This window comes from Lynx canadensis, chromosome D1, assembly GCF_007474595.2.
Source record: "Lynx canadensis isolate LIC74 chromosome D1, mLynCan4.pri.v2, whole genome shotgun sequence".
NCBI lineage: Eukaryota > Metazoa > Chordata > Mammalia > Carnivora > Felidae > Lynx > Lynx canadensis.
In genome coordinates this window covers 52342888-52414976 of record NC_044312.2, presented here as the reverse complement: position 1 = coordinate 52414976, position 72089 = coordinate 52342888, and positions in this window count along the sequence as shown.

Sequence of the window (72089 nt, the reverse complement as noted above, 5' to 3'; positions counted from 1 at the left end):
GCATTTCACATTGATGACAATGGAGAAGAAACAAAATAAGGAAAATAGGCATGTAGGAAGTCATCCTCAAATGATCTCCTTGGCCAGATGGCGTTGCCTCAGTCTCGGTAGGGTCTCTCTGGTCCAGCGTCATTTTCAGGATACCAATGGTGCTTTTCTGTGCTGTTGCTCCAAGACTCTGCTGCCCAACTGTACACATTTACTATTCAGCAGTCACCAAGTTCTTGTTTTACAAAATGAAAAATGGAACCTATTTAGGGCTACTCTTAGGGTCCCAGAAATGGTATTTGTGCAGCTGGAGAGCATGCAGTGAACATGTGAAAATCAATCAGTCCTCGTACCTTGTCAAAGTTGGGCCATGAGTTATGAAGAGAATACTAGGGCACATTTTCTCTCTAGTTTTTCTGTAAATCAGTTCCACACTTAGGCATACATAAACTTTTTGTCCTCTGAGCGTGTCTATAAAATACATTTGTCCTGACACAGTGGAAGAAGGATAGTCTTAGAGCCAAAACACCTCGTTCAAATTCTAGAATTACTATTTACTACCTATGTGTCTTTAACAAAATTATTTAACCTCATCCAAAAAATGGAGATAATTATATAATAAGTTGGTTAAGAGGATTATTACGAGGATAAATGAAATAATTTGTGAAAAGTGTCTAATAATAATATTTTTGGTTATTAGTAAAGACCCAATGATTATGAATTGAAATTATTTTTACTATTATTTATTATTATTTATTATTTCAAGTTGCAGCAAAATATAGATTGAAATAAGAAGCATCGATCCCTTGCTGTAAGTTGGAGTTGAGTGTTCCTTTTTTTCTCCTTCACTCCCTCTATGCATCTCTCTCCCTCTCTCTCTGTATGTGTTCATCTCTCTCTCTCTCTCTCTCCCCAAGTTTTAAAGAAACAGTGGACTTTATTATGACAATTGTGTCATCAAAAATAATTTGCTAAACTAGACAGCTTAAAGAATGAGCTGAAGCAGAAATAGAAGCAATGAGACTCATTAAGAAGCTATGATCATTACCATTATCATTGAAATTACCTAAGTTACATAGTAATTCTTTTATCTAACTAGACTTCAGGGTAAGATGGCTTAGGGTCATGGCCATCCTCAACTTTATCCCTTCTTCCTCTTCACCCATCTAAGCATTTACTGAGTTCTGATCATTTCACTTCCTAGATGTCCCTGGAATCTATTTTCTCATTGCCATCCCACTGGCCCTGTGCCCCCTTTTTTTTTAGAACTTTAAAAAAAAAAAAAAACTCCATTGCCTTGGGGTGCCTGGGTGGCTCAGTCAGTTGAGGGTCCAACTTCAGCTCAGGTCATGAGCTTGCGGTCCGAGAGTCCAGCCCTGCTTTGGGCTCTGTGCTGACAGCTCAGAGCCTGGAGCCTGCTTCAGATTCTGTGTCTCCCTCTCTCTCTGCCCCTCCCCTGCTCATGCTCTGTCTATCAAAAAAAAAAAAAAAATTAAAAACTTAAAAAAAAACCTCCATTGCCTTGAGAATTAAGGCTGCACTCTGTAACTTGGCATAGGAAGCTCTCTGTAACAGACCCTGCATATCTCCACAGTCCCATCTCATGCTTTGCCATGCACCACTCACCCTTGTACTTGCTCTTCTGAAGTTTCTATCTCAAGTTTCTACTTTTCATCTTAAATCCTGTATCTGTGCCAACATTTGCACATGCTAATCTAGAATTCTACTCCACTCTCTCTATTTCCATTTTTCTTTCTTCTTCTTCTTTTTTTTTTTTTTTTTTTTTTTTTGTGAAGACTCACCTCCTTTGTCACTCCTCTCCCATGTAGATTAGGGCAGGCTCCCTCAGTATTTTCCCTAAGCACGTTGTACATCCATTCACTAATATAACTGCATCTCAGTGCAGGAACATGTCAATCCAAAGGGCAGAAACAGTCTTCTCTATAGCTGTGTGGCTTGATTTCTTCCTATCTTTTTTTTTTTTATTTTTCTTTATTTTGAGAGAGAGAAAGAGAGAGAGAGAGAGAGAGAGAGAGAGAGAGAGAGTGTGTGTGTGTGTGTGTGTGTGTGTGTGTGTGTGTGTGTAAGCATGAATGGGGGAGACACAGAGACAGGGAGACAGAATCTCAAGCACTCTCTGCATTATCAGCACAGAGTCCCATGTAGGGCTCGATCTCATGAATCATGAAGCAGAACTCAAGAGTTGGATCCTTAACCGAATGGGATACCTAGGCATCCAATATCTTCATATCTTAAATCACCATAAAAATGATGTCTCTTTCATAGAGCTGTTATGAGGATTTAAGTAAACATACATTAAATGTTTAGAATAATGATTGGTATTAGTCAAAAGTATATTATTATTGTGGCCTCTGTTTCCTTAAATCCCAGCACAGACATGATCTGGAGTTTGTGTCCAAGTTTCTCATCCTGACTAAAATGTACCCTCTCCCCTGCTTTCACCATGCCTAAATGTCCCCCAAACTCAAAGTTCAGTTCCAGTAACTCTCACCTGCCAGGAAGACTTTCCTAACCTCAGCAGAAGATCACCTTCCCTTCTTAGTGCTTAGGAACACTCTGTTCCTGTCTTTCTCTCCCATATTTTAAACCCCATATTGAAGTTATATCATATAAGGCCCATTTCCCCATGGAAATTTACATTCCCTAATGTAGTTACGTGCAGTTACCTCCCTTCCCCAGCACCAGTGCAGAGTCAGGCATACAGTCAACGCGCTGGGAATGTGTGTGGTTGAAGGTACATTCACAGGTGTCTTAGGACATTCAGGCTGCTATAATAAAAAATGTCACAGACTGAGTAGCTTATAAACAAAAGAAATTTACAGTTCTGTTGTCTGGGAAGTCCAATATCAAGGTGCTTAAAGATTTGGTGTCTGATGAGAACCTGCTTCCTGGTTCATAGACAGCTGTTATTTTTTGCTGTGTCCTAAAATGACAGAAGGGATTCTGGAATTTTCCAGGGTCTCTTCCATAAAAGCATAATTCCATTTATCAGGGTTCCATCCTTTTGATCTAATCACCTTCTCAAATACCTACCTCCAAATACCCTCATGCTGGAGATTAGGTTTCAACATAGGTATTTGTGTGTGTGTGTGTGTGTGTGTGTGTGTGTGTGTGTGTGTGAGAGAGAGAGAGAGAGAGAGAGAGAGAGAGAAACATTCAGTCCACAGGAACACATTTCCTTCTTTCATGTTTTCTCTTGAATGTTGGCAATATCGAGGGCCTGTGGCCATGAACACCAAGGAGATACAATGGCTCAGTGAATGGATCATCCTTATCACTAATGCCCAGGGTTTCATTTCTCCACTTTGCAACTAGAGATAATGGGAGTCACTGAATCCAAAACTATTCACTGCTATGGTGTGAAAGCTGAGGATCTGAAGAACACTTCGACAAGGAAGTATTTCTGAAAGCAGGAAAGGGGGAAAAAAAACCCAAAACCCTGAAATCAATAAGTATTGAACTGCCACTGGCAACAGGAAAAGAGAAACTCACACCTTGTTTGTGTGGTTGGCCAGAAGTAGAGGGGCTGGAAAAAGTTGAGGACATTTCCTCTTGGAAAGTGCTGGAGTTGTGGGGTGTGGGGCTGGGCAGGAAGAGTGGAGACATTTCCCCAAGTGGTGATGACTGTGATTTCTGGAGATAATGCCACCGTCCCATCAAGTTTTCTTCCTTGTCATCACCACTACCAGTGTCTCGTGCATGCACAGCACTTTACACTTTAATAAAAAGTGCTTTTCTAGTTCCTATCACATCTCTATTGAAGGGTAGCAGAATACATCACCCCAAAATATGTCTCTTTGGCATAAGGATTATTTTGAGCTGATTATTTTGAGAAATTGCAGACACGGGAGAAACTCTGAAAGCTGAGTGGAAGTTACCCTTTTGCAAGGAAAATTTGCATTAGAAAGGGGGCCTGTACCAGGAAGAGAGCTGCTACCAGAGATCACTTTTCTCTTTTCTTTTTTCACTATTTTTAAAAGTTTATTTTATGTATTTATTTAAATACAATTTGTTGTCGAGTTAGCTAACATACAGTGTATACAGTGTGCTCTTGAGTTTGAGAGTAGATTCCCATGATTCATCACTTACATACAACATCCAGTGCTCATCCCAACAAGTGCCCTCCTCAATGAGAAACTTGTCTGCTGGCAAGGCAACCTTTGTGCACCAAACATCGTCTTCTCACTTGAATTGCCTTCCCCCTTTTGAAGCCCCAGCTCCCTATCCCTTTCCTTAGCTCAGGATGGTATATAATCTCAATCATTTGGCTCCCTTTTGAGTCTCATGTCTTCATAGGACTCCTGTACATATGTATATACATACTTTTTTTTTTCCCTCCTGTGAGTCTTATTTATTTATTTATTTATTTATTTATTTATTAATTATTTTAGAGAGGGAGGGAGAGCACAGGGTGGGGAGAGCAGAGGGAGGGAGGGAGAGGGGGAGAGAGAGAGAGAGAGAGAGAGAGAGAGAGAGAGAGAGAGAGAGAATCCCAAGCAGGCTTCACGCTCAGTGCAAAGCCTGACACGGGGCTCAATCCCATGACCCTGGGATCATGACCCAAGCCTGAGTCAAGAGTCGGTCACTCAGCTGACTGACCCACCCAGGTGCCCCTGAAACTTTTTAATCACAGGAGGATCTCAGCCAAGAACTGAGAAGGATAAAGGAAAATTATTTTTCTTCCTCTATAGTATCTAATTGAAAATCCTGTGAAATAAATATGATGATTCCCATTTTATAGACAAAATGAGGCTCAGAAATGTCAAAAGTCTTGGGATCTACAGAGCTGTGTCTCTTCACTCTCGTGGGACCTTGAGGGATGGGTCAGATTCCGGCAGCTGGAACTGCCTCTGCACATCTCCATGTTGACGGAGCGCCTATTTATTTTTCTTGGTTCTATTTCTGGCTGTCTCTCCCCTTTGGAAGTCACTCCATTTTCCCCTCAGAGTTCTTCAGAGCAGAGTACTGGCGAGTGAATGAGCCCAGGCAGGCATGGTTTGGATGACACTTTACACGTAGCAACCTGTTATTCAACCTTAATCACTGTGCATCTTTATGCTTCCTGATTTTCTCCTAAACGCTCAGCATGTAAGTAACCAGTGTGTTAATGCTTTCAAGATTTAAAAAAAAAATTATTATGTATTATTTTTTAATTTAAAAAAACATTTTAAATTTGTTTTTGAGAGAGAGGGAGAGGGAGAGAGAGAGAGAGAGAGAACATGTATCAGCGAGGGAGGGGCACAATCTGAAGCCGGCTTCAGGCTCTGAGCTTTCAACACAGAGCCCGACGTGGGGCATGAACCCATGAACCGTGAGATCATGACCTGAGCTGAAGCAGGATGCTTAACCTGACTAGGCCACCCAGGAGCCCCACTGCTTTCATGATTTTTAAATCTTTCTTTTAATTTGCAAAGTGGAAACTTTTTTAAGCAACCAACTAATATTATTACAATCTTACTCCCCCCCCCCCCTCAGAAAAAAGAACAGAGAGAGATGAAAAGGTAAATGGAAACATTGCTAAATCATCCAGGTTTTAGTAAGTAGTCAGTATACTAATCCTGGGGATTATTCATTTATCTAGTAACATCCTCTGTGTGTGTGACTGTGTACGAAGATACGGATAAATACAGGGAGAAGCAAATAACATATGCATCAACAAGGTAGGCCTGACTTCCTACAGATTGCACAACACTAAATAATCCTTTATGTCAGAAAAGAGAAACATGAGAATGAAAAACTGCTTTAATATAAACCTCCAAAATCAAGCACATTCCAGAAAATATCTCCCCACCCCACCCCTAATTTTAACACTTCTGACCACATTCAGAAATACTGACTTATAAAATGATGTAAGGTTGATAGAAATAAATTGTGGTATTTACCACCTTGATCAAGAAAGGTCATACCAGGGGCGCCTAGGTGGTTCAGTGGGTTGAGCATCCGACTTCGGCTCAGGTCACGATCTCGCGGTCCGTGAGTTCGAGCCCAGTGTCGGGCTCTGGGCTGACGGCTCAGAGCCTGGAGCCTGCTTCTGATTCTGTGTCTCCCTCTCTCTCTGCCCCTCCCCTGTTCATGCTCTGTCTCTCTCTGTCTCAAAAATAAATAAACGTTAAAAAAAATTAAAAAAAAAAAAAAGAAAGGTCATACCAGATTTGGGCTCTCCCTCTTTTATTCTCTTTCCTTCCTTCCTTGCTCCCTCCTTCCCTTCCTTGTTTCTTCCCTCCTTCCCTCCTTTCCATCCTTCCTTTCTTCCTTCCTTCCTTCCCCTTCCCATCCCTCCCCTCCCTCTCCCTTCCTTCCTCCCTTCCTTCCTTCCTTCCTTCCTTCCTTCCTTCCTTCCTTCCTCCTTCCGTCCCTCCCTGACACCTTCCCTCCTTATACAAATTTTTATTGAGCACTGTATTAGTTTACTAGAGCTATTATAACAAAGTCCCATAGACTGAATGACTGAAACCACACACATTAATTTTCTCACAGTGTAGGACACGACCAGTGCAAGATCAAGATATTAGTAGGCTTCTTTCCTTGGCTGCCAGGTAGTCACCTGCATGCTATGTCCACACATGGGTTTTTTTGTTTGCTTGTTTTTTGTGTGCATTCATCCTTGGTATCTTTTTGTATGTCTTAATCTCTTCTTTAAATTTTATTTGAATGTTTATTTATTTTTGAGAGAGAGAGAGAGAGAGAGAATGAGTACGGGAGGGGCAGAGAGAGAGGGAGACACAGAATCTAAAGCAGGCTCTAGGCTCCGAGCTGTCAGCACAGAGCCCGACATGGGGTTCGAACCCACGAGCTATGAGATCATGACCTGAGCTGAAGTCGGAAGCTCAACTGACTGAGCCACCCACGTGCCCCTGTCTTAAGCTGTTCTTATAAGGATACCAGGTAGATTAGATTACGGCCCACCCTGGCATCATTTTAATTTAATCACATCTCCATACATTCTGACTAGGCATTAGGCCTTTAACCCACGAATGTGGGCAGGGCATGGTTCAGTCCATAATAAGCACTAGATAAAGTGTTCACAATTTGTAAGCTCTCATGATCTTCTTTCTTATTGCTTCCCTTCCTCTTTTTCTTGTCTCTCCAGTTTCCTAAGAGTTCTTCTCAAAAGCTTTTGAGAATATTTGAGTTCTTCCTAGAAAGCTTTTCAGTCTCTCCTCTTTGTCTTACACACATCTGTTAGAGTTCTTATCACATTTGTTTTCTTTACCTGAAGTACTTAGTGAAAATAGGTTTGAATGGAAGACTTGCAATAACTATGAACACAATGTAACCTATGACCATCAGGACTATTATTGTTATACAATCACCACTGTAACTACTAGGACCTCTCTTCCTTCTTTCCTCCTCTCTCCTTCCTCCTATGATGAGAACATCTCTTAAAGATGTTGTCAGGGTACAACCACCACAACACAACAGAGTGATATGTGCACAACATCCAATATTGCCTGAATGCTGTAGTCAGACACCTTAGTACTTGTCCTGTCCAATGAGTGAGAGAAACACAAATCAGGAGTCAATCCATCCCCCACCTTTCCTCATTCCTCCTTTAGTTTGGACTTCCTTGGTTTAAGAAAGGATTATTTACTTTGGTTTCCTTGGCAGGGTTTGGCCAGCTCAGAGCTGCTAAGCTGCTTTCAAGAGCCTTGCCCCTGTTCCTCATCCGGAGCTCTCCGGGACAATTACTAGCTGCATTCAGGAGCACAGCGGCACATTCCACTGGCTGGTGGGTTCAGGCACTTGTGACCCTGGTGGCCCTGATTGACTTGGCAAGAACTTGGCCACCCTATCACCAACCTCAGAGCTGGGGTCTTTTCATTCCCTTCATTATCTGCCTCCTTGCTGGGGAGCCTAAGCCATGCCAGAGCCTGTGTGCTTTAATGCACCTATCCAAGTGGGAGGGAGGTGCTGCTTTCCAAGGAACCAAAACTGATGATGTTCCTTAGGGAGTTTTTAAACCAGGAAGGGGGGGGGGGAAGAAAAGCTGCATGTAGTGTCATTTCTGCCTGCCTGCCTGCCTTCCTTCTCTCCTTTTTCTCTTTACCACTCCCTCACTTTCTATTTATCTTCTTCTCTCCCTCTTTTCTTCCATTCCTCCTCCTGCTACTGCGTTTCATCCTGTTTCTCCAATCTTTATTTTTCTTTTTCTCTTTTTTTCTTCATTATAATAATTGTCTAAAGTTTCAGTTAATGGACATATTCCAAGATATACATCATATATGGCTCCAAACTAAAACAAAGGGGGGCTTCAAACTTGTTCATGTTTATATTTGCATATATGTGGATAGCTGAGTCAGTAGAAAGTAGCAACTTAAGTCCTTCCAATGAACAGAGTTCAGAATTATACAATATTACATTTGTTTTTTCGTCTGTCCACTTTAGTCACATGAAGACAGAGATCACATTTTCTCAGTTGAACAATGTATTAGTATGCATTGAATTAATGGAGTTCCTACTAAAGAACCACCCTTGCCTTCCAGGAATGAATCCCAGTTGACTGTGGTCAACTGTTATTCTATAATAAGCTATGGAATTCTTTTGGCTTTTTTGTTGTTGTTGTTGCTGTTAACTTGTGTTTTTATTTTGCATTAATAGATAAAAGAAAGATTAATCTACAGCTCTCTACATTTTTTTTGCCATCTTTTATGCTCTAGTATGGTTTTCAAATTATTGAAATGTCTATTCCTTAAAAATATGAGTCAGTTCATAGGGTTCTGACATTTTTCAGGACTATAATCAGTGGTGTGTTAGCAGCAAATGTTTAATAAATGGCTCTTCTTTGTACCATTTGCTGATTTCCATAGTGTAAATGTTCCCACCATGGCTGATTCCATGGGTAGTCACAATGTCATTGAACTTGGAGGTGGGAAGAGAGGTGCACAGCAGTCTTTGAGAAACCAGTGCCAGCCAGCTCCAGCACACTGCTGGCTGTTGATCTTTGATAACTTTCTCAATTCTGTCAACTGCTTAGATTGTCTGTCCCTTATGGAGTCAATTTTGGCAGTGTTTTCTTAGAAAATCATTTATTTCATCCAGATATTGAAATGTATTATTCAGTCTTGCAAATAATTCTTTATGATTATTTTTATTTCCTTGACATCTCTGATACCACTCCCCATCTTTTCCATTTCAAATGTTGTATATTTGCATTTTCTCTCTTTGTATTTATCAGGTTCACTGTAGTTTCTGCAATTTTGGATTATTTGCTGTTCAACGAAACCAATTCTTAAATTCACTTGTCAGCTTTATTGTTTTTCTGTTTTCTGATATATTATTTTCTGCCTATATTTAATTCCTTATTTTCTAATTTATCTGAATTTGCTTTTATAAAGTGCCAGGCATTGAGTGTATATAAGAAATAAGTAGCATTTATTATTATATAAATACATCTACTCAATAAGATATCAGTTAGAGTACACTGGTTTCAGATATTATGCTAGATATTTTAAATTTTTGAATTGGATTAATTAACTATAGAACATATGCTATGCTTTTTATAATACAATCAAACTGTGCTTCATGTCTCCACTTCTGCAATCCCACCAGAGTTGTTGGAAAACATCATTTACCTATTTTCCTTGTTTCTTCCGTGCCAGTGACTATTCCTTCCATCCCTGACTGGCTTGTATCCCCACCAAGTCTCTCATGGCTTCTAATTCCCATGTTCTCAACCTGTGTCCTCATTAAAGTCTGATTCCCCCTCACCATCCTTCTGTCTCTGACTGCAGGCTTCCTCCTAGTCACCCTAAGAAACAGGACACATAATTTCTTTACAGTCATGATCTCTGTTGCCTGTGATGGCTTGTGTTAAGACTAAGCCATTTGGATGTTTTCTGGGATGCAGAAACTCCCTCTAAAACTGAGATCTGCACTTCCTGTCAATAGTTTGAAGAATCAGTCAATGGCTTTCAGAACATATAGACAATGAAGGAATCTATGTTAATGTTTGATAATTGTTTAACTTACTTTTTTAAGAAAATTTTTATGTTTGTTTATTTTTGAGAGAGAGGGAGAGAGAGCAGGGAAAATGCAGAGAGCGAAGGAGACACAGAATCCGAAGCAGGCTCCAGGCTCTGAGCTGTCAGCAGAGAGCCCGATGCAGAGCTTGAACTCATGAACCACGAGATCATGACCTGAGCTGAAGTCAGATGCTTAACCCACCGAGCCGCCTAGGTGCCCCTGTTTAACTTACTTTTTGAGCAAGACATGTGAAGAGTAACTTTGGGTCAGCTGAGAGTAGGTGGATGGGTGATAGCTGGTTAACACAAGCTACTTTTCAGGGTGGCATGAATATGGAGTCCAAGTAAAAAGTGATTAAAACAGAAGAAAAAGGAGGAATGGAAGGATTTTGGTTGAGCTCTTACTATATGTCAGATACTACTTACATGAGCTCATTTAGCACTTCGAACATCACTACAAAGCAGGTATTACTTTGTAGTGGAATTTGAAGTAAAATAGCTTGCCCAAAGTCACAACTCTAGAAAGTGAGGGAGACAGGATTCAAAGTCTTACTTACTTCAGAATTTCTACACTTTCAACAGGCTCTGCTTCACTTTTTGGCTCAGATAATTTCTAGGTAATTTGTATTTTAACTCTCATTGCCATGGCATGCCCTCACTGTGAGTTCTAAGAACATCTTTATTTGTTTAATACTCAATGTTGGGGAATGTCTTTGAACCTGAAAAAGTAGCATTCTGTGACTCTTGGTCAATGCACGACAGTGACAATAGCTGTTTTGTCTGTTCTACCTCTATGATTAATTATCACTAGCAGTATCAGTAGATGTCATATAGAAACTGCCCTACCCAACCTTAACCTTTTCAATGTTTGTAACTTCAGTCACTGTGGCTGCATAGGTTGAATATCTGACTCAAGTACCCCACCCCCACTTCAAAGTATCTACTGTTATTCTACCAATGCTTAGGATGATGGTGCCCTAGCTTCTCACAAGGCCTTGAATTATGCCCTGATTCTTTTATGAGTGATCCCAGATCCCCTGATCCAGCCAATACACATCCTCAGTTGTGTGCTCAGCTGGGGTGACCGTTCCTCCACCCCGATGCCAGCTCCCTGTCAGAGCATTTGAAATCCTTATGGAAGTCTCTGGAAAGAATCTTTGTGCCTTTCTTCAGTTCTAGAACTCTTTCTCCCCAGTGTTTTTTTTCTCCCCAACAAAGAAACAAATAACGAACAAAAGAATGGAAGAATGAAAGATAGAAAAGAAAAAAGAAAAGAAAAGAAAGAAGGAAGGAGGGCAGGAAGAAGACAGAAGAAAGGAGGCAGGAAGGGAAGGAGGAAAGCAGGAAGATAGATGGAAAGCAGTAAGGAGGGAAAGAAGGAAATAAATTTAATAGCTAGTTTGGAAGTCACTAGCTAAAATAAAATCTCTTGGGGCCTCTCCCTTTCTATCTTGAGACCTGTTATTTTTATAATCTTACCATAATCTCTTATAGAGTTAGATCAAATAAATGCTGTCACATTTCTCCTGGATGTCAACACAAAGTGGAATCTATAGTTCCTGCTTCCAGGAAGCTTTTGCAGATGAAAGCTATGGAAGTTACTTTTGGATGCTGCTCAGCTTTCGAGCCTCAACCCTTAAAAAAATGTTCTGTCATCACTGGATCAAGCTCTGATCTCACTTCACTGAGAGCCCATATTTATACTGTGTGATCCAGCCCTTGGCACTGTGGTCACTTACAAGAAAAGGAAAAAGGACACATCTGTGTTTTGTGGTGTGCACAGAATGTAAACCGGTAGAACTGAGTTGTGAGAGTTTCCTGCCATGTGGACTACAGAAAACAAGGAAAGGTAAGATATGGAGGGAGAGAGACAAATGGACAAGCCATGCAGATACACCCCAAAGTACATATCCTATGGGCTACTCATAAATGTACTTTGGCCTTTCCTGAGGTTCTGCTGCACCCTGCCCTTGGGTCCCCTGAGACACTTAGCTTACTTTTATTAGACTACATTTCTTGCAATTATTATCTGAGAAGCTGCACCCCATTATCTGAGAGGCAGCACGGCACACTAGTGGAATGACCAGCTATCTACAGTAGCAGAATTCCTGGCACTGACTCCTAGTTCCAACTCAGTGGCTGTGGTAGGCTGAATAGTGGATCCTAAATGTGCCTAGATCTGAATTGTTGGAATCTGTGTTATCTTACATGGCAGCAGGGACTTTACAGATGTACTTAAGATGGGGAGATTATTCTGGATTATCCAGGTGGGCCCTAAATAGTCATAAGTGTCCTCATAGGAAGGGAACAGAAGGAATTTTGACATGAGGAAAAAGTGGATGTGATGTTGAGGCAAGAGGTTGAGGGGTGCAAGGAATGGGTCATGAACCAAGGTGTACAGGTGTCTCCAGAAGCTAGAAAGGCAAGAAGACACATTCTCTTCTCGTGTCTCCAGAAGGAACCAGCCCTGCCAACATCTTGACCTGAGCCTACAGAAATGAATTGCAGCCTTCTGGCCCCCAGAACTGTGAGTTGATAAATTTGTGTTGTGTTAAGCCATCAAGTTTGTGGTAATTTGTTATAGCAACAATAGGAAACTAATACGGTAGGTTTGTGGTGTTGGGCAAGTTTACTAATCACTCTGTGCTTCAGTTTTACCATCTGTAATGTGAGGTAAACGCATGTTTCATCAGGTGGTTGTAAGGATCAGTGGATCTGTGGTTGAGCGTAGAGTGGAATATTACTCAGCCACAGATTCATTGATTCTTACAACCACCTGATGAAACATGTACTTTCCTCATATTACAGATGGTAAGACTGAAGCACAGGGTGGTTAGAAAACTTGCTCATTATCACATCTGCAGTGATGTGGTTGGAGCTGGAGAGGACTAAGCTAAGCGAAATAAGTCAGTCAGAGAAAAACAAACACCGCGTGATTTCACTCATATGTGGAATTTAAGAAACAAAACAGATGGACATGCTGGGAGAGGAAGAGACAGAGATGCAAACCAGAAGACAGACTCTTAATTATAGAGAACAAGTTGATGGTTACTGGAGGGGATGTGGTGGGGGGTGGGATGGGTTGAATGGGTGATGGGTATTAAGGAGGATACTTGTGATGAGCACTGGATGTTGTATGTAAATGATGAATCAATCACTAAATTCTACACGGGAAACTAATATACTGTATGTTACCTAAATGGAATTAAATAAAAACTTGAAAAAATAAAAAAATAAAAGATAAAAAAATAAACCTTCCTTCAACTATCAAAAACAATAAGAATCAATGAATTTGTATGTTGTCTGTCACATAGCAGGCACTCAAGTATTTGATCATTTATGCTTACATTCAATACGGTTTTATTCATATTCATTTAATTGGTAGTAGAGTCAAAACTTCTACACAAGTTGTTCTGACTTCAAACCCACAAGTAAGTTGGATAGATACCAATTAATGAACTGAATATGATGTGATCCAACATTTCTCAGGCTTTCTTTTAAAAGTGATCACTGAATAATAAAAATTCTATTTTCTCTCACCTTGACTGTAGTTTTAGAAAATCTGATTTCACTTCAGATGAAGTGAAGTTCAATTCCTTCTGTGCTGAAAAAGACGTAGTAGCTACTCTCAAATCCTCTCATTTCCTATTAATTTGTACATTATTATTTGTAGCTTGCACATTCTACTTTTTAAACCACCTAAAAGGTAATCTTTCTAAAGACTTTTATATTTTTCTGTTTAACTTGATTTGCTTCACATTTGGGATATCAATTTAACTCAGGTTTACTAAGTACCTACTTTTTTTACTTTTCACTAAGTACCTACCACAAGAAGGCTTTTACCTACCTTCATCCCATATGCTTTCAGAAAAAAAAAAAAAACACAATTATTTATCCATCCATCCATACATACATCCATACATCCAGCTTGCTATCCATCCAATTATCAATTTAACATGCAAAATCTGAGGACCACAGTCTGGGCTGTTTACACATGTGTTAGACCCTGGCAAAGACAGTAAGTTGCAGTCTCTGCCCATAGAGGGCTTGCAGTTGAGTTTGGGAGCCAGAAGCATGATCAGAACCTTCAAAGAAATGTGGGAAGGACACCGATCAAGGTTTGAAATCTCAAATCTCACTGATCAAGAAATATCAATCTCACTGATCAAGAGATTGAAAGTAAGCGGGGTGGAGAGCTGGCTACATCATACAGAAAGCATGGGTTGTAAGGAAGACTTCACAGGAAAAATGTAGAGCTTAGTCTGTGAGGTTTAGGGAGGAAGAGTTAGGAAAAAAAAGAGAGCCTTAAACGAAAGCTTTAGAAGCATTAAAAGCAAAACATGGTATGGCTAGATTAGACACGGTATTTGATAGCATATGGTCAAAGAAAATTTCTTTGCTCTTTCCAGACAAGAGTGTAGATTGGCATTTGGTTGTCTGATGGAAATAATTTAGAATAACATACTAGGACGCTATATATCAAGGCAGGGAGCTTTCTGAGATCTGATGCATGCATTCTGACTTTTTTTCTCCCTTTCTCTTTTTTTAAGCTGAAACATTACTGACAGTCACTGCTATAGTCCAGCGCTCTTAAAGTTGACATATGCTGAGTGACAGATCCAAGATAAGAGTAAAATACATTTGAATGTGCCGATAAAGGGAAAATGGGAAAAGGCTGAAATTACAGAGATATAAAGGTGTATCTTTAAAGCTCTTAGGAGAACAAATTGCTAATCAGGAATAGAACTGTACAGAGGCTTGATAAGTTCGAATGAAGAAACCCTTCTGGGATGGAAACTCTTTCTAGCATGTAGTGGTTTTATAAGAAGTCTAATGAGATCCATTTGAAAGTGCTCGCTCCTTTTGGTATGAAGGTGAATTGTCAAGAGATTTTTCAGATGTCTGAATGGCAGTAATAAGCCCAACAGGGCCAAGGTGGGGTGTCCGATTGGCCAAGTGGCATAAAAGCTATCTCTGGAAACTCATCACCCACAATAGTCCATTCTGTTCCCATTAATTTCTGATGAATGGAAACCATCTACACGGAGATAACACTGACACTGATCCAGTCAATCACAGCTTGGATTTACTTATAAGCTATAATTCTAGCATATTCTACAACATTATACTCATCAGAAGCACACTTGTACACATGTGAGCACACACACACATGCACAGACTCACACAGGTATTTATGAAGCATAGGAAATTTCAATTCTTATCCTGTCACCAATTTCCAAAATAATAATCTCTTTTAAAAAATTAATTTATTCAATCGTTTTAGGGTTTTTTTTTAAGGAGCTGTAGTCACTAGCAGTAGTATAGTGCAGTGTAATATTTGCCTGATTTATGTATTTTCTCTCCTCCAGGATCATTGGACCTTCAGGAATGATATAAATTGTTAAGAATTTGTCCCTGCATTCCTGGCCATAGTGCATTGATTCTGGTGTAGATGCCCTACCTTAACCGGGTCACTGAAAAGATCTCTACTTGCAGCTGGGAAAATGGTAAGGGAAGACCAGAGGAGAAGCCCATTCAATGTACTCACGTTGCTCAGAGTCTCATCTTAGAGACCTGGAACCTCAGCCTTTTGATGACTGCTAATGTGGGTCTCTTTGAGAAGTTTCCTCCGTCACTCTGTGCAATAACCTGCAAACTAAAATTTGCTAAAAACATGAGCTGCCCTCACATTTTGAGTGATAGCAACACAGATTCCCACTGAACATATAGATACCTAGACTTCTCCAGAAAGATAGTTCAAAAATTTTTCTGATAAAAGGCTAACAGCATTTTCCTCGTCCTAGGATTGCCATTCCATGCCCTTTACCACCTTCAGAATTTACTTGCCAAATGATTCATTACTAAGACATAAATACTGCACACGTCTAGGAGACAAATATATATCATGATAAACACTGTGGTATAATAAGAAATATATTTGGTCTTTGTCCTCAGTTCCTGGCACAAAGCAACTAAAACTCTTGGAACTTCCTAAGCAGTAAGAGTGTCTTTTATTATTCACAAGTAGCGCCTTTCAACGCACACTTGCATTTATACTACTGAGGGGACTTGAGGTGCAGACCCTAGAGTCTCACATTGAGGAAAGGTCTTTAGAAAGAACGAACGTGTGTTTAGAAAGTAGGAACTCTCAGTTTCTTCCTGGGGCCTGGGGGGTGTGGAGAATGTCAGGGGGATGCAGAGATTGGGTCTGGGGAAACTCTTGATCACAGAGAATGTCCCTGTTGGTGAACTCACTGAGGTGCAAGAAGGGTGTTATGCCTGGAGAGGGAATAGAAGCTTGATGCTCCTTCTCCCCGCTAATATCTTGTCTCAAGCATCTCTTCCATTTGGCTATTCCTGAGTTATAGCCTTTATAAGAAACCAGTGAATATAAGTAAAGTGTTTCTCCTGAGTTCTAGGAGTTATTCTAGCAAATTATTGAACCTGAGGAGGAGGCTGTGGGAACCTCTGATTTATAACCAGTTGGTCAGAAGTGCAGGTGGCCCAGGACTTGTGATTGACATCTGAAGTGTGGGTGGACTTCGTCACTGAGCACTTTAACCTGTGGGATCTGCAGGTGCTAACTCCAGGTAGGTAGTCTCAGAATGAAAGTGAATTGTTGGACACTTGATTTGTATTAAATTGGTTGTTATCAGAGAAAACACCCTAGAAATACTGATAAAGTGTAATGGATTTGATTCTGATTAAGCTAACATTTATTTGGGTCAATAAGGAATTTTGAAATGTTGCTAAACACTGTTGATTGCTTTTGTGGGTTTAATCCTTATAACCAGCAATCTCTGAGATATATTAGAATTCTCACTATACCACTGACGATACTGAGTCTCAAAGAGTAAGAAGTATAGAAGGATAGCCTACTACCACCCCAGGAATATATTGATGTTATCTATCTATCATCTATCCATCTATCCATCTATCCACCTAAATGTGCATATATAGTAAATGTGTATATACTCTCTAGTTGTATATATATATACATTATATATATATGCATATATATATATATAAAATTTTATAATATACATGGCATATAAATGTAGGCATACATATTAAATATATACATATATATATTGTTATAATATATGATGGAATAGTGTTTCAGTTTCAGTGGATTTTTTATCTTTGGGAAATATTTTATTAATATTATTTAATTATTTATAGTTTAAATATTTTATTTTTAAGTAATCTCTACACCCAAAGTGGGGCTTGAACTTACATCCCTGAGATAAAAGCCGCATGTTCTACCAATTGAGCTGACTAGGTGCCTCCTGATTACTTGTAATGTATAAGGTTGTTCATAACCCTTATTTTGTATGATTTTTACCATACCATTCTCCACCTCCCACCCCCCACATACATGCATTAGTTAGTAAATACATTTTTTTTGTTCTATAGATAAGAAACTAGAGTTCAAATATGTACTGGATTTTGTCAAAGTTATGCATTTAAAAGAGCTGGAGTCCAAACTTACACTTGAAATTTCTTTTCCTCAACCAAGGCCCATCCTCTGAGGTCATTTATTTTTTCCTACATCATCCATCATCTATATTTACAATTAACTGTGGGGATATGACTTGAATACATTTGCTATAATGGGCATAATGAATATGTACATTAAGAGTGGTTCAAAGTGGAGCCTAACTTGGTTAAAATGAGTAGAGATTCAGAGCCAAATTGCTGTACTGGTTAAAGGCCCTTGGTGTGGAGTCAGGTAGGCTGGGATTCAATCTTCACTCCTTCACCTACTAGGTACCTAAACTTAAGTAAGGCTCTTAACTTCTCTGAACATTGGTTTCCTCATCAAAAAGGTGTTAATGATAGATATAACCTGCAGCAAGTTTGCAAGAATAAAATCATAGCATGTAGGTGAGGCATTTATGACAATGCTGGCACAAGAATATTCCTACTATTTTTCAGCTATAATTATTATATTATGATTATACTGGGAAGTAATATGGAAAGCATGGCCAGGAAACAGCCTTTAAATGTACCAGGAAAGCAAATACAATTTGTACATGCATAATAATAATAATATCTAGCATTCATTAAATGCTAATTGTGAGCATTTTAATATACTATCCTACGTAATCCTCACAATTATTTGATCTAAAGCAATAAGTGAGCTATTTTCCCCATTTCATAGGTTAGAAAATTGGAGAATGAAAATATTAAGTAATTTTTCTAAGGACTGTGACAAGAAAATAAAATGATTGGTTTAAATGGAAAATAAGGGTGAATATATGTTACTGATATTTCCATTAATATTTTCATCTCTTATCTAGAGATGTTGAGTAACATAAGGTCTTAATTCAAAGAAATAAGTCATTAATGATGGTTTTTATGGCTTTTAAAGAATTGGGGGGGGGAGCATTCATCCCCCTGAAGTATTCATCCTTTTATTCATTCATTAAACATATTACTTAACTGCCTATTATGCACAGATTTAATGTCTTTATCAAGTGTAGAGTATTAAACCTCTTGTTTCCCCCCTAAAGTATTTATTTTAAGTATCTTCAAGAGTAAATAAATATTACAATGAGCAATCATACTCTTTTTACTTAGACTCAATCATTGTTAACTTATTGCCATGTTTGTTTTACTGTGTGTGTGTGTGTGTGTGTGTGTGTGTGTGTGTACAGACACATACATATACACATGCATACATTTCTTCTTTGGCCTACAATTTTAGAGTTAACAGCTGTAATCAAGAAACTTTACCTCCAAATATTTTAGCATGTATTTCCATAGAACAAGAAGGCTCTATACAACCACAATACAGTGATTATGGGCGGGAAATTGAATATCAATACAATTTCATTATCTAAAGTGCCCTCAATATTTAAATTTATCTAATAATCTCAATAATGTAATTTATAGCTTTTCTCCTAATCCAAGCCTCAATCAAGAATCACAGTGGACTTAGTCATCAAGTCAGTCATCTCTTTCAATGTTAAAGTTAACCAGACTTTTCTTTTAACTTTTAAAGAGTTCAGTTTTTTTTCTTTTTTTTTTTTTAACGTTTATTTATTTTTGAGACAGAGAGAGACAGAGCATGAACGGGGGAGGGGCAGAGAGAGAGGGAGACAGAATCAGAAGCAGGCTCCAGGCTCTGAGCCATCAGCCCAGAGCCTGACGTGGGGCTCGAACTCACGGACCGCGAGATCGTGACCCGGGCTGAAGTCGGACGCCCAACCGACTGAGCCACCCAGGCGCCCCTTCTTTTCTTTTTTTTAAGAACATACCTTAATAAGACTTCCTTGCTTATTTTCCCATGGTTAGATTCAGGTTAAGCAATTTTTTCCCCTGAATGTTACATATGCAATAGGCATCCTCAGTGCATCACATTGGAAAGCTCATGATGCCAACGTGTTCAATCTCTTTATCTGTAAGAAAGAGCTTGAAATTCTGAAGGGGAAAATACAGCTCCAATTCCCTGCACTGTCTCTACTTGCAATTCTGAAGTCCTGTATTAGCAATCTGAAAGTGACTATAATGATGGTCCCACTCTGCATTCATTCAACTGAAATTTATTATGTACATTCAATCATTCATTCGTGAATGGATGGCTCCTTTATGAAATGGTAAAAAAATCATTTTTCACAAATTAAGGATTTTTACATGCAAGACTGGAGTTTATATCTGGATGGGAGTTTTGACTTATTACTCAATTATACTATTCCCAAAGCAGGTTTGGGTGGGGGGGGGGACATCTTTGAAAATTAAAAACACTAAGTTTAGGATGAATAAGAGGAAATCTCAATTTCTACAGCAGCTTCAATTTTGTAAAAATATATTACTTTAATTGAGTCATTACGGACCAACTTCTTGGCTGAGTTGACTTATTTTAAAATGAAAAAGATGACTAGAAGATTTCTAAGTTCTCTTCTCTTTCAACATTCAGTTTCTGGCTAAATTTTGTTGACATTTTAAGGTGTGATTTAGGTAAATTCACTGCAGAGAAATTTGTAAAGGGTTACTAAGGGTAACTGGGATGTTTGAAAATTTCCCTAATGTCTTAATTAGTCATAACAAAAGATTCACCATAGCAGTAAAGTGGTACCACTTACTCTGACCTGCTTCTGTTCACTTCAGAGTCTATTGTGGGTCTTGTGGCTTTCCAATACCTGACTCACTTTCCATAAGTGATTCCACTTTCTCCTGTTTTATTACTTCACCAGCTTACTCTGGTGAGTAAGCCTTTTGATCCCTAGCATGTTTCAAATTTACTCTTTGACTTTGTTGCTCTTGGCTGATATAGTTAAACATTTCACCTGCACCTGATCAGCCTGGCCCAGGGTCATACCAAATCTCTTAAGTAGGGTTGCTGATATTGTTGCTTGGCTATAGGGTGGGCCCCAGAAAACAACACCAGTTTGATCTAATATGCCAATATATATGTTCTTAGTTGTTAAACACAGAGATGCAGACACATTGACCTTTTAGAATTCTAGCATCACATTCCAGGAGATTCATTCCACTTCATAGTGTATCCGTGGGGAAAGTGAAAGCAGAAACAATGTAAAATGTTGCTCAAGGGGGGAAAACTGGGTAGACTGATAAATTTAAATTATACTGGATTTGAGAACAGGATCTATAGATCTCTTTTCTGAATGTGTTTAACTGATGAGATTTATTCATTCACTTATTCATGATATATATAAAAGTATAATAATAAAGAGAACAGATCCTGGACTACTTAGGCTTGAATCCTATCTCTTCAACTTACTACCAGGGTAAGTCATCTGACCTCTATGTGCTTCAGTCTCCTTATTTACAAATACGGTAATAATAATGGTAGCCACCAAAGGATTGATTGAGAATTAATTGGTTAATGTATATGAAACCCTGTAGAACACTATTTGGCATATAGCAAGAACTGCATATATATTAGCTTTATTATTAATCAATAGTTATTGATCTCTTATTACATGTCTAACATAATACACGGAATCCCATACATATTCTTGGAGTCAAAGAATAATTCAAAGTTTGACATCTAATAGGAGAGGAGATGAGGGACTTGATATTTATCCATGGGATTTCTTTCTATTATCACTATAATTGTCATAATGACTAAATTTATTGAGTGTTTGTACCTGGCACTCTTGGGTATCTTTCATAATTTTCCTTACTTAGCTTTTATTATTTGGTTTTTCATTTTACAGAAAGGTTAACTATTTGCTAAAGGTCATATTGCTTGAAAATGGTATTTCCAGGATCTGACTCAGGCAGTCTGACTCCAGTATTCCATGATCTTAATAATACTGGATGTCTACAAACTATATAGAGATGTGGCATGCAGTGTCTTCATTTAATACACACACACACATGTACTAAGAACACGTGCATACTCAGGGGGCAGAGAAAAATCAGACCGCTGCCTTCATGTAGCTCCTGCCATCAAAAAGATCAGAGTTTCATGTTGAGGATATAAGAATGAAAATGACAAAGTGTAGAGTGTGCTATGACAGTGATATTTACAGGGCAAGCTCCAGAACCAGCATCTCAGTCTGAGGGAAAGTTAAGAAGGCATAAGAAATGAAGAGAAGGCGCAGCAGTGTCAAGGATGGAGAGGCAGCAGGTAAGTAGGTGAGAGAGGGCATCGGAGGCAGAAAGACAACACGTGAGATGAGATTTGATGCATGTAGGAAACTATGGGACTTTGTGGCTGGAGGAGATCGAGGGGCTAGGAGACATGGACCTGAGAGGACAACAGGGCATGACCAGGAAACCTCTGTCTACTAACATGAAGAGCTTGACATTTAACAAGAAGACTTAGGGATTATTTGAAAAAATTTAACCCAGGAAGAAAATAGGATCAAATTTGCTTGGCAAAGCTCATTGCATAAGAAGTATTAGGGAAAAAAAATTTAATTAATGGCACGTTTGATTGAAATCTGTATTAAGGTCCTCTGGTTTTTGTGGATTTACACCAATGAATTTCAGTAGGTTGTATTATTAACACTACTTACTACTACTACCTACTAGTTTTCTAATTCTCTAAGTTTATAGCATGCCTTCAACTCCATTATCTCCAGTAACTTCTATAACTGCCTTTGCTTTTTATGATTATTTCTAAATTGCGAATGAAGAAACTGAGGCAGGGCAATGTTAGCCTTCACAGAATTGCCTGCCCCAGATCCACAACCCTGGAAAGAAACCTGAGCACGAATGCCTTAAGTGGATACCATTTATATGTATATGCTCTTCTGCCCCACGGTGTACCACATGGGACCCCTCCTGTGAATCACCAGTGACACTTGGGCATCCCATTATGGCACAAGGGGCAATTCCAACCCAACCTATGTATCTTAGTCCAACTGTGCTGCTATTAAAAACTTTCACTGACTGGGTGGCTTAAACATCTAGGCCTCATAACTCTGGAGGCTTGGAAGTTCAATATCAAGAAGCTGGTAGATTCAGGGTCTGGCAAAAATCTGCTTCCTGGTTCATAAATAGTCATCTTGTCCCTGAGTCCTTACAGAGTGGAAGGGATGAGGGAGATCTCACGGGCCTCCTTTCTAGGGACACTGATTCTATTCATGAGGGCTCTACTCTCATAACCTAATCAGCTTCCCAAAGTCCCCACCTTCAAATACCATCACACTGAGGATTAGGTTTCAATATGTCAAGTTTGGGGGACAAAGACATTCAGTCCATAACACCACCTAATGACCAGTTTCCTGTCTTCCTGGATAACAAATCTTATCTGTGTCCTGGTAGCAGTTGTGGCCAGAGACATGTAGTCAGAATCCTTCTGTGACCCTCTGGGAAATATTTTTCTCTGAAGAGAGAGGGGTATGAGCTGATGGTCGCTTGTTTCCTCCCTCTTTTGTATGCTTTTGTGTGGGAATGTCCTATTTGGAGACAGATGGGACCGTGTGAGCCTTAAGAGATCTTCTAAGAACAAAGAACAAGAGGCTGAGGATGGGGGAAGTGAAGGATACAGGGCCCATGTCTCTGTGGTGGATGCCAGGGTGTGCTGCCCAGATGTCACTACAGGGACCAAAGACAACTTTCTCTGCTGCTGGGAAGGTCTCTGACAAGTGGCCTTCAATTCAGTCCCTTTGGGAATTGTCTCAGCTGCACAGTTCCCTTGCCTAAGGCCACATCCCTTTTCTAGGGTGGCCCATACTTCTATGACTGATGGGTTCAGAGGCTACAAATCCCAGCCTTCTCATCTCAATAGAGGACAACTGTGGAGGGTCACCTAGTCTTCAGGACTCCTCATGGGGGTCTGCTGACATTGTCCTTGCGACTTCTTAACAGCTTGTCTTCTCCCTCTGCCCAAAGCTGCCTCCCCCCTTCCTTTCCACAATGTTGATCCCAGTGGCACTTGCTAATAAGCTCTTGCAAGGTAGAATAAATCTCAGAGTCTGCTTCTTGGGAAACTCAAGGTGATGTCCCTGATGGCTATTTCGGGCTGCTGAACTAACCACGGGCCAGCTGTATTTTGTTAGGCTAGCAATACACACATGGTTTAAACTAAAATCAGTTGGCATTCATCAAAATGCTTCATACATGTTTATCCATAAGTCTTTCTGACTAGATTGTGATGTCTTCAAAAGTGTTTGCTGCATTTAATTCATCAGTATCTCCTTCTAGGTTCCTAACAATAAGTAGAACTTAATAGACATTCAATAAATGTGTGTTAAAAGAAGGAATGAAAGCTATATCTATTGCAATGCCTGATATTGTTGGCCATGTTATAGTAAACTATTCCTGAAGACCTAAATTTTGTACATGGTCACTTACTTAAATCAGATTTTTTTCAGGAAACTCATCAAGCAAACTGAAAATGATCATATGCAATATATCTAATATTTCAAACAGTGAGATCAGCCCCCAAATGAAAGTTTGGATCTTTAACAACAAATCCCACTGCTGGTACACAATGATGTATTTTATTAAATTGGGGATCTTAATGAAAAGTAAACCTACCTTGAGCTTCACTTTCTGAAACCTAGTTCCCTGAGAACAATGTCCATTTTTTTTTCTCCTGTGCACAGTCCTAAAGGCAAAACAAAACAACACACACACACACACACACACACACACACACACACACTAAACAGAAGTCCTGGGCCAAAATATCATCTCTGCCACTTATTAGAGTGTCATCCTGACCATATTGCTTAAACTTTTGACACTTAGTTCTTTTATCCATAAGATGGGCAAAATCAAATGCTACAAAAAGGTTGTTTCTTATAAAGCTGTAATTCAGCCATTTATTCTTAAGATATTTTTGTGTTCTCTCTAGGTTTGAGGATCCTCATGCTACATATGGTTTAGACTATTTTACCAGGACATTGCTTTTGTCTCTTTGCTCTTACATTATCCCTCTGTTAGTTCAAGAGAACTGTGATGTTGCCTTAGCTGCCTGGAAGCTGAGAGCTGGAAGGGACACTTCTTGTTAAAATATTTTCTTTTTCCTTCATGTATGTTCTATTCTATTTATTTCACATTTGCTGTACTGTATACCGGTGTTTTACTCAAATGAGGTTTCCTAGGAAGCAGGCAGGTGTTTCATTTTTATGTAAAATTTAATATATGCAATGTTTAAAACCTCCTACAATTTATGGGTTATCTTCTGTGAAGTAGGTGTTTTAGATACAGCATTATCTTTAATCTTTACAGCAGTCCTACAAAGTAAGGGATTGTTTGTCCATTTTGCAGATAATATAAGGCTTGGAACAATCAAGTAATGTGCCCAAGGCAACTTAGTTAAGTGAGTGGTGAGTCAGGATTCAAAGGCAGAACTCCAAGACCCTCCAGGTTGTATTGTTTCCTCTACATCACAAGGCAAAGAGAAAGAAAATAATTTCTGTGCACATAGATAACTGTTGATAATTCTTCTCCAAGAGATAAGCTAGAGATAACTATTTTCAAGGCTTGCAGGGGGCTTAATGCAACGATTGTTTTAAAAATCATTGAACATAAACCTAATAGAAGAATGATAGATAATGTTTTTTTTTGCAACTGCATTTTCCTTAAGAAATTGCTCATCCTAGTGACCTTTTAAAATAACAACTGGCAAGTAAGTATTACTTGGTAATAATTTAAATTTAGAGAAAACTTGGGATAATCAGACATTAAAAGACTTGCCTTGTTTTATTCCTTTAGAGAAACCAGAACTAGGAAAGCGATATAGAAATATACATTTAATTTCCCCCAATTTATCAATCAGATAACAAATCAACCTCATGGAAGGCATTTTAGAAATTAATTAAGTGACCTACATGCTCATTGCTTTAACGCAACAGTTGTTTTCATTTTGTTTCTTGCATTTCCTTTAAGCCTGTTTCAATATGGGACTGTGGAATTTTCATATTTGAAATATTTTCAAGAATAGCATACTGCCAGGAACACAGGATCTTAATAAATACGATTTGATGAAAAAGCACCAAAGTTCAGCTTTTGCTCCCAAGAGTACATTGTAACTCAGCTTTATTTGATGAAGAATCATTCACACAGACTGGATCCTCTAGTTACAGCTCATAATGGCACAAAGAAATATTGACTATGAAGACAAAGACATACTTTTCAATAAGATATATTAAAGAGATAAAATAAGCTGAAAGATGAGGGAATGAGGAGGTTTTAGAGGGGAAAGTTGAAGGAGGAGAGTTGAATTTCTAGCATTAGAGAGATAAGATGATCTTGAGTTTTAATAATGCACTTTCGACCAAAAAGGGACATTATTAATGTCCACTAATAGCCACAAATGTGCATGTGTGTGTGTGTGTGTGTGTGTGTGTGTGTGTGTGTTTAGAATTTACTGATTTCTGGGCCCTACACTGTGATGTAGATACTACTATTCCCTTTGCACTAATGAGGAAGCCGAGGCACAGGGAGCTTATGTGACACATAGTGAGTGGAGAGCTGAGAAGGGTTGAGAACAGACTTTGAGCCAAGGCAATTTGGCTTCAGAGACTGAGCTTCTAGGCATCTACTTGTCTTCCAATCATGGAGCCATGCCTGGAATTCCTGAATGTGACAAGAAGTTAAACTAGTTAATAGGTAGATGCTTTACATATATTATCTTTACTTCCTATCACAGCTCTGAGAAGTAGCTAGTGTCATGCATGTTTGATACAGGAAGGAAGAGAGACCCAAAGAAGTTGACCTTGTTGTGCAAGGTGACACAAATAGTAAATTAGGGAGCTGTGATTCAAATTTAAACCTGAACCCAAAGTTTATCCTCTAAGTGTGCTACCTTTCCTCAACTCTCTGATTATGCATCATCTTTATGACAGAGTGATAAAGACAAGAAGCAGGAGGAGATTTAAATGTGTGCCTCTATGGGCAAAAGAGAGAGATAAAGAGAAGAATGTACAGGGTGGGGGTGGGGAGCATTCAGTTAAAAAGCTAATCTCTGAGGACATACTATCGGCAAGACATTACGCTTGGTGTATGGTCAGTGAGTCTTGTCACAGAGAAATTCTGGGTCCAGCAGTCACCACAAATGAGTGTGTAATGACCAGAGCATTGGAGAAATGAATAAGCAGTGCTGTCAAAAGCCCAACAACGTTAAATGCCTTGTGTAGACGCACACAGCAAGTGAGTCTTGATATTCAAAGCCTTGACTCCCCGGTAAGAGATGGAAGCCAGTCTTCTCTATTAGGTATATTCTAGGATCTTAACCCAAGCTTAGAAGACCTAGAGAGAGACAGGCTCACCAGAGTGCCCTGGGTTGAGAGAAATCTAACATGCACAGAGGATCACAGGTGGAATTAGAAAGCTGATTTCATTCTTCATTCATTCATTCATTCATTCCTTCCTTCAGTATTCACTGAACTCCTGTGTGACAAGTACTGTTCTAGGAGTTAGGGGCACAGTGGTAAACTTAAGCCTTGTTAGGCTTTTAAACAATAGTGGAAGAGTAAAAATAAATAAGTGTGCAATGTAGGAGGCAGTGATAAATGCTCTGCAAGGAACAAGGTAGGATATGATGTTCAGAAGTAACAGGGAAGGGGAGCTTTGTCAGGAAACAAAGAGGAGGTGACATGCGAGGAGAAACACGAATGCTGGGATGGCACCTATGATCAGGACACCAGAGGAAGAGCACTCGGCAAGGCAAAGCCTCTGTGGCCTTGAGGAGTCAGGTGTGGGGACAGGGAGACAAGGACGATGTGGTAGAGGAGATGCAAGAGGGAGAAAGGGGCAGGAGGGAGGGTGGAGGTGGGCAGGGGCCGAACTGTGCCCTGTGGAGACATGAGGAGTTCAGACTTTATTTTGAGTGTGAGCCACTGGGGTGTTTTCAGCAGAAGAGTAACGTGATCTTAGTTCAGTTGTGAAGATTTGGCTAAGCAGAAATGCTGGCCAGGAGGCTGGACAGCTGTCTAGGTGAGGGTTGACAGGTAGTTTGTACTAGGGTGAGATGAGTGGAGATGGAAAGAAGTTTGAGAAATAGAACTTTTTGAGATTAGGAAATTTGCACTTGGATAATCAACAAATTCTCTCCCTGGAATCAAGCTACATGGGAAACAAAATCATAGAGGCCAGTTCTAAGTACAATATAAATGATTGCTTCTAAGTGTACTATGAATGGTAGAATCCAAACCTACTGTGACTGGAACACCACTTCCTGAAGACAACCTTGATGAGCTTTGAGATGACCCAGAAGGTGGCTCTGTGGGCATGGAATCTGAATGAGGGAGTGAGATGAACTGGAAGCTGACAGGCATCAGGGAACAAGGCTCGATTCAACCTTCTCACAGTAGATGGTTTTTCCAAGAGGGTCAGAAATAATTGAGGATCTGGGGCCATAATCCTGTGTATCCACCCCTACAATGAGAATCATTTCACCTTTGAGATCACTGCTCTGACTGGCCCAGAATGTTTGCTACCTAAAATCCTTCTTTTGCTGTACTCCCAGGACTCACAATCTCCCATTTTTGTTGTGATTTGATTATTGTATTATTGTGTAGCAGGGCCTAAAATTTATAACCTACGTTGTGCAAAAGAATGCTGTTATTTTTCCTATAACTGACCAAAATACTCTTAGAAGCTTTTATTCCCCTAAGTGGAGGAAGTCAAAGGATGAGACCAATAGGCCCCATTTTCCACTTTAAGATATTGTGGGTTATTTCCACTAAACTTACTCTCTTTGGAGAGAGTGCAGAATCAATTTCAACACTCAAGCACTGTGATGGGGCTGTTTCTCTCCTCCCAAGGGTCTCCTCCCCTCCACCTTCTCCCTGACAAGGCATCTTGGTGCAAGGGAAAGTTCATGCAACCTCATGGCAGCAGCGAGAGGATTTCTAGCTCGGGGTCATGTCCTTACTAGTACCTCAAATGTATGCTTAGTTTGAATGCATCCCTGTGCACCTGTTTTTTATTTAAAGTAAAATTTAAAAAATGTATTATGCATGTACATCTTTATTTTAAGCATGGCATTGGCATCTACTGATGCAATCTGTAATGCTAGATGATTGTCTCTTGTCTTGCCACATCCCATACTGAGTAACTGCCTCATTCTGGCTACAGATGTCTGAGCATCCACCATTTTCTTGACACCCCTGCCCCTGCCCCAGGTCACTTGGGAACCCCTGGGTCTTCTGCATCCTCTGCAGAGACAACTCTGTGAATACTGCTCTCTCTCCTTGCTGCATTCTCCCCAAGGTCATCCAGATGGAGCAGGGAAGAGGAGCAGTCTGTCTCTTCTATTCTCTCACAGCTTCTTGGGGGCTATTTTGTTATCTTCTCAGCCCAATCTCTCCTTAGGCCAGGGCTCCCTGAGGGAGTCAGACCCTTTAAGTGGATGAAGCAACCTCCCAATCTCTCTGCTTTGGGCACCACACCTAGAACTCAAAGCCCTCTACCCCTCCTTCCCACTAGCCTCCTCTGTCTTTATGGCCTTGGCCCTCACCTTGCCTCTGGTATTAACGGCTGAAGGGATTCACAGGACAAAGCCTGTTTATTGACAAAGAAAAACATGAAGAAGTACTCTTTAGATATGTTCACCTTTTTTTTTTTTTTAACGTTTATTTATTTTTGAGACAGAGAGAGACAGAGCATGAACGGGGGAGGGTCAGAGAGAGGGAGACACAGAATCTGAAACAGGCTCCAGGCTCTGAGCTGTCAGCACAGAGCCCGACGCGGGGCTCGAACTCATGGACCGTGAGATCATGACCTGAGCCGAAGTCGGCCGCTTAACCGACTGAGCCACCCAGGCGCCCCAAGATATGTTCACCTTTAATTACGCCAGCCCAGGAGCCAAGGTAGTACCAATTACTTATCTCTGCTCTGACCTTCTATGTGTGGCTGACCTTAGGGTTTCACTCCAGGAGGCAATCTATTTCCCTTTCATAAAAGTTCCTGGGGAATACACGCAGCCCCTAAGGATCCTTAAAAGGTACAAACAGAGCACTGCAGGCATATAAAAGGACAAGAAAGGAATAATTAATATTTTAGAAGAGCTTATGTGCTAGAGACTGCTAGGAGATTTACATGTATTTTCCAAATTAAAACAACGAAATGCAGTCTCTCCATTACAACTATGGAATCAGAGACTGCCAGAGTTTCAGATCAATATGGTTATCTTCTTACTGATGTCCCACAGGAACTTCAACCCCAAATGCCTACCCTTCTCTGTACAGAAGCTCCTCATTCCTCATCCCCATTTTTGCGCCTGTCACCAATACCCGACCAAATCCTACGGTCTGAAAATGTGTAATCATACTGTTCCACATCCTTGTCCTCATCTTCCACCTAAGAAGATGTCAAGGTTTAAAGTTCCTGCTGCCTTTATACATTCTTCCTTTCCATCCTCTTTATCTATGTCACTATGCCATCTACTGTGTCATCTATGTCATCTACTACATCATTGGCTTCAGCAGATACGAATCAACTCTCATTTCAAGAGTACAATAGAATCCCAACTGGCTTGTTCCATATCATACTCCACATACCACAGAGTGATATTTCTAACACACAGATTTTATCCTATTACGTCCTTACTTAAAATCCTTTAACAACTCTCCATTCCTTCCTTTATAAAGTCTACCCTCCTCAACATGAGAAGTCCCCTGACTCGCCTACTTGCAGGCTCACCTCTATGCATCTTCGTGTTTCACATTTCTGTGCCTTTGTTCTTGCTGTTCTCTTGACTTAAAGTGCCTTTCACTCCTTTGTGTCTTTTGGTTACCTTATCTGCCAAAATGAGTCCTTTCTGAGGCCCCAATTAAGATCAGCCCACCTTCCTTTGCATTTCCACACAACCACTTATCATAGGATGCTTTCTTCCTTTGCTGTCTATAGTTATTCAGTGATGTCTGTGTTTGTATCCCTGGTGCCCAGAAAAATCTTTGGCTCTCAGTTGGAATCTAATAGTTTGTCAGTGCTCATGTTGAAAGAGAGACAAAGAAGGAAAGAAAAGAAAGAAGAGATAAAGCAAATATTTCGAGAGTAACAGAGGGAGAAAAAGCATGGAAGAGGGAGGCAGAAATAGAGGATAAGAGGAAGGAAAGTGGAAGAAGAAGAAAGACATTCCTACTGCAGGATTATTAGTCAAGATTGCTATGTCCACATGCCACATCCCTGAGCATTTGTTCTGAGAGTCAGACGAAAGCAAGCATGGTCTCTACAAAGCATGCTTGAGAAGCTATGAGCCTCAGAATACTCCCAGCTCACCTCTCTGGTTTTTTCCCTTAAGGCAAGTCTTCCGGGCATCCTCTGCACAGAACATACTAAGAATGCAGCTGAAGTAAATGTGTTTTTTTTCTATTACTGTTATATTCAAGAAAGATGAGTCCAAATACCTGCTATCCACATCCAAGACCAGTTATCAGCTCCAGCAGCTTCCAGAGGGTTGCCTGACCTCCTGGATCGTGATGTGGGTGCTTCGCACACACTCATAGAGAAGCTCCCTTGCCTGACCTGGGATTCATGGACCAAGAGTCGCAAGCACAGAGTGAGTCAGAAGTCAGGCACCACGTGATGTGGACTTAAACAGGAGCTTCTGAAGTCAGAGGCTGTGGTAGGCCTGTGACTAGAAGGGAAATGAAACATGTGTACAAACAAAGATAAAGCTGAGTTATTTAATTTATGGAAATAAAAGATTTCTTTTTGGCACGGATCTTCTTTTGTGCCACATTTGCCCTGGCTCCTCTGTTACTCCTCCTTCTTCCCAACAGCTACACTTGGAATTAACACAGATCAGAAACTAATACTGATAATGATGACAATGTAAACAATAGCAGCAGCAACTGTCAGTAATAGGTACCTGTCAGAGGTCAAGTACTACTTACATTATGTAGAACAGTGAATGTAGTTCTCAACATAATTTTTCAAGATAGGTGTTATTATGTCCATTTGGTAGAAGAAGAAGCAAACTTGGAGAATTAACTTGCTTAGGTCACATTATATGCGAAGATGTTGTGTTCAATCCCCTAATGGGTTCACGTTCCCTAGCGTCTGTTCCCGACTCGCTACCACTGTTCTTTGCTTTAGTGGACCTCTCCGACCTCACCTCCATCTGCTTCCCTCTTTCCTTACTGCACTGATTACACTAATCAGTGGCATTTGATTTTGCATTCATGCCTTGCTCACAAGTGTCTTGCAGGACTTTGTACTTACTGGTCTCCTTAGCTAGGGTATCTATCCTCAGTCTTCTGCATAGCTGGATCCTTTTGTTCAGAATTCTGCTCAAACATAATCTTCTCTTCCCTGTTGGGCCACTTAATCTGAAAGAGTTCATGACACTCTGCCATACCCCTCTCTCAACCCAAATGGCAGCTACTGACATCAGCTCTTGGATTTTCCATCGTATTTCACAATACGCACAAGATCATGAATTTTTCATACTCATTTGGTAAGTAGAATTCACAAGCTTTACTGATGAGGTGAGTGGGGCTGAAAGGAAGGTCTTGGCAATAAGTGTAGAAAATTAACAGGCTTAGATCCACTGGTATGGCCATACAACACAAGTCCAGCACCGCTCCACACTGCCACATACTTGGTTATCTCTAGCACAGAGCCTCAGACCCAGGTTTTGAATTTCATGCCCGGTAATCTCCCCTACCTCCCCGTATCATGACATACCACGGTTATACCAAAAATTAAGTTCTTCAAAATGTCAAGCATGATGGTTGGCCTATGTATACTCAGTATTTTTTTTAAAAAAGCTTGGCAGTGAGCAAACATATGTGTGTATATGGTATAGACAAATCAAAGGCTGAGTTGAGAATGACAGGACAGAAAAAAGGGAGTAAAAGATCAAAAAGCCTAATTTATTTCTGGGTTGTCTTACTCGTTTCTCAGAGAGTTCTCCACTGACTTGATTTTAATTAAGCTCTTCTTAAGCCTAAGAGTTCTGGGAAGGTAAGTGAATGTGGTACCAGATGGGAATACGCCAAGAACTCCCAGATCTAATTTTTAAAATTCTTCCTCATAGCAAACATCCATTACACAGATTCTGTTGACAAATGACCTGGATGCAGCTGAGGAGTATTGGTTGTTCATTTGTGTTTGGTGTTGACAGAGTCCACGTGACCAGGAATGCTAAACTGTCACTTGGCCCCTGGGTTGGAGAGGAAACGTGACGTGAGGGAGACAAGTCAGGACCCGGTGTCAGTAGTTGTCAGGTTAGCTACTAACGGCCTGTGTGACCTTGAAGATGCCTGTGAACTTTTCTGAATTTCACTTCTGTCAGGTGTCAAGTAAATAAAGTAGATCATGTTACAGACAAAAAGCCCATTCTGGAATCAAAAGTCTATACTTTCTGGTTTTTATTTAAAGCAGGCAACATGTGGGGCGCCTGGGTGGCGCAGTCGGTTAAGCGTCCGACTTCAGCCAGGTCACGATCTCGCGCTCCGTGAGTTCGAGCCCCGCATCAGGCTCTGGGCTGATGGCTCGGAGCCTGGAGCCTGTTTCCGATTCTGTGTCTCCCTCTCTCTCTGCCCCTCCCCCGTTCACGCGCTGTCTCTCTCTGTCCCAAAAATAAATAAACGTTGAAAAAAAAATTAAAAAAAAAATAGTTTAAAAAAAAATAAAGCAGGCAACATGTTTTATCCTTCTCTTTATACAAAGCGAAATAAAAGTAATATTTGTTGCAAACACACTGCTCTTCCTCCTGTCTGGAATATCGTTCAACCCTTACTTATCTGGCTAATCTCTACTCATCTCTCAAAGATCATCTCAGAGCTCTCCTTTTCTAGAAAGCATTTAGTGACCCCCTCATGTTTCCCTGGTTGGTCCCATCTTTGTGTTCACAATCCTCTCTTTAAAGCTCAGCCTACACTGTCAAGCACTTGAGGTCAGAGACTATGTCTTTCGTTAGTTTGGTAACTCCTGTACGTTGTACAGATTCATCTACCTCGCGGATAGACAACAAATGTGTGTGAATAAATGCATGTACAAATAAATGAATTCTAGGTAGGAACAATAAGGAATAGACATTGAAAATGTGTAATATTTTTATAATATTTCAAAATTTATAAATTGTGAAACGGGCTTTCTGGGGAAGGGTTGTTCATCTGCTTCTTTTTCTGGCCCCTTTTACAGATAAGGACATGTAGGATTGAAGACCCCATAAGTCCCTCAAGATGAAAGATCATATCTACGGTTACCGGCAAAGCCTTCTGCCAACTCGAGTCATCTGGGACAGGATCTGTTCTTTTTCCCAAAGCCAGGCCATTGACAGTAGTTCTCAGCTTACTAGGCTTAACAAGAATGAACAGGGTACATTATTGCAAAGGGGAATGAATGGCATCTGTCTCACAAGGGGGGGACAGAGGATGTGCTGGACAAGCATCTAATCTGGCTGAGGAGAACTGAGAAGATCAGAGTCTATGCAGGATGATGAGGCCAAATGCCTGGATACTCCAGCAAACCTGCACACCAGGAATGTGAGGGTTGCCAGCAGGCAGCACATGGCTAAGTACCTGACATATGGTGTGGACACACGAGTGCCTTCTCCTTCACGAATGCTTTCAAAGACAGCCAGGGTAGGGCCATGCATGTAGAGGGCACTGGCGATGACCTGTAAGGTAAGAGCTAGCCCATGAAGATCTTATAAAAGAAAAGAAGGTACCTTTTTTCCCCCCTTAAGAATGAAGTTCTAGGCAAGAGAATCAAGGTAAGAAAAATTTTAAATCAAAATAAAAAAATCAAATATTGATCTGATGCTACATGTGAAATAATTGGGTTCATTCATTAAAATACACTTTTAATACTTATTGACCCATCTGTGATTTGAGAGGCACTGGACTGCCTAATCATTCATCCAGTCACTTATTCTGTTATTATTTCAACCCACATTATTGAACATCTATTATGTTCAGCCTTGGCAAGGGCTGGGGATTTCTCCATGCATAAGACATACTCTCTTCTAGAGGAGAGGCTAGTAAAACCATTATTTAATGAGTATATATGGATGCTCTGTGTTGTGCTAAGCATTTCATGAACAGCATCTCATTTTATTTATTTATTTATATCTTTTTAAATGTAATTTATTATCAAATTGGCTAACATACAGTGTATAAAGTGTGCTCTTGGTTTTTGGGGTAGATTCCTGTGGTTCATCGCTTACATACAACACCCAGTGCTCATCCCAACAAGTGCCCTCCTCAATGCTCATCACCCATTTTTCTCTCTCCCCTGCGCCCCCCCCCCATCAACCCTCAGACTGTTCTCTGTATTTAAGCGTCTCTTATGGTTTGCCTCCCTCCCTCTCTGTTTGTAAGAAAATTTTTTTCCCCTTCCCTTCCCCCATGGTCTTCTGTTAAGTTTCTCAAGATCCATATATGAGTGAACACATATACCTGTCTTTCTCTGACCGACTTATTTCACTCAGCATTAATACCTTCCAGTTCCATCCATGTTAACAGCATCTCATTTTTAAAAACCACAATGACCTTGTGAGGTGAGTTTTGTTATATAGTTTTTAGAGATGGGGAAACTTGGACCCAACTTAAGGGAGGTCCTAACACTAACAGTTGGTTAACGCAAGAATCAGGCTGGGAATCCGGGTCCTTTAGATAGTGAGTCTTTATGCTAAACCATGAGTTATATGACAAGCCACTGAAACCCTGTTAAAGTGCAGATTATGATTCATGCTGTCTGATATAGGGCCTAAGGCTCTGCTTTTCTACCAGACTACCGGGTGATACCTATGTTTCTGGTCTGTGCACCGCACTTTGAGCAGCAACAGGATGGAGGACGTGCCTGTCCGATCAGAGCCCATTTCTCCCTGTTCCCTCCTAAGCAGAACCTACATTTACTGGCATCTCCCCTTTGCTGGCTATGGCCCACATCCCTCAGGAGAAGCTGACTCTATCTCCAGCTCCAGGCTGTATCTTGATCCCTCCCCCATTCAATCCAATATGGCAGCCAGTAGCTATTAATTAAATTTAATTAAAACAAAACCTTTAGTTTCTCAATTACACCTGCAGGCTTCCAATACCTAAGAGTCGCCTGCGGCCAGTGGCCGCTGTGCTGGCCGGTGAAGAACAGAGTGTTTTCTCACTGCAGAAAGTCCTATCAGACATGCTGAAAGTCTAGATCAATCATGGTAATTCTACTCCCATTTTTTTTCAGAATTCTGTTTTCAAGAGCATGACATTTCTGCAGCAACTGCTATTGGCCTACACATGTGTAGTTCAGCTAAATTGGCCCAACATGGCTGAAGGACGACAATAATCCTTGGTCGAGGGGGAGATTTCCTTTTCTTTCTGAGTGTGCTAAAGTAAACAAGGAAACATGAGTTATCTAGTTCTTGTTCTCGGCCCTCAGTGAAAGCAGGTCAAAGCAGGAGTCCTGATGGGCCTTCACTAGAGGCTTTCCTTACCTTCTGCTTCTGCTTGAATGAGACAATAAATTTCCTCATGGGGCACCTGGGTGGCTCACCAGGTTGTGTGTCTGACTTTGACTCAGGTCATGATCTCACAGCTCATGAGTTTGAGCCCTACGTCCAGCTCTGTGCTGACAGCTCAGAGACTGGAGCCTGCTTCGGATTCTCTGTCTCCCTCTCTCTCTCTCTGCCCCTCCCCTACTCATGCTCTCTCTCTCTCTCAAAAACAAATAAACATAAAAATAAAGTAATTTCTAGTATTTTGAGCCCAACTTTATGGGCCCAGGCCTAGTTTGTGGTGACATGGCTAAATGCACCAAGAAAGTGCACTGTCAGTAAATACAGGACCCCTTATGGTGCCTCCCTCAGGAAAATGGTGAAGAAGACTGAAATAAGCCAGCAGTCCACGTACACTTGCTCCTTCTGTGGCAAAACCAAGATGAAAATATGAGCCGTGGGGATCTGACATTGTGGTAGCTGGTAGTACCCGGACCTACAACACCACTTCTGCCTTCACAGTAAAATCAGCCATCAGAGACCGAAGGAGTTGAAAGACCTGTAGAAGCTTCACCACGTGACACACTGCTACCCTTTAATAAATGGGTTAATAAATGGGTTAATTTATATAACAACAAACAAAATACAACAAAACAAAACACCAGGTTGAACCTGGTTTCTGTTACTTAAAGCTACAAGATAACTGAAAGATATCTGTGATTTAAGTATCTGCAAGTCAATGGTCCAGGATAAGGCTAAAGATAGAACAAGACAAAAAGGGTACATTTAGCTTTTAAGTATGATCTAGTTTCATGTTAAAGATATCTCATGTAGAAAAATTCCTGCAATTGGAGGTTTTAGAAGACAGGGGAAAATTGGTACAATGGGTATTCGGAAGAGGAAAAGTCTCTTCTCTGTGAGGGAAAAATCCAGGAAGGCTTCCTAGAGGAGGTGATATTTCAGCAGGATGTTGGAATAGGTACATTTTGAGACAAAGACAAGATTAAAGGCATTTAAAAAGAGGAAAGAAAAGATGAAGAGGTGGGAAAGTCCAGGGTATTTTTTTTCTTTTTTCTTAAGTAGGCTTCCCGCCCAGTAAGCAGCCCAATGTGGGGCTTGAACTCATGAACCTGAGATCAAGACCTGAGCTGAGATCAGGAATTGGACACTTAACCAACTGAGCCACCCAGGCACCCCAAGGCCAGGGGATTACTATGAAAAAGGCAAAGGCCTAGCCACTGTGCTTGACATTACAGAATGTATCAAACTAAAATAGAACCAGGCTGCCTTGCTAATGAATGGAAAAGCCTCCTTAACATTAGCATAGCATTTTACAGTGTTCAAAATATGGTAACAAGTATGCTTTGTTTGCTTTGTTGTCTTTGCAACATTGCAACAATGCAGACAACGTAGGCCCAGGTAGGTAATGTGGCCAGGGTCACAAACTAATAAATGGCAGAGTTAAACCTTGAAGCCACACATCTTCTGACTCCTGACTTTACTGCTCTGGGGCCTCAAAAAGTGCTGTGATGGGAGGGTGATCTTACTTCTCCAATAACCAGCGGCAATCTTGTTCAGTGTTCACTTTTAAAAGTGTCCCGGTGTGGGTGACAAATTATTTGCTCACCTTACTCTCTCGGCTGACATGACTTCTGTGAAATCCTCCTAGATTTTATTTTAAGAGGAGTTATAGAAAAGTCAGACTGGCCTAGAGACCCAGGCTCCAAACTGCAGGAAGCAGTTCCCAGCCACTTCCCCCTGAGTCCGTGGGCAAGGAAAAAGTGCATGTCATCTGTAGAGAGAGATATAGAGACAGAGACAGAGAGAGAGACAGAGAGAGAGAGAGAGACAGAGAGAGAGAATGAGAGAGATGTTTAAAGCCAACATATCAAGAAGTTTGTGATTGGTGAAACTGTTAAAAGAAAAAAAAGGTACTATTTCCTTTTCAACTTCTTTTTGTAGATTTGAATACTTTCAACATACAAACAAAAAACTAAAAAAAAACAAAAAAACCTAAAAATGTAATGCAGATAGGTATTTGGGGGTAGGCAATGGAGTCAGTGGGACTCACCCACTTTTAGATGGGCAATTAAAAGTTAATGAGCCTGCCCCTAATACCTACAGACTGAGGGGCTGTGTGCAAGTCTCCTCCGGAAAGTGCATGACCCAAAAGATCTGCACAAGTAATGCTACTTTCTTACAAGTGTTTGCCACTCCCTTTGACACCAGCTGGCCTCTAAGGGCTGCACACAGTCATGTCCACTTTGCAACCCAGAATCCAATTTTCCACTTTCTCAACCTGTGCCCCCAACGTATATGACATTGAAACTCATCTTGTCCAACTCCAAACCCCACTTGCGTACCATGAGATTAGGCTTTCTGATGAGGACACACTGGCCAGAATGAGATCGAAGCCTGGGTAACTGCTTGGGGGTGGGGGAGGGAAGCTAAGTGGTAGACACAGAACATAGATATTGGTGTTTGAGAAGTCTGGGAGGAGATTTAAAACTTATATTTTTTAAGGTTTATTTATTTATGAGAGAGAGACAGACAGAGCACGATCAGGGGAGGGGCAGAGAGAGAGGGAAACACAGAATTTGAAGCAGGCTCCAGGCTCTGAGCTGTCAGCACAGAAGCCAGCACAGGGCTTGAACTTACGGACTGGGAGATCATAACCTGAGCTGAAGACAGATGCTTAACTGACTGAGCCACCCAGGTGCCCAAGTCTGGGAAGAGATTTAGGTTTGCTATGCTTTGAGAGTAAAGTGAGCACTCAAAGCTCAACTCTGGGGTCTCTGACTCCAGACCTGGTTGTAGCAGCTGGAACCTGGGGTGGGAGTCAGGGAGCCACCATGGAGGTTGGGAGCCCCAGCTGAGTACTTTTTTGCTCACAAGAAGGAGGAGAGCTGAACCTTCTTTTGGCTGGGGATGGGAACAGAGCAAGAGCGTTCAGGACCACCATGGGCCCCAGCAGAGGAATGCAGGTGAGTGGGAGCAGGAGAGGGGAGTGTGGCTGAGGCTAGCTGTGTGGAATCAGAAACCATCCTAAAGGAGGCAGTCGGCCTTATGAGCAAAGAATGTTTGGGCTGAGATTCTTCAGTCCTCTCTATCTTACTCCATTACAAGAGAATGGAACACAGAGTAATACGAAGCAGGGAACAGCCAACTTATCTAAATGTTAATGACAATAATTACTGGCCTGGAGAAAATCTTTTAGTTCAACTGAAGTATTTCACAAACATCACTGGGAGGATTTGCGTGGGGTTAGCAGTTCTCCTAGCGATGAGCGGTCTTTGTCAGGGCTAGCATGACTTGGCAGAGGAGAATTAACACTCTGTGGGCTGAGTGAGGGAGAGAGCTTGTGATTCTCCAAATATGGCGGCAAAGGAGAGAAGAAGGTATGTAGGTGAAGGTCATGGTGGCCAAGGCTGAAACTGGGGAGGCCAGGTGATTTTGTTCAGGGTGATTAACCCAGACTATGTTCTGGACTTTCATTATCCCATCACTCATTTGCAATGCAAGGCTCAGTCAGCCAACAAAACCATCAACTTATTTGGGATGCTATTACTAAAGGAAAAAGGTCAGAATGTAGAGAAGAAGAAAGTATGGGGACCGTGAGGAAGGAAGTAGGTGTACACCCAGCCAGCTGGGGACTAAGAAAGTACCCTGGGATCTCACTTGGGAACTTGTTAGAAATGCATAATCTCAAGCCATGGACCAAGACCTGAATCAGAAACTCTGAGAAGCAGTCCTGCCATCTGTGTTTGTATAAGCCCTCCTGGTGATTCTGATGCATCCTAAAGAAAGGGAACCATGGGTTACACTCAACTTCTCCTAAGTTCCTACAAGGAGCCAGGGGTGGTGTCACACACTGAGGTTCAGAGAGATGAAAAGACAACACAGGGAATGATAAACAATGGATCTGGCTCGCCATGCGCTGGCAAAAATGAGCCAAACGAACAAGAAAGGATAAGGCAAGCATAACGCAAATAAGTGCTGAGCAGAAGGCAATATGCATGCTCCAGAAGAAAGAATTGCTTTCCCATTCCCACTATTTTTTCCCTTCTGGGTAGCAAAAGACTAAGATTTCATTTTCCAGTCACCTTACATCTAGAGATGGTCAATGAGATATAAAGATGAGCTGTGAGGGAGAACACAGGGAAGACTTCCTAAATGGATACAGTTACATAGTATGTATATTACTATTTTTTTGTGTCTGTCTTCCTTCTTCTCTCTGCCTGATATGTGTATGTGAGGACTGGAACTCTACCAGCCACTCTGTGTCCTTGAGGATAGAAGCCTCTTGCTACTGTGGATAGAAAGATAGAAAAATTGGTATTCCTGGTATATTTGTGATGTCAAACACAATCTCTGGACTGTCCATCATCTGGACTTTTTTTTTTTTTTTTTTACGTGAGACAATAAATTCTTACATTTTTAAGCCACTGCAATTGGGCCTCCGTTACTACCAGCTAAAGACAATTCCTAACTCATAAGGTCAGGAAGGTCATTCTGGACTGAGAGAACAGTGGGAGCAGATGCACAAAGCTGTGCATGTGCACAGCATGCTTGAAGAATGAGCTTCAGGACAACAGGGGAGTGAGGTGTGGAGAGCAATGAAGATGGAGGAGAGGCACAGTGAGCTTTCTGGGGCTGGCTGGAGGAGAAAACAGGGGCAACTTTCTTAGAAAGTTGGAGACTTCTTGGGGCGCCTGGGTGGCTCAGTCGGTTAAGCGGCCGACTTTGGCTCAGGTCATGATTTCGCGGTCCGTGAGTTCGAGCCCCGGGTCGGGCTCTGTGCTGACAGCTCAGAGCCTGGAGCCTGTTTCAGATTCTGTGTCTCCCTCTCTCTGACCCTCCCTCATTCATGCTCTGTCTCTCTCTGTCTTAAAAATAAAATAAACGTTAAAAAAAAAAATAAAGTTGGAGACTTCTTGGTATCCTACCATGTCTTTTTCCATGGGCACCTCCAACTCAGAGGTCCTCAAGGGGAATCTGTCATCCACCATCAACTTCCTTTCCACATCTATAGCTCATTCTGTGAAATGGCAACACCATTCACCCATTGCCCAAACCAGAACATGAGTGGCACACGCGATCCCTCTCCTTGTCCCCAAAGCTCATAAAGGACCAGATCTCAACAAATCTGCTCCTAACACTTGCCCATATGCCCCTTTACCCACTTCGGTCACCAGCACCCAGCTCCCACTTCGCCCTCTCCCAGGAGTGCTGTGACAGCCCTGTCGTCTCCTTGTTTCCGAACAGAAGGCGTCGCCATGCCCCACACCTTAGCCAGAGTGACATTTAAAATGGCAAAATTGATCTCACCATTGCCTAAAGCCTTGTTTACACCCTTCTATCCCAAACAATTCCCTGCAGTGATGCTCCATAGGATTCAAATGGATGTTGAGAGGGGAAGAAAGAAATATTTGAGTGGTTTAGGGATTTGGGGAAAATTCTAGAATTAAGCTGAATTGAACGCCTTTCTTACTTTCTAGCAGATTTAATACGTGAATGTGCAACATGTCCAGAAGCAAAGACTTTTTCAGAGTTATCTGTCTCTGGCATGTGCCCTGGAGGGGCACCTCGTGAGAACTGGGGACTGCAGTCCGACAACACGAAGGCCTGGCTCCTTAGCCCCTTAGGCCTTGGCAGTCTTGTCTCTGTGGCAATGCCAAGCTCCTCCCAACCCCCTGCTAAGGTCCTCGCCACTCTGGAAAACACACTGACACTTGTCGTTTGGTTCTGCTGCTCCTCTGTTTGAAATGTCTATTCTTCATCTCCATATGTTGACACCCTCCTCTTGAAAGAGCAAACCCCAAAGTCATTTCCTTTATGGAAACTTCCTAGATCCATTCCTCAGAGTTTAAAGCAGAAAATTTTAGCTCCCTCTTTTACTCTCAAACGTGTGTGTATCTTTATCAGAGAATCACCACATTATAGGAGTTAGCTGTAGACTAGTACGTTTGCTTGTACAACTAGGGTGGGGACATCTTAAAAGTGAGGATTGCTTATCATCTATATCTATTTATCCATCCACTTATCCACCCACTTATCCAGCCACCCACCTATCCACCCACCCATCCATCCATCCATCCATCCATCCATCCATCCACTAACCTATTTTATCTTTCTATCCATCCACCCACAATGATGGATATATATAGTAATCAAATAAAAAATTTTTAATTAAAAAAAAGTGGTATACATGTTAACCTAGCAAAAACCTATTTGTATTAAAAATACAGTTTAGGATGAAATTGTACCTAGGTGTAATAGCTATATACCAGTATATATATTTCAAAATTATTAGATCAACATTTAGGCAAAGGTAAAAGGGGAAAAAAGTTTTTATGGGATCAAAATGCATTTCCATCTCAATACTCGACTGTTCATTTAGCAACATGCTTAATTTAGATGTCACGTTCCTTGAGGTTAGGGGCTGCAACTTGTTCATGTTTGCACCCTTGCGCCCATCACTGTGTCTAGGAACAGAAATCACTTTTATAGTATTGTTTTCTGGTCTTCTGACCTTAGTCTTTCTTTCCTTTCTAAGCCACATCTATAAGACAAATTGCCTAGGATGCCCTTTCTACTATTATAGCCCAAATTCCCACTTTCTGAGGGCCCTTTGTACACACTATCATCTTTTAAGCCATATTTAGATTCTACCTTTTCAATGTGATAAGAAATATAAGAAAATATCGGTAAAGACTTTGCTATAGACTAAATGTGTCCTTCCCCAAATTCATATATTGAAATCTTTACTCCCAATGTGATGGTATTTGGAGGGACCTTTGGGCATTAATTAGGTTTAAATGAAGATATGAGGGTGGAATTTCCATCATGGGATTAATACTCTTCTAATCAGAGGAAGAGACTGGAGATCTCTTTCTGCACGCACACATCAAGGAAAGTCCATGTGAAGATAAAAACAGGAAGAGGATCTTCACCAGGAACCTGACCAAGCTGGTACTCTAATCTCAGACTTCCAGCACACAGAACCATGAGAAATAAATACTTGTTTTTTAAGCCACCTGGTCTATTGTAATTGTTAAGCAGCCCAATTTATGAGTAGAACGGACAGGGATGTGCATATCTACTGCAACTAGGTAATCAGAGCACACACAAACCACCTACTTTAGGGTTAACAACATACCAACTTTTAGAAAGGCCATCCTGAAATTCTACTGGATAGCTGTGTAAATAGCATCGAATATTTAAAAATTAGGGAGTAGTGGGGCTTCTGGGTGGCTCAGTAGGTTAAGCGTCTGACTCTTGATTTCAGCTCAGGTTTGTGAGATCGAGCGGGCATCAGGTTCTATGCTGACACAGCAGATCCTGCTTGAGATTCTCTCTCTCTCTCTCTCTCTCTCTCTCTCTCATTCTCTCTCTCTCTCAAAATAAATAAGTAAACTTAAAAAAAAACTAGGGAGTATAAAAGATGGAATTTATAAGCAGCATACAATTATTTAATAGTGTAATAATTATAAAAAATACATGGAAAAATATGATCCCTCCATCTGAACTAAAGGCAGTGAAATGGTGACTTTTTTCCCCTTTCTTCTAATTCTTCTTTTTGATCCTTCATAGTTTGTGCCATATTATGGTTTATAATCACTCATCAAACATTTTTAAGCTCCTACTATGCTCCAGGCCTATGAGATCAACTGTGAATATTTACTTTATAGAACGAGTTGAATTGAAATGACTGAAATGATTGTGTTACTCACCTCTTCCTATGATTTTTCTTCTTCATGAAAAGCATGGAAACAAATTCAAACAATAGTCTAACTTCTATCCATCTTTCCTGCTCCCTGCTAAAATTATGCAACTACCCCAAAGCTTCCTTTTATGTTCCAAGCTGTGATCAGTCTCTTCTTGACCTACTCTTTTATTACATTTTATTTTTACTTACCTTAAGCACATTTTACAGCACCTCTTGCATTCTTGTTTGTTTTACTTACTGTTTTGGATGCCTCACATGCTCCACCCATTGCTGTAACCTAGAGGCACTTACATGTAAGCCAACAGTGCCCTGTTAATCTACAGGGGTACCTCTCACTTTCTCTTGGGAGCTTCTCTAATGCCTGTGGCAATCGTGTACACGTAGCCTGGAAGCATGAGTTACCACGCCAGGGGTAGCCGTCAAGTAGTGGGGGGAATGGGAGCTGATGGTCCATAATTTTGAGACAAGGTCTACAACACTTCTTGGAAGGGCATGGTGGAAGGGCTTCAGTTGCTCACAGGGTGTCCAGCTTGGTACCATACATCATATCATATCTCTCTTTTGTTGTTTCCAGTGTTCTTTTCATCTGTGAATCACTTCACAATTTGGCTACCTACATGCTAGCCCTTTCTCAGGCCTTCAGTCTTGATGGTGCTGAGGGCGAGAGGGGCATCAAGTTAAACATTCCTATCCATCTCATCTGCCAGGTTGTCAGCTCCCAGAAGAAAGAAGCTACACTTCCTCATGTAACTTACATATTCCCAGCCACAGAGACAGGCCAGACACCGATGAGGTTCTCCAAATATCAGTTGAACTTACTGAACAAACCCTGCGAGGTCTATAAGTGCAGACACAGCACTATTAATTCATTTGTTTAACAAATACTTATTCGTGTGTCTTTTTTTAACACCCGACACCGGTCGGGTGGCTACAGGCAGAAGCAACAAGCAAAATCCCAGCCCTTACAGAGCTTGCATTCTATTAAGAGGAGAAAATAAGCCAATGGATATGTAATCTGTGAGATGATAAAAAATACTATGGAGAAAATAAATCAGGAATAGGGCAAACAGGGTACAGATAAAATTTTAGACAGGGTTGGAGAAGGCCATACTGGGAAATGTTATCAGAGATCTGAAGTCAGGGTAGGAGTAGGTCATATGGAGAGCAGGGAGCTCAGTGCCCTAAGGTAGGGGTAGCCCAAGAAGACCAGTGTGGCTAAACAGAATGAACAGGGACAGATGGGGAGGAGATAGGGGATGACAAGTGACAGAGCAGAGGGCTTCAGTCTTTTATAAGGCATTGGCTTTTGCTCTAAGAGAAATGGAAACCCACTGGAGAAATCTGGACAGAGGACTGCCATGATTAAACTTATACTTTAAGAAATTAATATGTTGTGTTGAAAATAGACAGAAGGAGGCAAAGTGGGAAGCAGTGAGCCAGGTTAAGAGACTCTTCCATTGATCAAGGCTAAAGGTGATTGGTGAGGAGAGGATATATTTCACAGATAGGAACACTGCTATTGGTTGATGGGTTGGATGCAGAGTGTGAGAGAAAGAGAAGAATCAAGATGACTCCAAAGACTTTGCTTGAGCTGTTGGAAGAGCAGAATTGAAATATTCTTTTTTTTTTATTTATTTTTTTTATATGAAATTTATTGACAAATTGGTTTCCATACAACACCCAGTGCTCATCCCAAAAGGTGCCCTCCTCAATACCCATCACCCACCCTCCCCTCCCTCCCACCCCCCATCAACCCTCAGTTTGTTCTCAGTTTTTAACAGTCTCTTATGCTTTGGCTCTCTCCCACTCTAACCTCTTTTTTTTTTTTTTCCTTCCCCTCCCCCATGGGTTCCTGTTAAGTTTCTCAGGATCCACATAAGAGTGAAACCATATGGTATCTGTCTTTCTCTGTATGGCTTATTTCACTTAGCATCACACTCTCCAGTTCCATCCACGTTGCTACAAAGGGCCATATTTCATTCTTTCTCCTTGCCACGTAGTACTCCATTGTGTATATAAACCACAATTTCTTTATCCATTCATCAGTTGATGGACATTTAGGCTCTTTCCATAATTTGGCTATTGTTGAGAGTGCTGCTATGAACATTGGGGTACAAGTGCTCCTATGCATCAGTACTCCTGTATCCCTTGGATAAATTCCTAGCAGTGCTATTGCTGGGTCATAGGGTAGTTCTATTTTTAATTTTCTGAGGAACCTCCACACTGCTTTCCAGAGCGGCTGCACCAATTTGCATTCCCACCAACAGTGCAAGAGGGTTCCCGTTTCTCCACATCCTCTCCAGCATCTATAGTCTCCTGATTTGTTCATTTTGGCCACTCTGACTGGCGTGAGGTGATACCTGAGTGTGGTTTTGATTTGTATTTCCCTGATAAGGAGCGACGCTGAACATCTTTTCATGTGCCTGTTGGCCATCTGGATGTCTTCTGTAGAGAAGTGTCTATTCATGTTTTCTGCCCATTTCTTCACTGGGTTATTTGTTTTTCGGGTGTGGAGTTTGGTGAGCTCTTTATAGATTTTAGATACTAGCCCTTTGTCCGATATGTCATTTGCAAATATCTTTTCCCATTCCGTTGGTTGCCTTTTAGTTTTGTTGGTTGTTTCCTTTGCTGTGCAGAAGCTTTTTATCTTCATAAGGTCCCAGTAATTCACTTTTGCTTTTAATTCCCTTGCCTTTGGGGATGTGTCGAGTAAGAGATTGCTACGGCTGAGGTCAGAGAGGTCTTTTCCTGCTTTCTCCTCTAAGGTTCTGATGGTTTCCTGTCTCACATTTAGGTCCTTTATCCATTTTGAGTTTATTTTTGTAAATGGTGTGAGAAAGTGGTCTAGTTTCAACCTTCTGCATGTTGCTGTCCAGTTCTCCCAGCACCATTTGTTAAAGAGGCTGTCTTTTTTCCATTGGATGTTCTTTCCTGCTTTGTCAAAGATAAGTTGGCCATAAGTTTGTGGGTCTAGTTCTGGGGTTTCTATTCTATTCCATTGGTCTGTGTGTCTGTTTTTGTGCCAATACCATGCTGTCTTGATGATGACAGCTTTGTAGTAGAGGCTAAAGTCTGGGATTGTGATGCCTCCTGCTTTGGTCTTCTTCTTCAAAATTCCTTTGGCTATTCGGGGCCTTTTGTGGTTCCATATGAATTTTAGGATTGCTTGTTCTAATTTCGAGAAGAATGCTGGTGCAATTTTGATTGGGATTGCATTGAATGTGTAGATAGCTTTGGGTAGTATTGACATTTTGACAATATTTATTTTTCCAATCCATGAGCAGGGAATGTCTTTCCATTTCTTTAAATCTTCTTCAATTACCTTCATAAGCTTTCTATAGTTTTCAGCATACAGATCCTTTACATCTTTGGTTAGATTTATTCCTAGGTATTTTATGCTTCTTGGTGCAATTGTGAATGGGATCATTTTCTTTATTTGTCTTTCTGTTGCTTCGTTGTTAGTGTATAAGAATGCAACTGATTTCTGTACATTGATTTTGTATCCTGCAACTTTGCTGAATTCATGTATCAGTTCTAGCAGACTTTTGGTGGAGTCTATCGGATTTTCCATGTATAATATCATGTCGTCTGCAAAAAGCGAAAGCTTGACTTCATCTTTGCCAATTTTGATGCCTTTGATTTCCTTTTGTTGTCTGATGGCTGATGCTAGAACTTCCAGCACTATGTTAAACAACAGCGGTGAGAGTGGGCATCCCTGTCGTGTTCCTGATCTCAGGGAAAAAGCTCTCAGTTTTTCCCCGTTGAGGATGATGTTAGCTGTGGGCTTTTCATAAATGGCTTTTATGATCTTTAAGTATGTTCCTTCTATCCCGACTTTCTCAAGGGTTTTTATTAAGAAAGGGTGCTGGATTTTGTCAAAGGCCTTTTCTGCATCGATTGACAGGATCATATGGTTCTTCTCTTTTTTTTTGTTAATGTGATGTATCACGTTGATTGATTTGCGAATGTTGAACCAGCCCTGCATCCCAGGAATGAATCCCACTTGATCATGGTGAATAATTCTTTTTATATGCTGTTGAATTCGATTTGCTAGTATCTTATTGAGAATTTTGGCATCCATATTCATCAGGGATATTGGCCTGTAGTTCTCTTTTTTTACTGGGTCTCTGTCTGGTTTAGGAATCAAAGTAATACTGGCTTCATAGAATGAGTCTGGAAGTTTTCCTTCCCTTTCTATTTCTTGGAATAGCTTGAGAAGGATAGGTATTATCTCTGCTTTAAACGTCTGGTAGAACTCCCCTGGGAAGCCATCTGGTCCTGGACTCTTATTTGTTGGGAGATTTTTGATAACCGATTCAATTTCTTCGCTGGTTATGGGTCTGTTTAAGCTTTCTATTTCCTCCTGATTGAGTTTTGGAAGAGTGTGGGTGTTCAGGAATTTGTCCATTTCTTCCAGGTTGTCCAATTTGTTGGCATATAATTTTTCATAGTATTCCCTGATAATTGTTTGTATCTCTGAGGGATTGGTTGTAATAATTCCATTTTCATTCATGATTTTATCTATTTGGGTCATCTCCCTTTTCTTTTTGAGAAGCCTGGCTAGAGGTTTGTCAATTTTGTTTATTTTTTCAAAAAACCAACTCTTGGTTTCGTTGATCTGCTCTACAGTTTTTTTAGATTCTATGTTGTTTATTTCTGCTCTGATCTTTATTATTTCTCTTCTTCTGCTGGGTTTAGGCTGCCTTTGCTGTTCTGCTTCTAGTTCCTTTAGGTGTGCTGTTAGATTTTGTATTTGGGATTTTTCTTGTTTCTTGAGATAGGCCTGGATTGCAATGTATTTCCCTCTCAGGACTGCCTTCGCTGCGTCCCAAAGCGTTTGGATTGTTGTATTTTCATTTTCGTTTGTTTCCATATATTTTTTTATTTCTTCTCTAATTGCCTGGTTGACCCACTCATTCGTTAGTAGGGTGTTCTTTAACCTCCATGCTTTTGGAGGTTTTCCAGACTTTTTCCTGTGGTTGATTTCAAGCTTCACAGCATTGTGGTCTGAAAGTATGCATGGTATAATTTCAATTCTTGTAAACTTATGAAGGGCTGTTTTGTGACCCAGTATATGATCTATCTTGGAGAATGTTCCATGTGCACTCGAGAAGAAAGTATATTCTGTTGCTTTGGGATGCAGAGTTCTAAATATATCTGTCAAGTCCATCTGATCCAATGTGTCATTCAGGGCCCTTGTTTCTTTACTGACCGTGTGTCTAGATGATCTATCCTTTTCTGTAAGTGGGGTGTTAAAGTCCCCTGCAATTACCACATTCTTATCAATAAGGTTGCTTCTGTTTATGAGTAATTGTTTTATATATTTGGGGGCTCCGGTATTCGGCGCATAGACATTTATAATTGTTAGCTCTTCCTGATGGATAGACCCTGTAACTATTATATAATGTCCTTCTTCATCTCTTGTTACAGCCTTTAATTTAAAGTCTAGTTTGTCTGATAGAAGTATGGCTACTCCAGCTTTCTTTTGGCTTCCAGTAGCATGATAAATAGTTCTCCATCCCCTCATTCTGAATCTAAAGGTGTCCTCAGGTCTAAAATGAGTCTCTTGTAGACAGCAAATAGATGGGTCTTGTTTTTTTATCCATTCTGATACCCTATGTCTTTTGGTTGGCGCATTTAATCCATTTACATTCAGTGTTATTATAGAAAGATACGGGTTTAGAGTCATTGTGATGTCTGTATGTTTTATGCTTGTAGTGATGTCTCTGGTACTTTGTCTCACAGGGTCCCCCTTAGGATCTCTTGTAGGGCTGGTTTAGTGGTGACAAATTCCTTCAGTTTTTGTTTGTTTGGGAAGACCTTTATCTCTCCTTCTATTCTAAATGACAGACTTGCTGGATAAAGGATTCTCGGCTGCATATTTTTGCTGTCTAGCACCCTGAAAATCTCGTGCCAATTCTTTCTGGCCTGCCAAGTTTCAAAAGAGAGATCAGTCACGAGTCTTATAGGTCTCCCTTTATATGTGAGGGCACGTTTACCCCTTGCTGCTTTCAGAATTTTCTCTTTATCCTTGTATTTTGCCAGTTTCACTATGATATGTCGTGCAGAAGATCGATTCAAGTTACGTCTGAAGGGAGTTCTCTGTGCCTCTTGGATTTCAATGCCTTTTTCCTTCCCCAGTTCAGGGAAGTTCTCAGCTATGATTTCTTCAAGTACCCCTTCAGCACCTTTCCCTCTCTCTTCCTCCTCTGGGATACCAATTATGCGTATATTATTTCTTTTTAGTGTATCACTTAGTTCTCTAATTTTCCCCTCATACTCCTGGATTTTTTTTATCTCTCTTTTTCTCAGCTTCCTCTTTTTCCATAACTTTATCTTCTAGTTCACCTATTCTCTCCTCTGCCTCTTCCATCCGAGCCGTGGTGGTTTGCATTTTGTTTTGCATTTCCTTTAAAGCGTTTTTCAGCTCCTCGTGACTGTTCCTTAGTCCCTTGATCTCTGTAGCAAGAGATTCTCTGCTGTCCTGTATACTGTTTTCCAGCCCAGCGATTAATTTTATGACTATTATTCTAAATTCACTTTCTGTTATATTATTTAAATCCTTTTTGATCAGCTCATTAGCTGTTGTTATTTCCTGGAGATTCTTCTGAGGGGAATTCTTCCGCTTGGTCATTTTGGATAGTCCCTAGTGTGGTGAGGACCTGCAGGGCACTTCCCCTGTGCTGTGGTGTATAACTGGAGTTGGTGGGCGGGGCCGCAGTCCGACCTGATGTCTGCCCCCAGCCCACTGCTGGGGCCACAGTCAGACTGGTGTGTGCCTTCTCTTCCCCTTTCCTAGGGGCGGGATTCCCTGTGGGGTGGTGTGGCCCGTCTGGGCTACTTGCACACTGCCAGGCTTGTGGTGCTGGGGATCTGGCGTATTAGCTGGGGTGGATAGGCAAGGTGCACGGCGGCAGGGGGGGCAGGCTTAGCTCGCTTCTCCTTAGGTGATCCACTTCAGGAGGGGCCCTGTGGCAGCCGGAGGGAGTCAGATCCGCTGCCGGAGGTTTGGCTCCGCAGAAGCACAGAGTTGGGTGTTTGCGCGGAGCGAGCAATTTCCCTGGCCGGAACCGGTTCCCTTTGGGATTTTGGCTGGGGGATGGGCGGGGGAGATGGCGCTGGCGAGCGCCTTTGTTCCCCGCCAAACTGAGCTCTGTTGTCCGGGGGCTCCGCAGCTCACCCTCCCTTTGTCCTCCAGCCTTCCCGCTTTTCGAGCAGAGCTGTTAACTTATGACCTCCCAGACGCTAAGTCGCGCTTGCTGTCTGAACACAGTCCGTCAGGCCCCTCCGCTTTTGCAAGCCGGACTCGGGGGCTCTGCTTGGCTGGCGAGCCGCCCCTCCGCCCCGGCTCCCTCCCGCCAGTCCGTGGAGCGTGCACTGCCTCGCCGCCCTTCCTACCCTCTTCCGTGGGCCTCTCGTCTGCACTTGGGTCCGGTGACTCCGTTCTGCTAATCCTCTGGTGGTTTTCTGGGTTATTTAGGCAGGTGTAGGTGGAATCTAAGTGATCAGCAGGACGCGCGGTGAGCCCAGTGTCCTCCTATGCCGCCATCTTCCCAGAATCCAGAATTGAAATATTCTAAGAGGTGACTCTCTGTGGAATGAACTGGATTACGAAATGGTGGGAATAAGAAGTTCAAGGTTGGAACTCTTAATTTGGGGATATCTGTCAGGCAGCTGAATAGGTCTGTAACAAGCTAGGTCAAAGAAGCAGTTGGATGCACAAGTCTGAAGTTCAGAGGACAGACCTGACCTGCAAATATAAAAACCAGCAAGTGCTGAAGGTAATATTTAAAACTGTGTAACTGAATGACATCAAGTAGGGGTAACCATGGATAGAAAGTGGAAGAAATCTAAAATCTTCTAACTTTCAGGGATCTAAGGGATGGTGATGAGCCAGCAAAGAAGAAAGTGAGTGAAGAGGAGAAGATTGATGCCTTAACAAGATAAGTGAAGGAAATGTTCCAAGGAACAGAGATTTATGACCTGTGTCAAATGGTGCTGATAGAACAAGTAAGGCGAGGACCAAGGATTGACCTCTGGGTTTATCAACATTGCAGTTATTGGCGACACTAGTAGGACCTACTTTAATGGAAGGGTAGAAATGAACATCTACCTGAAATGAGTCCAGAGGGAATGAGAAGAGGGAATTAGTGACCACTTCTTGATCATCTCTTTTCTCTTGGGGTTATAGTTACATTATATGTAATGAAAGATATGGATTATGAGTTATGTGTGCCCACTAATTCATCTTAGCGACCAGGGGCTCCTCTCTAAGACAGCACATTTCATTCCATCATTTTCTGAACTGTAAAACAATCGGGAACAGCAACAACAAAAAATTATCACCATCTCAATAATCATTCCTTTGGTGCCCATTCTATTTTTTTAATGTTTATTTATTTATTTTTGAGAAAGAGAGAGAAAGAGTGTGTGTGTGCATATGAGTGGGAGACAGACAGACAGAAAGAGGGAGAGAGAGAATCTGAAGCAGGCTCTGTGCTGTCAGCCCCACATGGGCTCAAACTCATGAACTGTGAGATCATGACCTGAGCCGAAATCAAGACTTGGATGCTTAGCCAAATGAGCTACCCAGACACCTCCCCCCGCTTCTTTAATACAATTCTAAAATGAAAGTGCTATTTGTGTGCTTATTTTATTTTTTTAATAGTTTATTTTGAGAGAGAGTGTGAGCAGGGGGAGAGGTAGAGAGAGGGAGAGAGAGAGTCCTAAGCAGGTTCCACACCATCACTGTGGATTCTAATGCAAGGCTCCATCCCACACACTCTGAGATCATGACCTGAGCCAAGATCAAGATCTGGACACTCAACTGACTGAGCCACCCAGGCATCCATATGTTCATTTAAAAAAATTCTTTTTATTAGTTTTCTTTATTTTTGAGAGGCAGAGAGAGACAGAGTGTGTGGGGGGGAGGGGCAGAGAGAGAGGGAGACACAGAATCCAAAGCAGACTCCAGGCTCTGAGCTGTCAGCACAGAGCCTGATGCAGGGCTTGAACTCACGAACTGTGAGATCATGACCTGGGCCAAAGTCAGACGCTCAACCAACTAAGCCACCCAGGTGCCCCGCTATGTTCATTTTAATAGATGAGAAAATTCAGACACCAAGAGCTTAAGTAATTTGCCCAAAGTCACATAACCTATAAGGACCACCACCCTCTATGGGAAGGATGAACATTTGGGAAAAGTCAGGGTTCCCACTTCTTTTTCCCTTCACCTTCATCAGCCTTCCTCTGACAGTGGCCTCAGCAGTGGGAATGCTTTCATTAGAGATGAGGGGAATATTCGGAGCAGATCCCCGCAGAGATGAAAACCTTGGCTATTGCTGCAAAATAAAAGGTACAGTGTGTGCTCCTGTACCAGCCTGCTCTGGGCTTCCTGTAGGTTGGCAAATAATTTTGTTTTCCTCAGTCTTTCATCTTCACTTTTCTTTTAAAAACTGGGAAAGAAGGCTTTCTTTAAGTAGAAAAAAAGAGTAGTATCTCTTTTATAGAGAATCTGTGTGTATACATAATGTGTCATGATAAAGTAAATACAGCAGCAAAGAAAGAAATTATTGAGGGAATGCAAAACATCTTGTCTTTTGAAGTTGAGTTCAACATTTTCTGTCCCAGGAGATAATTTTTCTTTCCTTCTTGATTCACTGTTGTTATACACTGTGCCGTATCTGACCTGCCTTTTCACTTGCTCCATATCATATATGATAATAAATAATAAAATGGTCATTATTCCTGGCATGTCTTTAAACATAGGATGGGATGAAACTGGGAGTCTGGCAACCTGGATTTAATTTCCAGCCCAACCACTGTTCCTGTATCTCAGTGACTTTTTGCTGCCCTGTTATAACGAGCTTTGTTCACAAAGTTAAATTAGAATAAAGAAGATAGTCTGTTTTATTCTGTCTCCTTACTATTCGTTCCCATCATCCCTGTTCCCATTTTTCTCCTGGGCCCCTGGAACAGCCTCTGAATTGTTTCCCCACATCTGCTTGTGTCCTCTTCCAATCCATTTTCGCCACAGTAGCCTAAGTGACTTTATAGAACACAAAATTTCATCGTGTTACTTTTCTGATTTAAAGATGGTTCTCAATTGCACTAAAGAACACATTTCTTCTTCTTCCTTTTTTTCCTTTCTTTTTTTTTTTTTTTTTTTTTTTTTACTGTCTACTTATTTTTGAGAGAGAAAGAGAGACAGCATGAGCTGGGGAGAGACACAGAGAGAGGGAGTCAGAGGATATGAAGCGGGCTCCACACTCACAGCAGAGAGCCCAACACGGGGTTCAAATTCACGAACTGTGAGATCATGACCTGAGCTGGTCAGATGCTTAACTGACTGAACCACTAAGGCGCCCCCAGAACACATTTCTTAAACTACTTGTGTTTCTGTCCTTGCCTACCTCAACTACTAATCGTTTACCATTCTTCCCATCTTCTCTTTAGGACTTTGTCTACACTGGCTATGTTGCATTTTCTGACTTCTCATGTTGTTGCATCTGCCTGGAAACCTCCCTGACCCATTCTTTATTCATTAACTCATTGCTACCATCTTTTAGAGCTCACCTCAAATTTACTTCGATAGGATAATATTCTTTCATGCTCCCACACATCCCTCCAGGATAGGCTCTATGTTCTCAGAGATCCTGCACTCCTTCATTGTCCCTATTAACACTAAATTGCATATGTGGTATATAATAATTTATCTGATGACTATAACCCCTGATGAAAAGCAATCTTTATGATTAAAAACAGTTATTTTCTACTACTTAGCTCCCGGTATTCCACCAGCATTCAATGAATATTTGTGGAAGGAATGAATTCAAGATTGTCACTACACATGTGTGAAATGGGAAATGTTTTCCATCTTTCTAACTAGCAGGGCCTGGGTAAACCATATACCCTTTTGAGGTACACAGTCACCTCACAATGACACACCCTTCCACTCTGGAAATCATAACCACTTGTCTCTTGATTAAACAAGTTTTCATGAGGTACAATTTCAATATTTACTTGACTACAAGTAAACATTGTCTGGTAGCCAGCCCACAGTTAGGCAGACCCCAAATTGGGCCAATCAGGAGCCAATCATCACAACTCTGGACTTGAGCCTGCAAGATCTCAATTCATTCTAGACTTCTCTTTGAATGGAGAGATGAAAAACAAAAGCAAAAACAACAAAAAACACAGCAAACAAAAACTCCACCACAAACAATGACAGCAGCAACAAAAAACAAAACTAAGGGGCGCCTGGGTGGCTTAGTTGGTTAAGCATCTGACTTCAGCTCAGGTCATGATCTCATGGTTCACGGGTTTGAGCCCTGCATCCGGTTTTGCGCTGACAGCTCAGTGTCTGGAGCCTGCTTCAAATTCTGTGTCTCCCTCTCTCTCTCTGCTCATCTCTCTCTCTCTCTCTCTCTCTCTCTCTCCATCTCTCTCAAATAAATAAACATTAAAAAATTAAAACAAAACAAAAAACTAAAATTGAAGTGGCAGAGAATGGACATTTTACAGGATTTGGAGCAAGTAGCAGAGAAGGTTCATATGAAGAAAACAAAACAGTGGTCCAGATGTGCAGAGAGAAGCTGAGACAGAGTTAGAAAAGTCCCTCAGTTCCTTATAACTTCCTCTTCTTCTGGTTCTGCTTCCTTTGTGAGGCTTGGCTGCCTGCCTGCCCTTGAGCTGGTTCCACGAGATAGCTCCGTATCCTTTATGAGAAGTTCTCCCCTTCCCCACACAAGCCACATTGTTACTTGCAATGAAAGCGTTCTAATGAAAAGACGTTTAAAAATACCATAACAGAACATAGTAGGCACTCGATCAATAACAACTGGGATAATTATGCTTACCTTCAATACCACCGCTCAAATGACACATGTACTGATTCATATTTATTGAAGATCTCCTACTTGACCATTCAAGGGTTACCTGGCCCATGCAAGGGCTTTTTACTACATCTCAAATTTGTGCAAAATACCAGTGAAGCGGAAATCTTAATGGTTTTCCTATTGCATTCTACATTGTTCTGTATGTACTGTGTCTTTTACTGTAGGTAAACATGGCAATGGAAGCTCCTCTGCCATTATTTTTATCATTGGCAGCTGGAATAGCTCCTAGTGTGTTAACATGTATGAAACACGTGTTTGTTGAGTGAATAACTGAATGGCTTTGTGTAAGTTTCTAAATCTCTCTGAGCTATTGTTTTCTTACTTTTAAGTAGGGATTTGTACTTGTCACACAGAATTAGAGCGAAAGTCAAGTGACAGATGCGAAATTATCTGAAAATACTGAAGTGAGTATCCATTGCTATTAGCACTTTGAGTACTGTGGCAGGGGAGATGCCATCAGTCCCATCTTACAAATGAGAACCCTGAGGCCAGAGAGTTCAAATGGCATGTCCAGAGTTAACAAGCATTAAATATTAAATGGATCATCTAAAAAAATGACACTCTCTATCCTCCCAATCTAAACATATCAAGACTGGTTTAGGCAAAATGGATCTGAAAAGAAATTTTGGAAGAGGGAAAAGATCTATGTTACTAAGAGCAGAATGTGTTAAGTATATGACATATAAACAGGTAAAATTGAAGAGGATCTGACAGAATGAGGCAAGCCAAAAACAGAGGAGGAATCCAACCTCCAGTTGAACCTCCAGTGGTATCTGTACCACTACAGATACCTCATTTAATGGGACTCCGTCTCATTCTATTGTCACAAGACAAGCTGCTGAGCAACATGTGGTCTCAGTGGGTCTACCTTGAGGGACAGTCTGGGAAGAAACAGGTGGATTTTACACACGGGGCAAACGACGTTATGAAGAAGCAGGGTTGGACTTGTGTTATTGACTTTGGGGTACAGGTAACATTCCTGCTCTAAAGACCTATTCAGTGGCCCACTAATGTGTTTTGAGACTGTATAGATAGATTGTTTTATCTTTTCTACCTGATGCTCATCTACTGATCAATAAATATCTCTTCTTGAATAGAAATATAACATCTCAATTTTAACATGTCACACACATATTTCTTGGTCATCACCATCCCCATTAACATAAAACAAGCAAAGCTCTCCTGCCCCTGTAGTCTGCCCCATGTCAGCAACTGATCTCTCTACCTTTCTAGTAACTAAGGCCAAAGCTCGCCTTGATTTTATTTCTCTCAACCAACACTCATTCTATCAGCAAATCCTATTGGTTTGATCTTTAAAATATGGCCTCTTCTCAATAATCCATTGCTACCACCTTAGACCACATCACCATCATCTTTGGCTAGAGGCAATAGCCCCCTCCTAGTCTTCCGGCTTTTTCCCTTAGCTCTCTTCAGTTTATTTAAAATATAATAGCCATATTGATCTTAAAAAGTTAGAGACTCTCCTTTCCTAGTAGTTTTTCATCTCATTTAGAGAACACGCCAAGTCTTACAATGCCTTACAAGACATGACACAATCTACCCAAAATGCAGCATACACATATATACATATTGGAATTATAGTTGAGGTCTGTATTTATTCACTTGAATGAATATCTTCAACCTATTTATTTTTATGTAAGACATAGCAGATTATGAAAACAGCAGGGGGTTGTACATAAGTACTGTACTCCAGTGGATAGTTTCTTTTACACAAGGTTGTGGGGCAACAGTTCTGAAACCATTATGCATGTACACAGGAATTGAAAAATTAAGTAAATGGAGGGAAGAAAGTGAGAGTCAGTTTTCTCACTGTTAGAAAGTGAGAGTTGAGTTTCTCACTTGCTTATGTGAGCAAAAGGAGGAGACTATGAACATCCATGTGGTAACAGATTAGAGTTGGAGACATCAGTATGAACTCATATTTAGCTTAATGTAGGTAAGATAGATGGTTATGTGCAGGAATATTTGTATATATGTGTATACACATGGGTTATTATATGCACATATATTTTCTTGCTCTGTTAGCTGGGAGGGCCTGGAAGCAATGATACCCCAGTAGCAGCAGGCACACCTACCTCTCAGATCTTGAATATCATTCTCAAGTAAAGGAAATCAGGGATCTCTGGGGGGAAAAATCCATTCTAGGACGGGTGCTAGAAATATACAAAATGAACCCAGAGCTTCTTGTTGTGCCAAAAATGTACCAAAACACAGGCGCGCGCGCACACACACACACGCACACACACACAAACACTGATAGGAATATGTGAAAAGGACACAGGAGCTAAGTGGCAGAGTTTTGGCCAAAGCTGGAACAATCTAAGCAACAAAACTACAATAAAGTAGCAGTGGATATGTAAAATAAATGTCCGTAAGCCCATACTACCTAACAGAAGAGGTTGATTAATACGGAAGAAAAAATAAATCTCCCATGTTGAAGAATTCCAAGTAATTTATGTAGATATTCCACCATCGGGGAGACAGAATGTAATTATTTATTCTTTTTTTTTTAAGTTTATTTATTTTGAGAGAGAGAGAACCAGGAGGGGAGGGGCAGAGTGAGAGGGGGACAGAGAATTGATCCAAAGTGGGCTCTGTGTGGACAGCAGAGAGCCCGACATTTGGCTCAAACTCGAGAAACCATGAGATCATGACCTGAGCCGACATTGGACTCTTAACCTACTCAGCCACCCAGGCACCCCAAAGAGTTCCGAATAATTTATGTAGATATTTCAACCTCAAGGAAGCGGAATGTAACTCTTTATTCTTTAATTGTGTGGGCTGTGCATATAACTTTGTCCTAAGACTACAATATGGGTGTGCGGGAGGGAAAGTAATTTTATAATAAAGAAAGCTGACAAATACTCTTTCAACCAGTATTTCAAAAAATATTCTTTCATGATCAAATTTAACATAAACAGTAATGAATCATGTTGTTAGTATGTACTCTGAATAGGATGTGATAAAAATGGCATTTTACTTATATGGTCTTCCTCCTCATACCCCATAACCCCAGTTTAATCACTAGGAAAACAAATTAGACAAATCCTGATTGAGGGACAGTCCACAAAATATCTTACCAGAACTCCTCAAAACTATCAAGGTTTCTCAACTCTGAGAAACCATCATAGCCAAAAAGAGTCTACAGAAACATGATGAATGCAAACATAATGTATTTTGGATGGCACCTGAAATAGGAAAAGGAAATTAGGTAAATAAACAAAAAAGAACCACACTAAGTCAACCTGAATGAAATTATAGGCTTCAGTTAATAATGTATCATACTGGCTCATTAACTGTGACAGATGTACCATACTAAAAATCAGATTTCAATAATAGGGACAACTAAATGTGAAGTACATAGGAACTCCCTGTATTATCCTTATATTTTTTCTATAACTCTAAAACTATGGGATTTTTTATATATACCTAGGTATCTTAAACGATGTTCTTTTTTTTTTAATTGTTTTTTTTTTTCCAGCGTTTATTTATTTTTAAGACAGAGAGAGACAGAGCATGAACGGAGGAGGGGCAGAGAGACAGGGAGACACAGAATCGGAAACAGGCTCCAGGCTCTGAGCCATCAGCCCAGAGCCTGACGCGGGGCTCGAACTCATGGACCGCGAGATCGTGACCTGGCTGAAGTCGGACGCTTAACCGAATGCGCCACCCAGGCGCCCCTAAACGATGTTCTTTAAAATATTAACAATGATATGATTTGGGAAAATGTTTTCCTTATTTTTTATTCTGTTTTGATTCTTTTAAATGTTATTAAAGTACATACCTCTGTACTGAAAAGCTTATCTATTCTTCCTATCTATCTATCTATCTATCTATCTATCTATCTATCTATCCACCAACCTACCTACCTACATACCTACCTACTTCTTAGAGGCATCATGCTACTATATTCCGAAAGTGTATTTTTCTTTAATGTTAAGAAGAATCAACTCCTTTTTTGCAGAAAAGTGTGTAGGTATCTCCAGAAAGCAGTGGTTTTTGGTCTGAAAACATGCCCCCGCCTTTGATTTTTTTTTTTTTTCTTTCTTTCCACTGGGACAGCTTCTAACAGTCTGAAACAGCTAATCAAAGTAATTGGTGAATCCTGATGGCCAGGGCTTCAAATGCCAAGCATTTTCTCCCAAACTGGGTTATTTAGAGTCCAATGAGGCCAAGAATAAATATATAAAGCTAAGTAATTTGGAGAGATTGGAGAATTTTCAGAAAATGTCTTTGACTTGGAAGCATGAAATTACATGCACTACAGTAGAATGAAATCAAATCAATCAGCAGCTCGGTATCTCCCAGGCTCTATAATCAGCAGGGGTTCCAAAGCCTCTCACTAAGAAAGAAGCTGAGGTTTGGTAGAAAAGTCACTGGCACTGGAATGAAAAGAGACTGAGCCCTCGTCCTCTGGGAGATCCAGCTTTGGTAGCTGACGATAGGTGTGGACAGGAGAATACAGGTTGACGGGAGGAAAGGCAGAGAAGCCAGAGTGATTGATTGCCCTAATGCCCAGCTCTGTGCTATACTTCCCTGCCAGAATCATTCAGTGGCTCCTCATTTCCTTTTGGATAAAACCCAAACTCCTTAGGGTAGAATACAAGTTTCTTGAGTATTTCATTCTTACTTCTCTCTTGGGCCTATTTTTATTCCTTCTTCTATTATATCCCAGTTTGACCTTAGCCAGGTCCTTCTTGTGAATTTCTGAATGACCCAAGCTCTCTTGGGCCTCTGATATTGCACCAGCATGCCAGGAACACTAAGAATGCCCATTCCTTGCTTCATCACCTGGCAAACTCTGAGATTTCGTCTGCTTCAAATCAACCTCCCCAATCCCTTCATTCAAAGATAGGTGCCTTGGTCTGTGCTTTCCCAATACATTGCATCAAATCTATTATACCAAATACGATAGCAGGTTTCCTGGTCTCCAAAAGACTCTACCTTCTATCAGGGTTTTCTAATCATATAACAGAATCCAGAACTTAGTAGGCACCCAGAAGCTGCCCGTGGAATGGTGAATGGACAAAGGGATGTGGCAGTTTATTGAAAAACATTAAAATTTGGAGCAGGTAACTTGGTTTTAAAACACACAGCATGAGGATTTCAAACATTCAGTATACTTTGCTGAAAGGCATCTACAAAAGCATGGAACACTGCAGCCTGAAATGAATGCAAAACCTAACTCTAAAAGAAAAACAAGAGAGGTTTCTAAAATGAACCTGTTACAAATGCCCTTTTCTAATATTTTTCTTATGGTTTGCAAAAAAAAAAAAGTCCCCAATGTATCAAGGAAGAGATGGAAGCAGAGAACATCCACAAACACTGTAAATCAGCCACAGTCTCCCATAATCAGGCAGTTATCTAAGAGAATGTCTCTTGGAGTGCATCAGTAATTAGGGAGCTAATGGAAAATTACCAACCAACAAAATCTATGACCGTTCCGAGGACAATGGAATCACAGGCCGAGAGTACCACAGGTTTATTAAGAACAAATCATGCCAGAACATTTTGATAGCTTTTTTGATAGTGGCTGCCCAATTCCTGCCACACTTGCTCCATTGGCTCTACATTGCCTTCTAAATCAATTCAAAATGACTTCTTTTGAGTTGACCTTCAAGGCTGTCCAATACTCAGTTTATTACTTTTCTGTTTCTCTTCTCTTCTCTTCCCCTTATTCTCCCCAGTTGGTTCCCTTTCTCTTCTTGGTTACCTCTCCTGGCTCTTTGCCTTTGATCACCAGCTGACTTTGTACAGACTCTCATGTAACTGTGACTTCACACACACTACTTGCTCTACCCTGAAGAAGGCCTGTCCCCTCTCTAGGCTACCTAGTTAAGTTCTACACATCCTATCTCTGATGGCACCTTTTTCAGGAACCAATTCTCTCCAGGCCATCTTCTAACTACAGAGTAAATCTCTCATTCCTTGGTATTCCTTTATACATGCATTTATTGCTAAATGATAATGTAATTTAATTTTTACTTGAACCTTTCCCCTATTAAGTTAATGCATAGATATTAGAGTGAGAATTCCACCATGGCAGGGATTTTTGCCTGCCGTGTTCACTCATGTGCCCACATGCCAAGAACACACCTTCCCAAACACACACCTTGGTAAACGCTTATGTTCTCCCACAGTAAGGCAGTGTCTTATGTAACATCATAGCAGATGGCCTCAAATAAAATAGCTGCTCAATAAATGACTGCTTCATTGATGCCATGGCATATAATGGGAGGGAACAAAAAGCAATGAACTGATTCAGTTCTCTGAAAAGCATTTACCATGTCTTCTTTTAATGCAAGAAACAAGAACCCCCCTGCCCCCCGCAAAAGAAAACCCCATGTGAATAATACTGTTTCTAGGAAATATTTGTGGACACTATTCATTTCTTTCATTTTTCTGTTTACTGATTTACTAAACAGAATGAAAATAAAGATAGCTGTGGGACGCCTGGGTGGCTCAGTCAGTTAAGCATCTGCCTTCAGCTCAGGTCATGATCTCACAGTCTGTGAGTTCGAGCCCCATGTCAGGCTCTGTGCTGACAGCTCAGAGCCTGGAGCTTGCTTCAGATTCTGTGTCTCCCTCTCTCTCTGCCCCTCCCCTGCTCATGCTCTGTCTCTCTCTGTTTCAAAAATAAATAAAAACATTAAAACATTTTAAAAAAAGACAGCTGACAGTTTTTGAGAGCCATGTACCCAAGTATTGAGATTACATGATTAATTAATGAAGAGAAGGTCCCCTGAGATAGGTGTTATTTTAATTATTTTTATTATTATTAATCTCATTTCACAGATGAGGAAACTAAGGTATAGAGAGGTTAAATGTCTTGTTCACAGTGAGACAGTTATTCATGGCAGATGGCAGAATCAGGATCTGAATTCAGGCCATTTGGTGCCAAAGCCTGGATCCATAAATTGAATTGAATGCATAGGTGAAGCCAACAGTCCTAATCCCATTAAGACTGTACATAAGTACTGGTCTGAAGAGTAGTGTAGGTGGATTATCAGCCCTCCCCCCCTCCCCCCACCCCCGGCCAGCATTTGGGGACTGGAACTGCTTACTGGTTGATATGAATAAGTTATTCAGGATTGTCTAGGCCTCCATTGTTCCACTAACACTCGTTATTCTGCCTCTTCTGCAACTGACCTTATGTCTCAGACTCTGACTGGGTTTTTAGTTCTTCCATTAGGATTGCTACTGTACAAGCATTCCTGTACACTAGGCCACCTTTGACAGTCTTTATTCCCCAGGGATTAAACTCTAGCAACTGGATCTTCAGTAACTGTCTGTGCTCCAGCTCCAAGCCAGACAGGTTACCCAGAACCTCCCACTGCCTCTACTATGTTGAAGATCAAGAATGGGGCTTCCTTGTGGATAGCATGCTGGCCTAGCTCAAGCCTCCGTTTGATAAAGCTCTTTTCACACAAGCGTTTGACTTGCTGGCCCCACAATATTTTGCCATGAGTGCCTCAGCTTAGATTCCACTTGATCCCCCTCATCTTCTTGTTCCAAAATTCCTGCAGATGAAGGCCCAGGATAGTGCAGATCTGAGTTCACTGCCGTAAAACCCTTATACCATCTACTTCGAACTAAGCATAATTATTGTTTTTGTTTGTTTGTTGAATCAGTGCTAGTAGTAAACCTGTCTGATTTTACAAAAGGTTGGTAGGTTTGGGGGTTGGTGCCTTGATCCACAAAGTGACATGCCCAAGGTTACCCAGGAGGTTAGTTGTAACCATAACTAGAAATAAGGGTGCCTGATGCCAGCCTTTAATCTTGCCGTGTGGCCTCATTACCAGACTATTTTATCTTGTTCTCAACCCCTATACATACTAGCTTGAGGAACTCTCACCACAAAGAAAAAAACATTATAATGTCACTTTTATGTAGTTATGTTAGTATCATTTATTCCAAAGTGTGTATTCTTTTACATAAGTCAGTATAATGTAGTGATGAAGGGTAAAGGATGAAACCTCAGAGGCCTCAGTTCAAAAGTCAGCTCTCCCACTCATGGAATCAGTGGGAAGGGTGACAGCATCTACTCATGGGTAGGTTGTAAAACTTAAATGACACATTCCAAAGTACTTCGCTGAATATCTGCAGCTTATTAACTACTAAATATAAAGAAGCCAGTAGCAATATCATCATGCATACATTATATCCTAACCATTAACCTGTTAAGTAGCTTGAGTAAAAAGTTTCCGTCACTATTACATAATACAGTATATGACATCTTAGAAGTATATACGAAGGCTTTACACATGGTTGTCTTTAGTTACTATTCAAAAGCTTCCCTCAGTCAATTGTATCATTGCCATTTAAGGATTTCAATAACAAGTGAAGTGATAAGGCTATTTAGTGACCAGAAGAATGTAAACTCCATGAAGACAGGGACTTTGAATTTTTTAAAAATTTCCATTACATAGAACACTGCCTAGAATGTAGTAAGCACTAAGAAAATATTTATGGAGCAAAAGAACAAAGTAATAAAATTATTTCCAAGCAGTGTTGAGCATCGCATGAGCATAAAGTTCTGTCATTGCCCATAATCTGCCCTCAGTATTCTTTCTCTAAAAATTTTCTTCCAGAGATGTTGCATATTTCTGAGTGATTCCTTTATCCAAAAGAAATGTCTATAATTTCTAATTTGCTCTAATAAATTTTTGGCCTTTAACAGATGCATGGCAACTGTACTATACTGTGTTGTGAATTCCAATTATGTATAAGACAGATGCCTGCCCTTTCCCATAAAGCTCACAGCTTTGGGAACTTTCGTTGTAAATTGCATTTCAGATTCATAAGTGGACATTTTTACTGTGTGTGTGTGTGTGTGTGTGTGTATTTAAATCACTCAGTGAATTACATGCTTCTGGGTTGGAATACATAGCAAAATGGACACACATTCAAATATATTTAACACAATTTTATAACTCTATTATGTGGTGATCATCAAAGAAGCAAACAACAGTAATAAAACTTGGGTTTTGTCATTTGGTGATGATCACCAAATGTATGCCATTTATTGCTCAGGAAGCCAATTCTTTAAGATGAGGTTCTGTGTAAAGATCATTTAACCCTATAACCAGCTAGATTCATGATTAAATACTGGCTCCTCCATCATCACTGACTGTATGATCTTCAGCAAGTTCCTTGGCTTGTTTTCCTTTGTTCATATGAAAATTTAGGATAATGATGATGGCTTACTATGCCTCGCAATGCCCAACTCCTTTTATGGAGAAAGTTGTTTAATACTAACAACAATCCCTAGGCAGACATGTTTCCTCTCTAACTTACAGAAGTCTGCCTCACATGTAGAATTAAATGATTGAGTATATATGGCAGAGGCTATGCAACCAGAGATGTTACCCATTATTAGATGTAATAGCTTCTTTGTAACATCATTTACACGGGCTATGTCAATTTTAATACAAAATAATACAGAAAAACCTGATTTAAGTTCAGATGCCACAACTTACTATCCTTTTTAAATATACATTATAAAATAATCCTTACAGTATGTCCAGTGACCACCTGTCACCATATACCACTTATTATCTTTGACCTTGTACAATATACTTACACTTTCCAAGTCTCGGATTTCTAAAGTGGGCATGATATAGCACCTATTTGTAAGACTATTTTGAGGATTTACAGAGATAATGCATAATGCCTGGCATATTTACTCAGTAATTGATAGTTATAATGATGATAGGGATAATGGTGAAGATGAATGCATTCCCTGGGAAAGTAGAGTAAAATACGTGAAATGGTGATAACCACCTCCTTAATTTGATTGCCTGATATTCAGGCAGCTTTTGTATAAATTCTCCACCATCCTTAACTACAGTACTATGAGGTGCCTAAACTGTGCCCTATATGCATTTCTACTAGCCCCAAATTCCGTCATCTGTTTTTATTTCATTTTACATTAGATCTTTGAAGGCTAGCAAGGTTAGGTGTCTTGTTGGTATAATATATAAATATATCTGCTTAATTTATAAGTTTCTAAATTCTGAGACACCTTAAACATTCCCTGGAAAAGCCTGCAAAGAAATTAGCAAATACTCAGTGCACTGATGATACAAGTTTATGCACAGAGGAAGATTTATTCAAGACACAAAGCAACTACATCTTCAACATTAAAAAAAAGATGTAATAATTTATAACTGGGGAGAGAAACTAGAGATATGTAGCCCATCTTCTTTTGGAGGTCTTGCAGGAGTGTTAGAACATAACTCATTATCCTCCTACCCAAACTCACCTATCTTCCCCTGTTTTGCACCTCCATAAATGACTTCCACGAATTCAACCAGAGATGCTGGAGGCGTGTGTGATCCCTGCCTCTCTCATGACTCGCTTCTGAGTGGTCACCATGTGCCTCCTTCTCTAAGACACATTTGCTTCTCTCCCTCACTGTGTCCTTCACTGTTTCTCTCTTGTACTCCTACAGCAGTATCTTAACTGAACATTTTCTCTTCCAGTCCATTTACCATCCTATCACTAAAACATCTTACCGGGGCACCTGGGTGCTCGGTCAGTTAAGTGTCTGACCCTTGACTTCGACTCCTGTCATGATCTCATAGTTTGTGAATCTGAAACCTGCGTCGGGCTCTACATTGATAGTGCGGGGCCTGCTTGAGATTCATATTCTCTCTCTCTCTCTCTCTCTCTCTCTCTCTTTCTCTCTCTCCCCCTCTGCTCCTCTCCTGTTCTCTCTCAAAATAAATAAATAAACTTAAAAAAAGTCTTACCAAAAAACAAACAAACAAATCTTATCAAGTCACTCCCTTTGAAATTCTTCAATATTGGAGTTCTATTATTTCTGCAAAAACATCAAACTCGCTAATATGGACCATGGTCTGCCCCTTGCCTACATCTCAAACCATTTGAAACTTACTTCTTCCTTGGACTCACTTTCTTTCCCCTTAAAACACAACATTCCAGCCACACTGAGCACCTTTCAGTTGTTCAACAGTGTCAATACTGCCTTTCCTTCTCTGAATCTCTGAACTTGGTCTTTATTCTGCCTTAGGCAGTGTTCTCCTCATCTCCTTCACTAAGTTAATTCTTAGTCAACCTCAAGGAGTCAGTTTAGTGATCGCCAGGAAGCCTTCTTCACACCTTCAGCCAGATTCTGGAGCTCACCTCTTGCCTTCATAGCACCCTTTGTGCACCCCATCATAGCTCTTAAATCACTGAAACATACTGCCCTTTCTTTTCTATATTCCCTACCAGAGACAGTTCTTTGAGGAAAGGTTCTGTGCCTTGTTTGTTTATCACTGCATTCACAGGACCCCTCTCAAAACAAAGCACAGATTAGCTGCTCAACACAGGTTTGGTTTTTTTTTCTTTTTAATTTTTTTATTTTTTAAAATTTACATCCAAATTAGTTAGCATATAGTGCAACAATGATTTCAGGAGTAGATTCCTTAGTGCCCCTTACCCATTTAGCCCATCCCCCCTCCCACAACCCCTCCAGTAACCCTCAGTTTGTTCTCCATATTTATGAGTCTCTTCTGTTTTGTCCCCCTCCCTGTTTTTATATTATTTTTGTTTCCCTTCCCTTATGTTCATCTGTTTTGTCTCTTAAAGTCCTCATATGAGTGAAGTCATATGATTTTTGTCTTTCTCTGACTAATTTCACTTAGCATAATACCCTCCAGTTCCATCCACATAGTTGCAAATGGCAAGATTTCATTCTTTTTGATTGCTGAGTAATACTCCATGGTATATATACACCACATCTTCTTTATCCATTCATCCATCGATGGACATTTGGGCTCTTTCCATACTTTGGCTATTGTTGATGGTGCTGCTATAAACATGGGGGTGCGTATGTCCCTTCGAAATAGCACACCTGTATCCCTTGGATAAATGCCTAGTAGTGCAATTGCTGGGTCGTAGGGTAGTTCTATTTTTAGTTTTTTGAGGAACCTCCATACTGTTTTCCAGAGTGGCTGCACCAGTTTGGATTTCCACCAGCAGTGCAAAAGAGATCCTCTTTCTCCACATCCTCGCCAATATCTGTTGTTATCTGAGTTGTTAACATTAGCCATTCTGACAGGTATAAGGTGGTATCTCATTGTGGTTTTGATTTGTATTTCCCTGATGATGAGTCAAGACAGATTTGTTAAATGCATGCATGCATATATGAAAATTTAGAACAGAAAGGATTCATGAATAAAAATAAAGTTGTATATGGGGTGCCTGGCTGGATCAGTTGGTAGAGTATGTGACTTGTGACTTCAGAGTTGTAAGTTTGAGCCCAATGTTGGGTGTAGAGATCACTCAAAAAAATCTCATCACCATCATCATTATCACCATTAAAAGTTGAGTAAAGGGGAGAAGTGGGAACAATTACATATAAAGTGGTCAAGGAAAAAAAATTTTAAAAGGTATCATTTGAGCAAATACCTCAAAGAAGGGAAAAATTAGCCATGTGGAGATATGGGGATACAGTTGTTCAGGCAGAAAGAAACAAACAGTCTGTGAGGTTTGAGGGAACAGCAGGCATTACCTGTATAACTGAGGGGCACTGAACAGAGGGGAGAGTGATGGCCGTTAGGGTTAGATCATGCACCAATTTGTAGGCCAAGATATGAACTTGGATTTTATCTAAGTGCACAAGAAAAACAATTGGAGGGTTTTAAGTAGAAAATGTCAAGACAGAACCTAATATTTATTTCTTGAATACGCATTATAATAAAGCACACTGGGAAAGTATTCTGAGATATCTAAGTGAATGCATTTGAAATGAATGACATTTACAAAAACTAAAGCTATCAAGTCACACATTGTTTTAGAAATAAGTACTTTAATCCAAAGGAAGCTGATTATTTTACTCAAAGTTACACAGCAAATACATGGCTATTAGAGATGAGAAGCCATGCCTTTAATCCCTTAGTTCACTTTTACGTGGAAAGAGATACACGTGTTACTTGAGATCACATATATGAACTCTTAAGCAGCAACTGTAGATAAGAAAAGTACCTTAAGATAACATCGAGCTTTCACATATTTTAATGATCTTTTTCCTTGGTACCTTCCAATTAAAGACTTCTGATTTGACACAGAGACTGATGCATCACAGAGCATCAACAACAAAGGCCAAAGTGCAGCGAATGTGTCATTCACTTGATCTGAATTCATTAAATGATCTGAAAATCATTCATTTATGTATCAAGTGTTTCTAAGCCCCTATTTTGTGCAGGACACTGCGCTGGATATTGGCATGACAAAGATAAATATGACATGGCACCTGTCCTCCAGGAACGTGTCATCTAGCTAGTATGACAGACATGGAATCAAGTCTTCATTTAGCACAATGTGAGGAGGGTCATAATGAAACCAACACACTTTATCAAAACAATTATAGCAAGACCTCATACTTACTGCCTACTTACTGGGTGAGTGCTGTAAATAGCTAATGTGATTATCTCATTTGACCCCCTTAACAATCCTCTTAATATCTCATGGATGGTAAAATTTACCCCTCTACTTGACTTCTTTCATATGAGGAAACCAACTACAGAGAAGTTAGGTAGTTTGCTCAAGGCGCATCAGGTGGTCAGTGGCGGAGCTATGAGTCAAACACTGGCGGTTTGACTCCAGAGGCTGTGATTCAACCACTTGCATCATTTTGAGAAACACCGGCTTGTTTTTAGTTCTTGCAGAAAATCTACAAACCAGCTTTTATTTTATCACAATTTCATAGGCGAAGAAACTGGCTCAAAGGGGTTTCAGAACTTTCAAGGTTATTCTCAAGCCCAAGGTAGACTTGATATCCCTCAGTTCTAAGTCCTACCTTATTCCCACTAGAATATGCTCCCTCTGTACACACTCTTGCATCTTTCAGAGATTCTTGCATCTTTCGGAGAGCGGAAAGAACACATTAATTCTAACCTGACAGTTTGGAGGTGGAGGCCTCCAGCCTATTTTTTTAATTTAATTTTTTAATTTTTTAATTTTTTAATTTTTTAATTTTTAATTTTATTAATTTTATTTTTTTTAATCTTTATTCATTTTTGAGAGCAAGAGACAGAGTGTGAGTGGGGGAGGAACAGAGAGAGGAGACACGGAATCTGAAGCAGGCTCCAGGCTCTCAGCTGTCAGCACAGAGCCCAACAAGGGGCCTGAATCCACGAACTGTGAGATCACGACCTGAGCCGAAGTCAGATGCTCAACTGACTCACTCACCCAGGTGCCCCCTCTTTTTTTAAAAATTATTTTTAATGTTTAATTTTGGGAGAGAGAGAGTCACCCACCTTATTTTTAAATGTTACCAAATTAGGTATTTTGCCAATGTGAAATAGTAAACTGTTTCCAGATAAATGCTACTCTGGAAAATGAAAATTCAGCTTTTTATTTAGCTACTATATTCTGGAAAATACATGCCAATCGATCGAGTGTTCTTTCTCCATCATTGTCGAGCTAAACATTCTCAAACAAAAATGTACTCAGAGTCTCCTGGAAGGAGAATTTTCTGCCATTTACCTGAAAATCTAAATGTTGAATATAATCTCAACAAACAGGCAAAAATAATGTCAATAAACTTACTGCATTATTTTGTTGATAAAAATAACAACAGCAACATTGTTAACTCATGCTCATTACCAAAGTACTCATTCTATAAGCATTAAAAACCCAAATCCTTATCATAACCCCGGAGGTTGCCATTTTGCATCAGAGGACATTGAAGATTTGTGATGTTATATCACAAAGATGAGAAGTGGGAAAGGCAAGAAATAACTCAGGTCTATATAAAACCAAAGTCATTGCTCCTTCATGGTTTTCTATGTCATGCTGAGCTCACAGAGCAGAACGTTCAATTACACTGGAGAAAGTCATGGGTGGGTATTAACTAGGTATCTGGTATGAAGTCATGGGCTATTTTGGTGTCAGACTTATAAATTTACCTACATATTCCTGTGTTAAAAACATACATTAGAGGTCAGCTCTTCCAATCACCAAAGAAAGCATACAGGTGCAGTTTTTCCCACGAACCCTAACCCATCAAAGTTTGAGACTTAGTAAATGAATCTAGAAATGGCTTCATTAATGTTCCAATTTACATATTCAACAAAGTATAGGTTGATGGGCTGGCTGCTGGAAATCTCAACCAACAGACATATTAGAAAATTTGTTGTTGTTCAAATCTACTCTCCACCTGATGTCTGCCCACTTTTCTAAGTTACTTAAATTATTTGGTAGGCTCAAAGTGAACACTCAGTTAGATTAGGCATGTCTGAACCCATGCCCTAAACAACTTCTTTTAAGAAAAGCAGGGTATTTTTCTCCTTATGGATGGATATCCCAGCAGCAGCCAGCATTCAATTTGAATGTTCTATGTTTGCAATCACATGCTCATTTACATGAGAATCACCCAACAATGCTATGAGGAATGTCCAGTATTCAGGAATTTGCTCAGACTCCTATATATTCACATAAGATTATTTACCTTCCTTAAGCCAAATTAAAACAGAACCTAACTTATAAAAGATGAAATGAAGGTAAATAAAGCATTTAGAATAAATCCTGGAAGACATTTTTGCGGGGGCAGGGTGGGGGGGTGGGGGCTGGGGTATAAATTCTGCAACATAATTTTCCCCAAAAGAGTTTAATTCATAATTTCAACACAGAATTTCACTGAGCATTTACTACACCCAACATTCTGTGTTAAGTTCTATATATACTTTACATTTTGTTCAGTTATCATCTATTGAAGTAATATATGTCAAGCTCTGTGTTAGGTAATTTACACATAATTCCAGGTTACCTTCTGGAAGGTTACACATAATTCCAGGTTACCTGTTTATGGTTACCTTCACCATAAACAACTCAAAATTCACATTCTTCATTCGAAATGAGTAATCTAATAGTCGGTTATGTGATACACTACGCTTAGATCATGTAGTGATTTCTCAATATGAGTATCATAAGCGAGGCTCTGGTCCAGAAGGGCCATTCACCTACAATAAGTCACTGAGTATGTGGATGTCCACTCAACCTCCATCCCAAATTCTTTCTATCAGGACACCTTCAAAAACTAAGCCCCAAACTGTATTTCTTAGACTTCCTTATTTGTAGCATTCTGGATGTAATAGCTTTAACTATTAGATATATTTGCCTGAAATATGAGGGAAAAATTGAGACGGAAGACATTTTTTCTTCTCCCTTTTGGCTGTCTCTCTGAAAGTGCACTATGGAAACACGAAGTTTCTCTGCATCTCATGTTCAACTTCCTGGGTGGCTGGGAAAAGCAATGGCAGCCATGGTGGCAGACACTCCTTGACCTGACTTCTTATTGCCTAGTGTGTAGACCAGGTTTACCTTCCTTTTACTGTGGGTATATATAATGCAGACGGCAGTGATGGCGAGATTAGGGGTTGGGAGAGCTCCAGAGGTAGCCCAGGGGTGGTAGCCTCCTTCTGGACACTAAATATTACTTGTATTATTTGGGAGTGTTTTTTGGAGACCCAGGTTAGATTCCATTCCTTTGAACTATGTAACGAATTTGTAAGCCTCTGATTCTCTATAAAAAAATCCATTCTCACTTAAAATATCTAGTGCAACATCTGTTTTCTGTACTTAATCTTGAGTGATACATTGAGTAATAGACCCTACTTGTTAAAACACGTTTGTCTGAGAACTCATCTTGC